The sequence below is a fragment of the Staurois parvus genome, unplaced genomic scaffold (assembly GCF_062004578.1).
Source record: "Staurois parvus isolate SC_StPar_1 unplaced genomic scaffold, SC_StPar_1.0 ptg000981l, whole genome shotgun sequence".
Classification (NCBI taxonomy): domain Eukaryota; kingdom Metazoa; phylum Chordata; class Amphibia; order Anura; family Ranidae; genus Staurois; species Staurois parvus.
In genome coordinates, this window is record NW_028318777.1 from 266,993 (window position 1) to 324,462 (window position 57,470).

The following is a 57,470-nucleotide window of genomic DNA, read 5'->3' on the forward strand; positions in this document are numbered from 1 at the left end:
GAAGTGGTAGGAACGCTGAGAGCACTGTATTGCAGTGCAAAGGGACAATTGTGAAGGTGATAGTATGTAAATGTAGATAAATAAAGTACTTTCTTGTAAACAAAGCTAATCTCAAACTTTTTTATACCACTTCGTATATCATAATCCCAATCCAGTCTACAGAAACGTTAATGCACAGGTTCAGGAATTTTGTTTGGAAAATATCTGCATTTTCTAATTTATACATTTTACAGATGTATACATTTTAGATTTTTACCTCAATGTTTTTTTTAGTATATTTTTCTTTCAACAGCATTTGCCTCCTTATTGTTCTTGTAAGCCCCAACCCTTATTATATCCCAATTTATTTTTATAAATCCTCATTCTTTAGTTTCTCTGTCTTGACCACATTTTTATATTGATCTCAGCCCCTTTCATCTAATTTAAAATGTCCTCCAACCTTCTAACTATCCTTCCTCCACAACAAAACTGCACAGTCCTCATTAGAATGCAGCCCATTCTACTATTTAACCTATAGCTAGCAAATGAGTTAGCCCAGTTTTCCAAGAATCCACATTCTTCCAACCTTTCAGGAAATGTTCAAATATTTGGGAATCCATAAAAAAGTTTAATGGAAAAGAATAAAGCTGCACCCAAGCCCTTAAAACCACCCTTTGTGAGCCTCCCACCCCCCACCCCCCACCCCTACATACACTCAAATGCAAAATATAAATGCATGCACTGGTGGTGTTTACGCACAAAAATGCTGATTGTGCTACATTTGTTACATATCACCACACATGCAGGAGTGAAAACAATATTTCAATAAGGGCTATTACTCGTGGTTAGCTCTAAAATGATGATCTGTAGTGCTTTTAAAGTGTCACCTATAGAAAATTCAGGGTACAGAATTTTGTCGCAGTTTCAGTTGGGTAATATATTGCATTTGTGTGCTCTAAAATTAACTTTAGTATATTTTTTAATTGAAAATTTGTGCTTGGTGAACTGACGCTCTAATATCATGTGACATAAAACAATGCACCAACTACCATTGTATTCTTCAGGGTCTCTGCTTTAAAAAAAAAACATATACAGGTGAAACTCAAAAAATCTGAATATTGTGCAAAAGTTCATTTATTTCAGTAATGCAACTTAAAAGGTGAAACTAATATATGAGATCAACTCATTACATGCAAAGCAAGATAGTTCAAGCTGTGATTTGTCATAATTGTGATGATTATGGCTTACAGCTCATGAAAACCCCAAATCCACAATCTCAGAAAATTAGAATATCGTGAAAAGGTGCAATATTCTAGGCTCAAAGTGTCCCACTCTAATCAGCTAATTAAGCCATAACACCCGCAAAGGGTTCCTGAGCCTTTAAATGGTCTCTCAGTCTGGTTCAGTAGGAATCACAATCATGGGAAAGACTGCTGACCTGACAGTTGTGCAGAAAACCATCATTGACACCCTCCATAAGGAGGGAAAGCCTCAAAAGGTAATTGCAAAAGAAATTGGATGTTCCCAAAGTGCTGAATCAAAGCACATTAATAGAAAGTTATGTGGAAGAGAAAAGTGTGGAAGAAAAAGGTGCACAAGCAGCAGGGATGACCGTAGCCTGAAGAGGATTGTCAGGAAAAGACCATTCAAAAGTGTTGGGGACTTTCACAAGGAGTGGACTGAGGCTGGAGTCAGTGCATCAAGAGCCACCACACAGAGACGGATCCTGGACATGGGCTTCAAATGTCGTATTCCTCTTGTCAAGCCACTCCTGAACAACAAACAATGTCAGAAGCGTCTTACATGGGCTAAAGAAAAACAGACCTGGTCTGTTGCTCAGTGGTCCAAAGTCCTCTTTTCTGATGAGAGCAACTTTTGCATCTCATTTGGAAACCAAGGACCCAGAGTACAGAGGAAGAATGGAGAGGCACACAATGCAAGATGCTTGAAGTCCAGTGTGAAGTTTCCACAGTCTGTGTTGATTTGGCGAGCCATGTCATCTGCTGGTGTTGGTCCACTGTGCTTCATTAAGTCCAGGGTCAACGCAGCCATCTACCAGGAGATTTTGGAGCACTTCATGCTTCCTTCCGCAGAGGAACTTTATGGGGATGCTGACTTCATTTTCCAGCAGGACTTGGCACCTGCCCACACTGCCAAAAGCACCAAAACCTGGTTCAATGACTGTGGGAATACTGTGCTTGATTGGCCAGCAAACTCGCCTGACCTGAACCCCATAGAGAATCTATGGGGCATTGCCAAGAGAAAGATGAGAGACATGAGACCGAACAATGCAAAAGAGCTGAAGGCCGCTATTGAAGCATCCTGGTCTTCCATAACACCTCAGCAGTGCCACAGGCTGATAGCTTCCATGCCACGTCGCACTGAGGCAGTAATTGCTGCAAAAGGGGCCCAAACCAAGTACTGAGTACATATACATGCTTATACTTTTCAGAGGTCCGATATTGTTCTATGTACAATCCTTGTTTTATTGATTGCATGTAATATTCTAATTTTCTGAGATTGTGGATTTGGGGTTTTCATGACCTGTAAGCCATAATTATCATAATTATGACAAATCACGGCTTGAACTATCTTGCTTGGCATGTAATGAGTCTATCTCATATATTAGTTTCACCTTTTAAGTTGCATTACTGAAATAAATGAACTTTTGCACGATATTCTAATTTTTCGAGTTTCACCTGAAGTGTTTTAGTGGCTGTAGCCTCCCTAGCAGTCTGATTATGTCCATATTTCTGTGCTCAAAGTGGTAAATTTTTTTGCATGGAATGCAATTTTTTTTATTGTAGGCCTGTAATTTTTAGGAATAACTCACTGAAATCTGTCCAAACAAGAGTCTAGTAAACATTCCGGGTATGTTACATTTTGAAACACGAAATCATAAATTATAAATTAATAAATAATTATAAAAAAATAGTATAATAATAAATTTAATTCAATAATATAATCAAAACAAAAACACTGAAATTTGAAATATAGCGCCAAGTTCGCACATCACTGAGCAAAATCACAAAATCATTTTCAGTGTCTGATGACGAATTTCCCCACGAATCATTATCACTCAATTCTCCAAGTAGTTCTAATTTACTATCGCTGTTCTCTAGCTGGTCTAAAACCTCTTTTGACCTAAAGAGATGCTTTTTGGACACCATGGACATTTCTCAGTTTCAAGGCAGAAAGAACAGTAAAAATGCAGGCAGGGCACAGGACAAAGCACTAGAGACAAAATGTATGTGAAATGGTTTGATTCAGTAATGTTTTACTATGTGATTTTAGTGAATTTAGTGAATGTCACTTGTAAAATGTTCAAATTTCCCACCAGTTCCGTCCCCATACGTCCTGTCGTTGCAGGGAACGGAACCCGGAAGAGAGATGCCGGCATCGGCCGGAGGACATTGTCGGGGACGCTGCAGGGGGGACATCGCGGGATCGCAGGACAAGGTAAGTGCTTTTGAAAACGTGCAAGCGCACGAAACGCGTTAGGGAGTTGACCCACGATTGCCTCATACTCTGTGACGTCACACCGCACGGCCCCTGTGGACGGCCGGCGGCCATTGCCTTCTTTTGATGATTCCTGGTATTCCCCATACACAGCTGCTTACTATATCATGTGAGTAGCATATCTACTGTTTTGTTCTTTTACTCTTGTGGCTAATAAAAGTACTACACTATTGGATCCTCTTGTCGCTCTGGCTCGTTTTTTGCGAGCCCCCCCCTTTTTCAAGGTTTGTTTGGGGACCATCTGGTGGCCACACTGGGAACGATTAATCTCCCCCTGCTGGTGAGACGAGTGTACACCCCCTGACATCTGGAGACCCTGTGGTTAGGATATTCTGCCCAGCGGATGCTAGCCTGATGACCCTCCCAGTGATCCAGCTTAAATAGACGGATGACCAGGAGTTGGTTAATACTCAAATGCGCATTTCTATTGTGCTTTCTGGTTAGTGCAATCTACACTCATTTCGGTGGGAGGAATATGGTCACGGAAGTCACCAATTTGTTCACCACTTCATTGTGATATTGTGCACTGTGTACCACAAGAACACTCTCATTGGAGATATTTATGTCATTGCAATTTATGAACATTTTGATGGGCCATTACTTAGCAGCGGTCGCCTTATCACTCTTCTTATAATGTATTATTTTCTACATGTATGATTGATTTTTAACAGCGCTGCATGTTCTGTTCATATTTATTATTAGAGGCTTTTGGTGTTTGCCTTTCATGCATGTCGCTTTCTGTACTTTGTCCAGCGCTCGTTTCATTTCTGTCTCGATTTAAGTGAAGAAGAGATCCTGGAGCAGCGCTGCAGGGTATTCCCGAGTGTAGCTCAGGGTTACAGCTTGTTGCGCTGAAACTTTACCCCGAGCTACACTCGGGAATACCTACAGGGAGGTTAAATAAATTTCAGGCCTAAATGTGTGCAGAAAGTGCAAAATCGGCTCTGGTAGCAAAAGGATTAAACTTTTAGGCTCCATACACGCTGGCTTAAAAATCGATGCGTATACAGGAGTTTTGTGTTTTACCTGTAAAAGTGCTCAGTGTTATCCTATGTGTCCATACACATTAGGACCATTAGAGACATATTTTATGCTCAACATTTAGAGGCAGGAAAAAAACCCTTCTGGTTAGAAAAAAAAGCTAAACTTTCCTAAACTTGCCTAAACTGTATACAAAAATGCTCTATATCACCATTTTTTTCTCCCAAGGGAACTGACTTATTTTTTAAGCCCAGTGTGCATGGAGCCTTATTGCTGGAAAAGTTTATGAAAATTGATGTTGTTGATGGAAAAATACTAGAACCGCTAGGATCAAGATATCTTGAAACACAAGTAATTTAACCCCCCTGACGGTAATCCCGAGTGTAGCTCGGGGTTAACTTTCAGTACCAGAAGCACTAACCCCGAGCTACACTCGGGAATACACTGCAGCGTTGGTCAGGGATCCCTCCAGCACTTACCTTGTCCTGCGCTCCTGTGATGTCCCCCCTGCAGCGTCCCCGGACATGTCCTCCGGCTGATGCCGGTTTCCGTCTTCCGAGTTCCGTTCCCTGCCAGCGTCGGGATGTACGGGACGTACAGGGGACGGAACCATTGGAAAATTCAAAAATGTAAAAATTTTACATTCACTCGATACACTAAAATATGATAGTATTACCTTACCGTACCAAACCATTTCACATACTGTATATTTTGTCCCTAGTGCTTTGTCCTGTGCCTTGCCTGTATTTTTACCATTTTTTCTGCCTGGAAACTGAAAAACGTCCATGGCGTCCAAAAAGCATCACTTTAGGTCAAAAGCGGTTTTATAAGAGCTAGAGAACAGTGATAGTAAATTAGAACCACTTGCAGAATTGACTGATAATGATTCATGGGGAAATTCGTCATCAGACACTGAAAACGATTTTGCGACTAAGCTCAGTGATGTGCGAACTTGGCACTCTATTTCAAATTTCAGTGTTTTTGGTTAGATTACATTATTGAATTACATTTATTATTATTATTATATTATTATTTTATATGATTATTATATTATAATTTATGATTTCGTGTTTCAAATTTTATCATACCCGGGATGTTTACTAGACTCTTGTTCGGACAGATTTCAGTGAGTTATTCCTAAGAATTACAGGCCTACAATAAAAATAACAACATATTTCCATTGCAAACAATTTACCCCTTTGAGCACAGAAATACTGACATAATCAGACCGCTTGGGAGGTTAATGGATATATATTCAAAACATCAAATGCCTCAACTAATTTTGCTGTGTGTTTGGCCTGCCAAGGACTAAAAAAAAGAAAAAAAAAATAAGTAAAGAAATGCAGCATCACCTGATCAGAAGAGAATTGAAAGAATTGTTGAAACTGATAAGGCTAGAAAAGGCAACAAAGGGTTTTTTTAGACGTGGACTTCCATAAGTCCACTGTCAAGCAAAAAATTTGCAAATCGAAGAAATTCAGAACTGATGCTAGTCATCCTAAAAGTGAGTGTCAGCCCTTCCCTCCATTTTTGTATGGTGATCACAGGGACATGTAAGGGAGTGTCCCCAATGTGGTCACAGACAAGAATAATAGCCCAATATGTAACTCTTCCTTATGCTCGCTACAACAAAAAAATGACTGAATTTCAATTTTTAAAGAATCTGAACAGAAGGTTATGCACCTACATGGTTGGATGTCTGAAGTTATCTCAAAATCTGATGTAATGCATAAAGTAACAGGCTGGTTATAAAACAATACATTGCCCAAGTCGTATATTATTATTATACAGGATTTATATAGCACCAACAGTTTACACAGCGCTTTACAACATATGGGTAGACAGTTCTGTTACAATACAGATTAATACAGGAGGGATCAGATGTACCTTCTAGCATTTCCCAAGCATATAGACATTTTTAGTAATAAGTCTTTCACAAGACTAGCAGTTATATAACAAATCCAAACATTATTTTAAAAAATCTGTGTTGTCACATTGGCACTGGTTGTACCATTTTACAAAGCTAGCAACAATGGAGCCTTCTCTGCATTTTTTTACTATTTAGAGTACTTCATCTAGGGTATGCATTGCACATCTTATCTACACCACAGTAAGTCTCTGGATATCTAGAGAGGACTTTTTAAAAACAAGTAATGGGTATCTGCCCTTGCACGTTCTTAAACTCTCTGTTAAAATATAAAAAGCCCATAAGAGACATTAATGCACAATTCAGCAAAAGCGGTTACAAAATCCATTTACATTGCCTTGTTTTGTTTTGCAGACGTTCATCTGCTCCGGAAAGACCTACTTTGTGAACATCAGATCGGAAAATCTATGTGGTTGTAATTGTGGGTTTATGCATTTTCAAAATGTTTGGTTACTCTGACAGAAGCAGGTGACAATGTATGGCAAAATGACTTGCTTAGAAATGAGAAAGACATTTGGAGGCATCAGGGGTTGAGAAAAAAAAAGTTGTAAAGGAAATACATAGACTAGAAAACACACATCAAACAAATTCAGTTAAACAGAAGAAATACAACAACAACTGAAAAAGAAAAAATAATTTAGCAAAATTTAGAAAAATACAGTCATTTTTAACAAATTATTCTTACAAAGGGACAATGAAGACGCAATTGCTTCTGTCTTTTCTGCTTGCATGGCTATGTATTGGTAAGTAGGAACTTTATGGTCTGTCGTGTCTATTGTCCATATGTAGGTATTCTCTTTAATATGTATTAAAAGGATGTTGTATTTTATGAGAAATTCATATTGTATAGGGTAATATAGTAAAAAGTCAAATATTTAGAAATTAAAAACTTAAGATGGTATATACTGTACAGTATATTAAGGTGATAGTTATTGTGATGTGCATGTACAAAAATGCTTTTTTATTTCAAGGCAAGTTTCGGATATTTATGGTAATGTTTATATTTATGCGGCACATGTATTTATTTGACAGTAGTTGTTAACATATAGTTTTCTATTGACTGGTAATGGATTCAATTATAAAAATAATTTAGAAAACCACATTCTGAGATGATAAATATATCTGACATATATATACACGTCAGATATATTTTTGAGTACAAAATCTTATGCTTACATAAAATTTAAATGAAACCTGATTTTAGACTGCTTCATATACTGTATGTTGTAAATGTACAATAATTAAAATTAGCTTATATGCTTTTCCATTAACCGGCCTGATGAAACTATACTTAGAGTTAGTACCGGTTCACATATATGCAGATTGGATGTGAAATAACATTGCTTCCTATGGTGCCTGTTCACATATGTCTGGTGCCTGTTCACATATGTCTGGTGCACTGGCAGTGCGGATTCAGTGCAGATAGAAAAAGAGTCCTGTCCGATTTCTGAGCAGTGCGGTCTGGTTCAGATGCGGATTACAGGCTCATTGACTTCTATGGGAACTGCTTCTGAATCACACATGTCATGAGTTTGTGAAGACAAATTCAGGCTGTTTTTTCTTTTCAAATCCTTACCTGAACCGGACCTAAACTGCTATATGACTGTTTTTTCATTTGCGCTGAGACTGGAGCTGTCAAGCCACACCGCACATACATGAATCGGCACTTAGTGCCCGGTCATACCAGCACGACCTGTCATGTGATCTGACAGTTTCAAATTGTATAAGTCGCACTGTATAGTCGGCAGTTGGCTTTTTGCAAGTTCAGGTGCGACTTGCATAGATATTTGTGCACAGATGTCTTGCAAATTGCACCTGAAGTCGCACTGACATTCTACTTTGAACGAGTCACACGATTTCAAAGTCGGATTGATGTGACCAAGGTCTTAGGGTCTGTAAAAACCTAAATATCTTCTTTTAATGACTTCAATTTTGCTGTCAAATATTTGAAGGACAAAAATTGAAGGACATAAATATTAACTTATGTTGCCTTAAGGGAGTAACAACAAAGAGCTGTAGCTTGCTTGCTTGTTTTAAGTTTATCCTTTCAGCATAAAGGTAAGGTTAATGGGATATGGCTGTACTCCAATGTTTATTTTTTTACCTGTTTTTATAATACCAAGATAGTTTACAGTTCCTAACAGGATATACAGATTCATCAGACAATTACTTTTTAATGTATACTAATGTTCCAGTATTGAATTAATCAGCCTTTTCTGATGGGTAAAATGTATCTGTAAAATATACAGTGTGTGTGTGTATGTATATATATATACGTATATATATATATATATTTTTTTTAACTTTATCTCCCATATTTTTTAGAGTAATTTATTTAGCTTTTTTTTTATCAATTCAAGTATACAACAGTACAGGAAAACAGGTGGGGATACAGCCCTAGGCAAAGAAATTTGTGAAACAAAGCACAGACATACACACATTTATGCAGCACACAACTTATCTCCCATATTTTAATATTAATATATATATATTATGGGATTGATAAAGTACTTACAGCCTTGTGCATAAATCCCTGTTTTTCTAAGGTATCCCCTAATATAACTACTACAAACATACACCCGAATCTCACCAATATTGGTAAGCAATACCTGAGGAAATCAGGTCAGTTTTTTTATTCAACGTGCTGGTTTATCAAAAAAAAGAAATAAGATCAATGTATGGAATGCTTTAGACCAGTGGTCTCCAAACTGTGGCCTGGGGGCTGAATACAGACCTTTGCTTGCTTTTATCTGGCCCTTGGGACACTATTTAATTCACTGACACCAATGAAAGGCATAATTCCTCCTAATGACACCAATGATGGGCATATTCCTACCAATGAGATAAATAAGGGAGCATTGTTCGCCCCAATGACACCAACAATGGGGCCCATTGACACCAATGAAGGGGCACAATACCTCCCAATGACACAGATGATGAGGCACAATTACTCCCACTGTCACACAATGATAGGGGATTGTTTACTCCCACTGATGCTGGGACATTTTGTATTCCCGTTGGCCACAGTCCAGCCCACCTAAAAACTGAAGGACAGTAAACTGGCCCTTTGTTTAGAACATTTGGAGACCCCTGCTTTAGACTTTGGGCACTGCAACAGGTGTCCCGATTGCAAGGCTTTTCCCTAACTTTCAGCCTTGGTGGTCACTAGGACACGGGGAGAACAGGGTAAATAAGGTGAAGTTCTGCTGACTTCCATCATCCAATCATGTGCAAGCAAAAATGTTCTTTTTTTATTGTCCTTGCAGATGATTGAGTATTTATTGCAACGTGAAATTTGACCTCATTCTCTAAGCTCTGGGGACAATTCCCTTGCAAAGTGAAATGTCTCTTGTAAAGTGAATAGTCTATTTGACTTTTTGTAAATTGATTCCAGGAAAATGCTAGATGTCAGTAGTCACGGCTATAACAATCAGTAGGAATGAGTGAAATTGGGAGTTTTTATCTGCAGCAGTTCAGCAAAATTTCAATAGCTAAAAAAATGTATTAGTGTCTATATGGACAGTGAAATTAAAGGGATTTTTTTATGGCTTGCAATAGTACAATGGTTTAAATGGCTCCTGGGGGTAAGGGAAGTTCCTTTAAGTTATCCTGGACCTGTCTGCTTTAAGAATATTATTTCCTTCATACTATATGAGTGTCCCTTCTGGGCCCCTGCATGCATTCCCTGGCTTGACTTTCAATTTTTCGACCATAGTGTGGCTTTATCAATATACTACAGGGAGCAAGGATCAAAGTGACATTTTCACAGACCATCTACATATTCCTATGCAAACAAAAGGCTCTTTTATAATCTTCATAAACAGCAGTGATGGTAAAGGCAGTAATTCAGACATTTGTATTATATAATCATCTGTATTACCAGCAGAAGGAGCTCGAGTTTCTTTTTCACATATTCAGCTACCCCTTTTTTCCACTATGAAGATAGAAGCCCATTTATGGCTTCTTTCACACAGGGAGGACTCTGCCTGCGATCCGCTTGCTCAGCAGGGGATCTGTCTGTTCATCTCCGCTGAGCAGGCAAATGACAGGTCTGTGTCCGCTGTACCTTTGCAGAGTGTTTACGGACACAGCCTTCTCTCCTTTATGGGCAGTCAGATATAAACAGAACGTCTATCTGTTTACACCTGACTGCCATCCGATCTGATCCGGCCAGACGGAGAGGAATGGATTCCCATCTGTTTTGATCGGATTGGATTGGATGTAGGCAGGTGTAAATTGACACGTCTGTTTACACCCACCGCTCCATAGAGGAGAATGGAGGTTCCAATCCAATCGGAACGTTCGTGTGAAAGGGGCCTAGAAGGAATTCAGGATGTCATCATAGTAGTAACTCCTTCCTAATCAGAGGCTCAGTGGGAGGTTTTAATTATTTTTATTATTATTATTATTAATAATATTATATTACAGGATTTATATAGTGCCAACAGTTTGCACAGTGCTTTACAAAATGAAGGCAGACATTACAGTTACAATATAATTTGGTACAAGAAGAAACAGAAGGCCCTGGTCATTAATCAGACAAAGGGTGCTGCAAAGCAAGTTTTGTCTGCTGTGCTGCCTTTGAAGCTAATTCTTACAGCTCTGGAATACTACATATACAGTATGATAAAATAGGTGTAAACAACATTTTAAAAACTTATCAACTTAACCACTTGACCTCCAGAAAGTTTTTTTTTTCCTTTTCATATATATATATATATATATATATATATATATATATTCATGGTTGAACTAGATGGATTGTGTCTTTTGACTAACAATGTAACTATTATAGGGCCATTTTTTGCTATTCAGCACTGTGCTACTTTAATTGGCAATTGCTCAGTCATGCAACACTATATCCAAATTAAATTTGTATCAATATTTCACACAAATAGAGCTTTATTTTGGTGGTATTTAATCACCCCTGGGTTTTTGATATATAAATGAAACAATACCAAACGATTTTCATTGTTTCTGGTAAAAAGAAAAATGCAAACAAATAATCTTCATAAATTTTCACCAAAATGTATTCTGCTACATTTCTTTGGTAACAGTAACCCAAATTAGTGTATATTTTTTAGTCTGTGTAGAAAATAGTCTACAAACTATGGTATCTTTAAAACAAAAAAGAAAAGAACACTGTGCTTGGATAAATAAACAAAAAAAGGAAGCTGCCAGTGCTAAAGTTCAGATACCAGAAATCAAACCATATAAAGAAAAAGATTTTTAAGTGCAGCACTAAAAACAACATTTATGAGTGATTGTAACCTCACAGTATATTATAACTAGAAAATCTACAATTTCTGGGGAAATTGTGTGAAGTGTTCTTGCCTCCACAGTAGTCTACAACTGGAGTGGGCGGAGTAACTGGGTGGAGTGGCTTGAGTAACTGTTGTGTGGTTGGAGTGGCTGGAATAACTGTGAAAAGGTTGGACTGGGCAGAGTAACTTTATGGAGTGGGCAGAGTAACTGTGTGGAGTGTTTGGAGTGAGTAAAGATAGTAAACATTACACTAACCAATTGATTGATCAAATTTAAAAAGTGCACATGGCAAGCTTGATAGAGTGAGAAATGCATTTCAACTTTTAATTATTTATATAGCACATCAAACGGTTGTAGTTTAAAAATTATAAATCCTACACCGAAGACATTTGATGCATAGTATGTCTCTGAAATATTAAAAATGAAGGCACAGTCGCAGTTTAGAAATTGCCCTTCAAATTTGAGGTGGCTAGAGTGGAGTTTCAATGAATGTCAATGGGCGGTGTGAATTGCAAACAAATGGTCATATTGTGAAAACTATCAGGACTATGGCTTAGCCGTGGACGTTTTTAGTGGCAGCAGGGATAGCTGAACGTTTTTATATAAGATTTGTGTAGGTGGACTTAAAAATGAAGGAATGATGGCAGTTTATATATCATATCCTGATTTTTCAGCTCACACTCTAGTGTTTGTCAGCTCCCACTCTAGTTTTGAACATTCCGCCATTCATTCCTATGGGACCAATTCACCACAAAACCGCTGATATTTCGTGAACCATTCGGCGAAACGTTCCACAAAGTAATAGCACACCAATCGGGAACAATCCGCACGTTTTGGTATATTACTGTCTATGTAGTGTAAAAACTGTGGGAGGAGTTAGGGTGGTAAATTTGGCTATAATAAGAATATATATGTGAGATAACAGTAAGTGGTCTTGCCATGCAAGAATACTTAATCTGTGAAGAATCCTAAGTGATCCAAGAAGAACAAAAACATGTGAAAAGACAAAACTAAAGTTATAAAAAATCATAAAGGTGCCCATGTGCTAAGAAAGTCCTTATAAATCAGATAAAACACCATTGCACGTGTTAAAAAATTCCTTAAAGTGAACAAAATCTTCAACTGGTGATATAAGGGTGAGCCCAGTCTGGAAAACGCACAATATATCCTCTTACCGGAATGCAATGACCCCTATGTAAAACAGATAGGTCAAAGTGCGCATAGGAAAAGAAAGATATCGCCTCCAAGAAATCACCTCATCTGAACTGCCAAACAAAGTCTGAAATCGCCTCCAAAATAGCTCAAAGATAAAATGCAAGGGATATTCCCATAGTGTAAAACCGCAAAAATCGAGTTTATTAAAAGATATAGAATGCACTCACATGGTTAAAAAGAAAGCGGGTTTATCAAGTACAATAATCTCTGCCGTGGCTTTCCTGTTGGCTGCTGTGGGTCAGGCTTCGATCCATACCATATATTTGAAAATGTATCTATCCTGATGAGACCTGTTTCATTTCTTGAGGCCCTAAAATGCCAGGACAGTACAAATACCCCCCAAATTACCACTTTTTGGAAAGTAGCTAGTCCAAGGTATTTCGTAAGAAGCATGGCAAGTTTTTTGAAGTTGTAATTGTTTTGTTGCAATTTTTTGGAAACTGAAGAAATTAAATACATTTTTTTTTAATTTTTGTTTTGTACATGCTGTCACCAGTGTGGTACAGCATCATCATATGAATGGTGTGATGATGGTCAAGGATTCTTACTGGTGAATAAAAATTATAACAAATGTTATTTACTTTTTTTTTACTTTTTTTTTCTTTTACATTTTCTTTTTTTTTTACAATCTTTTTTTCACATACTGTCATCAGAGTAGTTTAGTGTCACCATAGTGATCAGAGGTTTTCTAAGCATTGTTTTAACTGTCATGAGTGGCTTTCATTCATGACAGACTGCTTACTATTGTGATGCTGTGATTGGCCCACAGCTATTACATGGTACAGGGTGCTGGATGCCAATCACAGCATCACAATAGTAAGCAAGCTGCCATGAATGAAAGCCATTCATGACAGTTTTGCTTACATGTTCTCATGTGATCAATATGATTGGTCATAATGATCAATCACACAGCAGCTGGGTACTGATCACTGTGATCTGCTGTATTCACTGGACACAGCGGTCACAGGATTGTGCCACTGTACTGTTGGTGGGCAGCAAGTGGTTAATAAATTCAATAAGTTATATGTTTTTTTCTTTCAGAAAAGAGTTGAGAAGCACATCTTACAGTTTAGCACACATGGGAAGGGTTAAAGTATAACTAAAGGCAAAACTTTTTTTTAGTTTTGGACAGAATTGAGAGGGATTAGAACCCCTGTCAGGTATTTATTGTTGTCTGTGCCCCTGTTAGGGAGATTCATCCTCTCTATTTGTCCTGTTTACCATTATGATTGAAAGTAGAAGTAAAAGAAAATCCCATATTTTAGGTTGTCCCCAGAAAAGTAATAGAGGTGAATTCTTCCAATGGGGACACTAGTTCTGGTAACCTGGGGAGCCCCAAGGGATTCCTTTGCTTGCAGGGATTTCTTCTCACTTCCTCTTTTGGCTATGGGACAGGAAGTGAAGGTAAATCTCCCCAATGGGAGACAGATGGCAAAAATCCTAAAAAATGGTTATAACCCTCCCTTATTCTATACAAAATTAAAAAAAAAAGCTTTGCCTATAATTCTAATTTAATTCTGAAAACTCTAGGCACACATTACTCACACTATGTAGTAGTTCGGTCTCTGATTGTTGAACCAAAGTTAGAAAAATAACAAATGTATAATTTTTCAGGACATATGCCTTTCACTGAATATAATAAATGTTAAAGGAAACGTACTGAGGGAAATTAAGGTTTCCACTGTTGATAATGGTGTTGCTGGAAAATGCTACTTCTCTGGCTACAATTCTGATCCACTGACTTCAGTGCTTTCTGATTCATTAACTTGTAACAAATATCCAAATCAGGATTTTTTACATTCCTCGGATTTCTTTGCCTCATAGTCTGAGGAGAGGCTCAGATTTTTGAACCCTGAGGGTTGGTGTGATAGTTGGGCAATCACCATATGGCAAGAACTCAGTTTTTATTTTTTGCGTTTTGCACATTTTTTCATATTTCTCTAATGAGTGTTTAATACAGTGGGCTCAGTAACCATAAAACTAACCTTCACTATGTGAATATTAAAAACAAAATCACAAACAGACCTTATCATGCATCTAAAGCCAAAATTTATTTGGGTTTATATAGAATAGGAAGGATTAAAGCACCTTCCACGTGTTGTGTCTTTTTTGTGTTTTTATCTTTGTCTCATTGGGGAGATTTATCAAGATACACAGACAGCGACAAGAGATCTCTCCAAACTAAGGGAAGATCCCTTAAACAGTTGTCACTGGAACAAGTATAAATATCAAGCGTAGGCGAGCGCTGGAACTATAAAGCAGCTACCTTTATATATCAATATTGTACCGCGCTCCAATGTATACAACTATGAGTGCTATAATAAATTATAAATGGCTTAAGTGTATCACCAATAATTCAATAATATTCTAAATCCATAATACTTAAATCCATAATTGATATAAATATATAAATAAATTAAAAAAGAAATTAAAAAAGAATAAATTAATATTTTTAAATAAGTGCAAAAACCTAATAAAAAGTGATAATGTGAAATATGAAAAATAAAATAAAATGAAATGAAAAAATGAGAAAAAATGAGAAAAAAAAAAAAATATTTTAGAATGGGAATGACAGTTCAGTTCATACGAATTGAGATGGTGTTGTAGTTCAATCTAATCTGCGTGGTAGGTCAATGTTCCTGGCATAAACCTCTCTCTCCTTCCTCCTCTCCTTTCTCCTCAATACAGCCTTCTCAATAAGGACTTTCTCCTCTAGCTGCTTGACTTAATCCTCCATAGCCGATACATACAGAGAAGGGAAAAAGAAACATAGTGTCTTATCCTGGGTAACAATTGTTTAATGAGCTTCTGATCTCCCACTCACATGGTATAAATAAAAGTAGCGCTTTGTATAAAATATATCCAAATCCTCCTACAAAATCCTTAGGGGAGGGGCGGTGACGTCATCACGCATCCACAGAGGAACGGCGAGTATATCGAGTGAAGACACACACACCTGCAAGGCTGTTTGTAGGAGGATTTGGATATATTTTATACAAAGCGCTACTTTTATTTATACCATGTGAGTGGGAGATCAGAAGCTCATTAAACAATTGTTACCCAGGATAAGACACTATGTTTCTTTTTCCCTTCTCTGTATGTATCGGCTATGGAGGATTAAGTCAAGCAGCTAGAGGAGAAAGTCCTTATTGAGAAGGCTGTATTGAGGAGAAAGGAGAGGAGGAAGGAGAGAGAGGTTTATGCCAGGAACATTGACCTACCACGCAGATTAGATTGAACTACAACACCATCTCAATTCGTATGAACTGAACTGTCATTCCCATTCTAAAAATTTTTTTTTTTTTTTCTCATTTTTTCTCATTTTTTCATTTCATTTTATTTTATTTTTCATATTTCACATTATCACTTTTTATTAGGTTTTTGCACTTATTTAAAAATATTAATTTATTCTTTTTTAATTTCTTTTTTAATTTATTTATATATTTATATCAATTATGGATTTAAGTATTATGGATTTAGAATATTATTGAATTATTGGTGATACACTTAAGCCATTTATAATTTATTATAGCACTCATAGTTGTATACATTGGAGCGCGGTACAATATTGATATATAAAGCTAACATCCACACACCTGGAGAGGGTGTAATAAGTACCTGGCGATCTAATATCTAGTTAAGCACGTAATTAATTAATTAGTAGTTCACTTATTCATTATTTTTACACACGGAATTAATTGCTCTAAAAGTAAGAAAACTTCTAGTGGCTCACAAGTATTCAATCAATTTGTATAAAGCAGCTACCACCAAGGTATAGGTAACAACTCCTTATGGATAAATATATAGAAAGTGCAGCGCTAAAATAAGTGAATGATATTATAGTGTAAATAAAGTGCAACGTCAATGTGACATATAGCAAAAAAAATAAATCGATCGGCGGAACAGTCAAGTGCAGCATATAAAAATCAAATATAAAAAATGTTCAATAAATCATTCAATAAATGTGAAACAGTAAAGTGCCCATATCTAAACTTTTCCAGCATATGCAAATGAAGCACTTGATTACTAGTCTTAGGCTCCGTTCACACCAATGCATTTTTTAGTGCTTTTTGCAGAAACGCACTACAGTACATTTAACATGGTTTCCTATGGAACATGTTCACATCTATGCTTTTTTGAGCTGCTGCATTTCTAGAAATGGTCAGGGACTTTTTTAAAAGCAAAAAGCAGTGTTTTTGCTACAATAGAGTTCAATGCAGAATTTGCTGAAATGCATGGTAGTGTGTTTTTGCTGCGATTTTGCCGCGTTTTGCATTTTTATTCTGCTCAGCAAAAAAAATAATTCCACTTTAAAAACAAAAAAGAGCAGCTCAAAATGCAAAACGCAGCAAAATCGAGGCAAAAACGCAAAACGAACTGGGAAAAGCACTGCAAAACGGACAAAAAGCAAACTGCAGAGGTGTGAATGGAGCCTTAACCAGGACAAAGCTCCCTCAACCCCGCTCACTTGTGCGCCTCACCCCTTGCAGCTCACTGTCTCTCCGACTCCCGCTCCCTGCCTGTACACAAGCATCTTTCAGCAAGGATCCTGGCACAGCTCCTGTCTGCCCTCAAGGTAGCGAGTGTGTAGTCTTACAGGGGCATTTTGATGGGCATATTTAATGTTAAAGGGTCATGCTGAAGGGCACATTTAATGTTAAGGTGCACTCTATGGGCACAACATAGAATGTGCCCATCAGAGTGCCCCTTAACATAAAATGTGCCCATCGGATTGCCCCATAACATAAAATGTACCCATCAGAGGGCCCATTAATATAAATGTGCCTATCAAAGGGCCCCTTAACATAAAATGTGCCCATCAGCATGCCCCTTTTTTATGTAAGGGGCACATTTTATGTTAATGGACACTCTGATGTTCTCATTTTATGTTAAGGGGAACTCTGATGGGTCCATTTTATGTTAAGGGGAACTCTGACAGGCACATTTTATGTTAATGGACACTCTGATGTTCTCATTTTATGTTAAGGGGAACTCTGACAGGCCCATTTTATGTTAAGGGGCACTCTGATGGGCATCTTTTATGTTGATTGGCACTCTGATGGGCAGATGTTATATTAAGGGGGCACAAATGGGCACATACTGTGGAAAGAGGCATTCTGATGGGCACATGTGATGGAAAGGGGTAGTCTGATTGGCACATGTGATGAAAAGGGGCACTCTCATGGGGAATATGATGTAAAGGGGCGCTCTGATGGGGAAATATGATGGAAAGGGTTTTCTGAGTTTAAGGGGGCACTCTGACAAAGTACTACAGTACTCTTCAATGTACCACCCGTGGTTCTTGCATGCCAACTGATGATCTCATCCTACACATGGGGGGGACTCTTTCTCCAAAAACACAGCAAAGCATTCTCAGTTTGATTGTTTTTTTATGGTATGTAAAACTAGTAAAGTTGGTTTTCCAATTCTTGGATTTGAAATAAATTTTGCACTAAAAAATTAATTATTGACAATTGTTGTTGTAGAGCGGTATCCCTTCCCTAGGAAGAATCTGGATTAACCACATGCCGCCCAGCCACTGTAGAAATACGGCGGCAGAGCGGCACGGCTGGGCAAAAGCACGTTTTAAAACGTGTGTTTTTAAAACAGGTAGGGCGCGCGCGAGGTGCGCCGCCGCCGCCCTACCTGTCCCGCCGATCACAGCCGCGGATGTCAGTCACCGGGTCACAGCCGATCGTTACCGGCTATCACTGACAGAGAGCACAGCTGCAGTAGCTGTGCTTTCTGTCAATTCCCTGACAGCTCCAGGACACGCTGATCGGGACAGAAGAGTTTCTCTCTCCCGATCAGCAGTGTTCCCTGCAGTACATACCCCCACCCCCTAGTAAAACACTCCCCTCACACAGTTAACCCTTTCCCTGAATAATAAAATTAACCCCTTCCTCCCCAGTGCCATTAGTACAGTGTCAATGTTTTTTTTTTTCACTGATCACTGTATTGGTGTCACTGGGGATGTCAGTGACCCCAAGTCAGTACCCCCCAATGTCAAAATGTCCGCCGTAGTCCTGCCATAAGTCACTGATCGCCGCCATAAGTCACTGATCGCCGCCATAAGTCGCTGATCGCCGCCATTATTAGTATAAAAAAAAAACTAAAACTCCCAGTATCTTTCCCGCCATTTATAAATGCTATAACTTTCACGTAAACCAATTAATTTACACGTATTGGGGTTTTTTTTAGCAAAGACGTCGCAGAATGCATTTTGGCAGAAATTTATGACTAAATTTGATTTTTAAATTTTTTTTACTGGACATGTTTTATAGCAAAAAGTCCAAAATATTGTTTTTTTTATAGCGCAAAAAATAAAAACCGCACAGGCGATCAAATACCACCGAAAGAAAGCTCAATTTGTGGAAAAAAATGGATGTAAATTTCATTTATGTACCGTTTTGCATGACCGCGCAATTGTCCGTTAAACTAGCGCAGCACTGTATAGCAAACAAATGGCGGAAATTGCAGTATCTATACCATAGTTTGTAGACGCTATAACTTTCACACAAAGCAACCAATATACACTTATTGGGATTTTTTTTACCAAAAACATGTAGCAGAATACATTTTGGCCTAAATTTATAACCAATTTTTTCTATATATTTTTTATAGCGGAAAGTAAAAAATATTGTTTTTCTTCAAAATTTTTGGCCTTTTTTTGTTTATAGCGCGAAAAATAAAAAGCACACAGGTGATCAAATACCACCAAAAGAAAGCTCTATTTGTGTGAAAAAAAGGTAAACGTAAATTTCGTTTGGGTGCAGCATTGCATGATCAGTTGCATTAGTGCAGCGCCGAGTAGCAAAAAGAGGCCTGGTCATTAAGGGGGGTAAATCCTCTGGAGGTCAAGTGGTTAAAGTATTCAAAACGCATTAGATATAGGTTGAATGCACTTGTAGTTCCCTCAAATGAGGTTGCAAGATGAATATCAGCTTCAAGAGATAATGCTAATTTTTCTATGCAATAATTACTAATATTGTCAAGCAAGTATGCTTTCAAGAATTGTTATACTCTGTGGGGGAAATATGTACTGATGCGTCAAATAAAATGTCAAATTTTCTGTTAACAAATTGTCTGATTTATATATTTTAAGGTTGCCTTAAAAATCCCACCAAATGTAAGGTACAAATCTCTTTGTTAGAAAAATAGGGATGATGGCAACCACACCCTAGGTTATACCGAACAGGGGTGGACTGACAACTCATGGGGCCCCCGGGCAACAGGAAATCATGGGGCCTCTGTGTCTTCGCCCACACTCAAACCACACCCAAAAAAGCCTATGAAAGATACCAGGGGCATCTCATGGGGCCCCCTACTGACCCCGGCCCTAGGGCAGTGCCCGAGTGCCTAAATGGTCAGTCTGTCCCTGATACCGAATGACTCTCTAACCTACCCCTAACCATTGTATTCAAAACTAAAATTAAAGTTTAGGCTTTAAATTCACTTTACCCATTTTGTTGCTCTACATTAACCATTATATTCCTGTTCATTACCCTTTTATTGATCAGTAAATACTGTTATCAGTCTGTTTATTAACTATTCTTTTACAGTGCATTAATCCAGTGATTGAGCATTAACAGTTTACTGTACAATTGAAATTCACATTTACATTTATTCTTTACTGCAACCTTAACAATCACATTACATTAAAAATTTAGTGCATTCTTTCCACTCACTGTTATTTCATTTACATTCTCATTCAAATTACATTAACTTGACTTTACACATACCATTCAATGCAAATTAAATCTTTAATGTACTTCTGACTATTTACACTTCTAAAGCATTTTGTAGAACACTTACTACTTTGTACAGTAACCCCTTACTGTATGCTACACGTAAACTGCACAATACCCATTAGTGTACTTTTTCAAGTCACTGTACACCTTAGAGTGTATCTGTGCCCAGACTTTTAACACTAAATAATTTAAAAATCTTTAACAAACAGTAAACTTTAATCACTTGCACTTTAATCACACGCACTGATGCGCCCTCTGGGGCGCCCAGCATGCTGCTCCTGTGATCGCTGTGTCCACAAGTAGCAGCAGATTTCTGTTCCTGGTACCCAGCCACTTTAAGTGGCCAGGGCATCATGAGATTACTATACGATCATATGATCACAATCTAAACACAACTATTATGAATGATTTTCATTCATAATAGCTGTGCCTACTATAGTGATGCTATGATTGACCCACAACTATCACATGGTACCTGGGCCAATCACAGTACCCTGTACCATGTCATAGCAAAAAAATTGTAAAAAGAAAAAAAGTAAAGAAAATGTTAACAAAAATATAATAAAAAATAATTTTATTATTATATTTTGCCACACCAGTCATATGATGACATTGTACAGCACTGGCTCTGAGCCCTGAGGAAGTCACATGACATTGTGACGCAACGCGTCGGCTGGACGTGGTGACGTATTTCCGGCGTGGCGGCCATCTTGGTACACCTGTATACTGAGCTGTACACCCATACATACATGCCCTCATCCTAAAGCATGAGGTCTTGAATTGGCTGCCACGTGAGTGAGAAAGTTTTATGTTATCTGTCCCTACTTCATAAATAAAATATACTGCACTATGGGAGAATCTATTTTATGTCTTATTTGAGAGATTGATGCTGCAACTTACCTGGAGAGGAGCCATTGGTGGATTATTAATTTCTGAGAGATTTGGGTGCGACAAGGAGCAACATTTGGAGTGATAGCTATCTTGGAGGATCCGTGAGGGGGATCCACAAAAGCGCTTTGATCCGCAAGGGTCGAAGTGATGAGGTGAGAGGCTTATCCAGATGGTGGTCGGATTGTCAGATTCACATGCACCCAAAGATCCACACGAGTTCTTGTTAATTTATGGTCACCAACAGTAGTCATTGGAAGCACATGTTTTCTTTGGTCACTATCAGCATTTATTGGACTTTGAGAGGACTGTTTTATGTATTGCTATATTGTGTTTTTTTTCACTACATGAGAGGCACGTGTGATTTTATATTCACAGTATTATATATATACTGTATATGTATATATATGTATATATGTAAATGTTTTTTTCACATGCTCTGAGTTATCTGATTTTATTTTGTAGATTTAATGAATCATGGGCACAAATTAATAATAATTGATATCACTATCACATTTATTTTTATTTAATTTGATGTAATTTTGAGATCACACATCACCTATTAATTTATTATTTATTTATGTGTGTATGTACCTTAAGGAGTAGCGCTACATTCTTTATTGTATTTAACGCTGAAGGAGCGCTGTGATAGGTAGGAGGAGAACCAGGAGAGAGCAGAGTCTCTGAGGCCAAGAGAGTGGAGTTTTTTGAGGAGGAGGGGATGGTCAATCGTATCAAAAGCCTCAGAGAGGTCAAGTAGTAAGAGTACGGAGTAGTGGTCATTGGTTTTAGCAGTAAGTAGATCATTAGTGAGTTTTAGTAGGGCAGTTTCAGTGGAGTGTAGTGAGCGAAAGCCAGACTGTAAAGGGTCAAGAAGGTTGTTATCGGTGAGGTGGGAGCTCAGGCGATTGTAGACTAAGCGTTCTAGGAGCTTAGAGGTAAATGTCAGCAGGGAGATGGGTCTTAAGTTGTTCAGGTTGGTGGGGTCCAGGGAGGGCTTTTTAAGTATGGGAGTGATGTGTGCATGCTTTAGAGGGGAGGGGAAGGCTCCAGTAGAGAGGGAGAGATCGAAGATGTGAGTGAGGGAGCATAGGATGGAAGAAGAGGGTGACCATAGTAGTTGTGAGGGGACAGGATCCAGGGGGCAGGTGGTGAGATGGGCTTCTGAGAAAACCTTAGTGACCTCTTTGGTAGTAGCAAGGTCAAAAGAGGAAAGTGTTGAGGGAGGTTTAGTATAAGGTATGCTAAGTGGGATGGATGTCTGTGCAGTGGCGATGCCCCTACGAATTGCATCAATCTTGTTTTTGAAATGATTTGCAATCTCGTGAGCAGCGAGTGAGGTACTGGGTGGAGGTGGAGAAAGTAGAGAGTTAAAAGTAGAGAAGAGATGACGAGGACTGGATGACAAGGTATTAATAAGAGTGACAAAGTAGGCTTGTTTGGCAGCATGAAGGGAGGAATTGTATGTTAAGAAAGCAGATTTATATAGGGTGAATGCTTGTTGAGATTTGGTTTTACGCCACAATCGCTCCAGCGCACGACTATGTCATTTAAGATTTCTGGTGTCGTCAGTCTGCCAAGGTTGTAATGGTCGGGGCCTGATGCTTTGTGTTGTTAGAGGAGCAAATGAGTCTAATGTGGATGAAAGCGAGCTGTTGTAGACAGCAGTGGCCAGGTCAGGGCAAGACAGGGGAGAGATTCTGTCATAGAGTTGGTCAGTTGCAGACTGGAAGGAGCAGGGTTCAAGTTGTGAAGGTTTCTGCAGGTAATTGTTTGCTGCTTGGAGGGATAGGTGTTTGAAGATGAGGACACTGTGAAGGTGATGATATTGTGATCAGAGAGAGGAAAGGGGGTGTTTGTGAGGTTGTAGGGAGTGCAAAGATGGGAGAAAACAAGGTCTAATGTATTCCCATCAGAGTGAGTGGAGGACTGTATACATTGTGCTAATGCAAAAGATGAGGTTATGTGGAAGAGTTAGGATGTAGCCGGGTTGTTGACATTAATAGGGATGTTAAAATCTCCAAGAATGGTAGTGGGTATTTCAGAGTAGTGAAAGTAGGGTAGCCAGGCAGAGAAATCATCAAGAAAGTGGGACACCGGTCCAGGAGGCCGATAGATCACTGCAATCCTCAGAGAAATGGGAGAAAACAGCCGGATGCAGTGAGTCTCGAAAGAAGAGAAGGATAGAGAGGGAGGGTTAAGGAGGACATGAAAGGTGCTCAGTGAGGATAGAAGCAAACCAACTCCACCACCTTTCCAACCACTGGGTCTGGGTGAGTGGGTCCAGAGAAGGCCTCCATAGGAAAGTGCTGCGGGAGACGAAGAATCTGCTGCTTGAAGCCAGGTTTCTGTAATTGCTAGTAGGTTAAGGGAGCGGGAGACAAAAAGGTCATGGACAGAGGTGAGCTTATTACAGACAGAGTGGGCATTCCAGAGTGCACATGAAAAAGGGTGGGTGGTTTTTGGGAGCAAGAGGATGCCTGGTGTGGGGGTGAGATACTGTAGGACCAGGGCTTGGGGAGATATCCCCAGAGGTTAGGAGAAGAAGAAGGGCGAGGAAAGTAACATGGTAGCGGGATGTACACGAGTGCACATGCCTTCCAGTCCTGGTGTTTGGGTCAGCAGGAGAGTAAAGTATCAGCAGGAGGTGATGAGAGCAGTAGTAGGGAGATGGTAGCAGTTGGGGTGAGATGTACAAGTTTTGGGGTGGAGCAGAGGGATAAAGAAGTGAGATTTTGTGAACGCAGGATAGTAATATGAAAAGGAAGAGTAGAGCAGACATATTTAAAGTTACACGGAGTGGGACTCAGACTTGTAAAAGATGTTTCCCAGGGTGTTTACTTGCAGTCTATCCAGCATGCAGTAGAGTTTCTTGTTGTTGTATCTTCCTGCTGCTTGAGTTATCCTGCTTTAGTTAAACTTCTGTGTTCAACTGCTTCTTAGCACTCCATCAAAAACAACACTCATGCAAAAACAGCACCCCATCTGTGACTATGCCCCCCAATCTGTGACCACCCCCCATGAGCTGATCTAAATTTAGAGGGAGATTGTCAAATGAGCATTCTTCTCTGCCCCAATTAGGAACTGATAAGGATCACATGAATTGGGGGGGATGTTTCTCAAACACAGACCAGACACAGGCCACAGTCATAAAAAGAGTGCAACAAGAGGTGAGAACTAATCAACATAGACAAAAATATATACACTATTTGTTCTGAGATAGCAGGAGTCTATGCATTGTTGAAGTTGCAGTTTAGAGTGGAAAGAGCAGACAGCAGCAATTTACCCAGAGATAGCAGGAGTCTATGCGTTGTCGAAGTTGCAGTTTAGAGTGGAGAGAGCAGACAGCAGCAATTTACCTGTGAAAAGCAGGGAAGCCATGATTAGACTGCTGTGTTCAACTGCTTCTTAGCACTCCATCAAAAACAGCACTCACGCAGAAAACAGCACCCCATCTGTGACTATGCCCCCCGATCTGATATATTATATTTACACATACATATATATATATATACAGTCAGGTCCATAAATATTGGGACATGGACACAATTCTAACATTTGTGGCTCTATACACCACCACAATGGATTTGAAATAAAACAAACAAGATTTGCTTTAACTGCAGACTGTCATCTTTAATTTGAGGGTATTTACATCCAAATCAGGTGAACGGTGTAGGAATTACAACAGTTTGCATATGTGCCTCCCACTTGTTAAGGGACCAAAAGTAATGGGACAGAATAATAATCATAAATCAAACTTTCACTTTTTAAAACTTGGTTGCAAATCCTTTGCAGTCAATTACAGCCTGAAGTCTGGAACGCATAGACATCACCAGACGCTGGGTTTCATCCCTGGTGATGCTCTGCCAGGCCTCTACTGCAACTGTCTTCAGTTCCTGCTTGTTCTTGGGGCATTTTCCCTTCAGTTTTGTCTTCAGCAAGTGAAATGCATGCTCAATCAGATTCAGGTCAGGTGATGGACTTGGCCATTGCAGAACATTCCATTTCTTTCCCTTAAAAAACTCTTTTGTTGCTTTTGCAGTATGCTTTGGGTCATTGTCCATCTGCACTGTGAAGCAGCGTCCAATGAGTTGTGAAGCATTTGGCTGAATATGAGCAGATAATATTGTCCGAAACACTTCAGAATTCATCCTGCTGCTTTTGTCAGCAGTCACATCATCAATAAATACAAGAGAACCAGTTCCATTGGCAGCCATACATGCCCACGCCATGACACTACCACCACCATGCTTCACTGATGAGGTGGTATGCTTAGGATCGCGAGCAGTTCCTTTCCTTCTCCATACTCTTCTCTTCCCATCACTCTGGTACAAGTTGATCTTGGTTCAACTTGTACCAGAGTATGGACCTGACTGTATATATATATATATATATATATATATATATATATATATATATAGAGTCAGGGCCATAAATATTGGGACATGGACACAATTCTAACATTTTTGGCTCTATACACCACCACAATGGATTTGAAATGAAACAAACAAGATGTGCTTTAACTGCAGACTGTCAGCTTTAATTTGAGGGCATTTACATCCAAATCAGGTGAACGGTGTAGGAATTACAACAGTTTGCATATGTGCCTCCCACTTGTTAAGGGACCAAAAGTAATGGGACAATTGGCTTCTCAGCTGTTCCATGGCCAGGTGTGTGTTATTTCCTTATTATCCCAATTACAGTGAGCAGATAAAAAGTCCAGAGTTCATTTCAAGTGTGCATTTGGAATCTATTGCTGTCAACTCTCAAGATGAGATCCAAAGAGCTGTCAATATCAGTGAAGCAAGTCATCATTAGGCTGAAAAAACAAAACAAACCCATCAGAGAGATAGCAAAAACAACTGTTTGGAACATTCTTAAAAAGAAGGAACGCACCGGTGAGCTCAGCAACACCAAAAGACCCGGGAGATCACGGAAAACAACTGTGGTGGATGACCGAAGAATTATTTCCCTGGTGAAGAAAACACCCTTCACAACAGTTGGCCAGATCAAGAACACTCTCCAGAAGGTAGGTGTATGTGTGTCAAAGTCAACAATCAAGAGAAGACTTCACCAGAGTGAATACAGAGGGTTCACCACAAGATGTAAACCATTGGTGAGCCTCAAAAACAAGAAGGCCAGATTAGAGTTTGCCAAACGACATCTAAAAAAGCCTTCACAGTTCTGGAACAACATCCTATGGACAGATGAGACCGAGATCAACTTGTACCAGAGTGATGGGAAGAGAAGAGTATGGAGAAGGAAAGGAACTGCTCATGATCCTAAGCATACCACCTCATTAGTGAAGCATGGTGGTGGTAGTGTCATGGCGTGGGCATGTATGGCTGCCAATGGAACTGGTTCTCTTGTATTTATTGATGATGTGACTGCTGACAAAAGCAGCAGGATGAATTCTGAAGTATTTCGGGCAATATTATCTGCTCATATTCAGCCACATGCTTCAGAACTCATTGGACGCTTCACAGTGCAGATGGACAATGACCCAAAGCATACTGCAAAAGCAACCAAAGAGTTTTTTAAGGGAAAGAAGTGGAATGTTATGCAATGGCCAAGTCAATCACCTGACCTGAATCTGATTGAGCATGCATTTCACTTGCTGAAGACAAAACTGAAGGGAAAATGCCCCAAGAACAAGCAGGAACTGAAGACAGTTGCAGTAGAGGCCTGGCAGAGCATCACCAGGGATGAAACCCAGCGTCTGGTGATGTCTATGCGTTCCAGACTTCAGGCTGTAATTGACTGCAAAGGATTTGCAACCAAGTATTAAAAAGTGAAAGTTTGATTTATGATTATTATTCTGTCCCATTACTTTTGGTCCCTTAACAAGTGGGAGGCACATATGCAAACTGTTGTAATTCCTACACCGTTCACCTGATTTGGATGTAAATACCCTCAAATTAAAGCTGACAGTCTGCAGTTAAAGCACATCTTGTTCGTTTCATTTCAAAACCATTGTGGTGGTGTATAGAGCCAAAAATGTTAGAATTGTGTCCATGTCCCAATATTTATGGACCTGACTGTATATATAGTGCCTTGAAAAAGTTTTCATACCTCTTGAAGTTTTCCACATTTTTTCATGTTACAACCAAGAATGTAAATTTATTTTTTGGGGATTTTATGTGATAGACCAACACAAAGTGGCATATAATTGTGAAGTAGAAGGAAAGTGATAAATGGTTTTTCAAGCCACTGTATATACAAAGGGCAAACAAATTCAAGTCCTAAGCTACTAGGCAGGCCTTAAGAGCTTCTCCCCAACAGTTGCCCCACCCAACCCCTACCCTGACCCACCCCTAATTCCACCCTTAAACACGCCTTCCTAAATTATCTCATGAAATGACACTGTTAAATGTTTTATGCACAATAAAGTTACAAAAACAAATATTAATAACAACAGCAAATCTAACAATATTAACATAAATCAATGTAAATATAAAGGGAAAATAAGTGTTTTACACCAATAGGGGAACCTAGAACTACTTTACCACAAGTAAAGGGAAAGGGGGGCACTGATGATGGAGAGGTGGAGCAATGGCACTCTGCTTAGGGAGGGGGGGCACTGATGCCCTGTGGAGGGAGAGGGGACACTGAGGGGAACTGTAGTCTGAAGGAGGTAAGTGGGGCTCATTTTATCGGTGCTGTCAAATACCTCTGGAAAGCAATCCATGTGAAGATTTGTTTTCCAGAGGAGTTCAGAGTAGCAGAGGCAAGGGAGGGACGTATGCAATTGTCAGAGAGAGGTGTTAGGACAGGGACTCACCAATTTTTCAGCCTTCACTCTAGTGCAGTGTTTCTCAACCTTTTTTCAGTCAAGGTACTCTTTAAAATTATGCACTTTCTTGAGGCACCCATTACAAAATGTAAAAAAAAAACTAATAGTTTTACAGAACGCAGCAACATCTGCACATGTAGGACACCCAACACCAGGGGTGATTTATTCTTCCAGAGCAAATAAACCTTTGCACACTGGTGCTGACTAGTATTCTTTTGTTTCTCTTCTCCCTCAGTTTCTCTCTCCCACTCAGCTAATGTGACCCCAGTGCTGATGGAGAGGGGCAGGGGAGGGGCAAGCAAGGGTGCTGCACATGGGCCCAATGTCTTTTTTATTCTTAAGTGATGACATCGTTGTTTTTTTTATGTCATTGTTGAAAATTGCAATGGTGCTTAATGGAAACCTGTGGCTTTGTGTAACTAAAAGGCAGGTTTGATCCACCTGCTGGCTTGTATACAATTTTTAGGCATTTTGCCAAGGCACCCCAGGGTAGACACCCTGGTTAAAAAGGCTGCCCTAGTGTGTGTGTCCTTAAATTTGTCCCCTGCTGCACTGCAGACATGTTGCAAACTTCCAGCACAACACTGTGTGTGTTTCTGTGTCCACATCAGGGGGTGGAGTATGGGTGGGGCTGCTGGCACAGGCACAGCAGGGATTGACTACATCACAAGGAGGTGGAGCAAAGATTGATCTCTCAATGTGCTCCAACTGAGCTAACCAGTAAGCAATTTTCCTTTCCCTCTAGATGGCCCCGCCTCCCTTCTGCGCTCCACCTCCCTACTATCAGCCAACGTTCTTATGCTACCTAAAACAAATATCCAATTTGCCATTTTCTCATATGTCCACAGCCTCCCTTACTAACATACTGCACTCCCCTCCCTACTACAGTCCCGTGCCTTTTATACTTATAAGAAACAACCAATTTGCATTTTGCCTAATGGCCACCACTACTCATCTATAGAGCAGCTATAACCATGCCCACCAAATTAATAAAGACCCGCCTCCTCCTCCCCTCAGACCAATCTTCTGTAGTGGCATCACCTCTGTCTGTCATGTGACAGCTCCTGTCTACTCCTCCCTCTTTTCCAGTCTCTCTCTTCTCCAGCCAGTAGGGAGTGGCCAGTTTTGAATGCGGAGCCAATCCTTGAGTGAGGACGGTAAGACCGTGCCCTCTCCCAAATCCTGTCAAGTGCCCTCAGGACAGGGGAGTGTCCCTGCTAGAGTGATGGAGCTGGCCCTGAGTCCTGAACCCAATCAGTAAGGTTGTGGGACACACTCCCACATTAAAAGGAGATATGATCAACATGTATAAATACATCAGTGGTTCATATAGTGAACTCGGTGTAGAGCTATTCACCCTGAGGTCATCACAGAGGACAAGGGGGCACTCTTTACGTCTGGAGGAAAAGAAATTTAATCTCCAAACATGGAAAGGTTTCTTCACAGTGAGAGCTGTGAAAATGTGGAATAGACTCTCTCAAGAGTTGGTTCTGGCCAGCTCAGTGGATTGCTTTAAAAAAGGCCTGGATTGTTTCTTAGATACACAGAATATAACTGGATACAAACATTTATAGGTAAAGCCGATCCAGGAAATATCCGATTTCCTCTCGGGCCAATCACCTCCATGGCCACAGGTGTTTAAAATCAAGCACCTAGGCATGCAGACTGCTTCTACAAACATTTGTGAAAGAATGGGTCACTCTCAGGAGCTCAGTGAATTTAAGAGTGGTACTGTGATAGGTTGCCACCTGTGCAATAAGTCCATCCATGAAATTTCCTTCCTACTAAATATTCCATGGTCCACTGTTAGTGGTATTATAACAGTGGAAGCAACGGCGAACAACACCAACTCTGCCACAAAGTGGTAGGCCACGTAAAATGACAGAGCGGGGGGCAGCACATGCTGAAATGCACAGTGCACAGAAGTTGCCAACTGTCTGCAGAGTCAGTAGCTAAAGACCTCCAAATTTTTTGTGGCCTTCAAATTAGTACAACAACAATGCATAGAGAGCTTCATGGAATGGGTTTCCATGGCCGAGCAGCTGCATCTAAGCCTTACATCACCAAGTGCAATGCAAAGAGTCGGATGCAGTGGTGTAAAGCACACTGCCACTGGACTCTAGAACAGTGGGGACCTGTTCTCTGGAGCCAAGTATAAAGTTTGGTGGAGGGGGTATTATGGTGTGGGGTTGTTTTTCAGGGGTTGGGCTTGCCCCTTAGTTTAAGTGAAGAGAACTCTTAAGGCGGCAGCATACCAAGACATTTTGGACAATTTTATGCTCCAAACTTGGCGGGAACAGTTTGGGGATGGCCCCTTCCTGTTCCAACATGACTGCGCACCAGTGCACAAAGCAAGGTCCATAAAGACATAGATGAGCGAGTTTGGGGTGGAGGAACTTGACTGGCCTGCACAGAGTCCTGACCTCAACTCGACAGAAAACCTTTGGGATGAATTAGAGCGCAGACTGCGAGTCAGGTCTTCTCGTCGGACATCAGTGTTTGACCTCACAAATGCGCTTCTGGATGAATGGTCTAACATTCCCATAGACACACTCCTGAACCTTGTTGACGGTCGCCAAATGCAAGCAGGCAAACAGCTATAACAGCTTCTGGGAAGCTGTTATAGCTGCAAAGGGTGGGCCAACTCAATATTGAAGCCTACAGATACACACAGACTTGTGTGTGTAAAGGCAGGTGTCTCAATACTTTTGGAATATAGTGTATGTCAATTACAGTGAGAATAAAAGAGCCTTTGTGTTTCAGCTTGTTTTTTCTAATACAAAGATTAATACACCAAGCCCTGGGAGCCTACCTGATTTTCAGATTTCAAAGTAAATGTACAAAGACAGTAAAGATAATCGAAATTAACAGCTGTAAAATAAAAAGCTTAAAGTGCAATTGTGGTTAAGCTATGGGCATTCAGATATTACACATTCACAATAAGAAGTAAACAAGCTTTAAAACAAGCTCTCTGTAACTGCATACACTGTGAAGTAATTAGTTCTCAAAATTTACAGCAGAGGTATTTGCAGAACAAGAAGTGAAGAAAAATTTGCTCTGTGAATACACACACAGCATTTAAAATCTGATAGAAAAATCTAGATGGGGACATATACAGCTGTTAAAACCTGATATACTGTATACAGCAGTTAAATTAGGAAAGTTTGAGAAGTAGTTTGACTGCTGGTACCAAGCCAAATACAGTTGTAAGAAAAAGTATGTGAACCCCTTGGGATTACATGGAGTTTTGCATGAGTTGGGCATAAAATGTGCTCTGAACGTCATCTAAGTCACAACAATAGAAGAACACAGTCTGCTGAACATAATACTACACAAACATTAGATGTTGCCGTGGTTTAATTGCACATAACATGTAAATATTCACAGTGCAGGGAGGAAAAACTATGTGAGGCCCTAGCTTAATGACTTCTCCCAGAGCTAATTGGAGCCAGGAGTAAGCCAACCTTGACTCCAATCAGTGTGATGATATTGGATGTGTTGCTGACAGCTGTCCTGCCCTTAAAAAACACACACCTGTTTTGGGTTTACTGGTTTCAACAAGCACTGTCTGATGTGATCCATGCCTTGCAGAAAAGAGCTCTCAGAAGATCTACGATCAAGAATTGTTGACTTGCATGAAGCTGGAAAGGGTTACAAAAGTATCTCCAAAAGCCTTGATGTTCATGTGTCCACGGTAAGACAGACTATCTACAAATGGAGAAAGTTTAGCACTGTTGCTACACTCCCTAGGCGTGGTCGTCTTGTAAAAATGACTGCAAGAGCACAGCGCAGAATGCTGCATGAGGTAAAGAAGAATCCCAGAGTGTCAGCTAAAGACCTACAGAAATCTCTGGAACATGCTAACATTTTTGTTGACACATCTACAATAAGGAAAACATTAAACAAGAATGGAGTACATGGGAGGACACCACGGAGGAAGCCATTGCTGTCCAAAAAGAATATTGCAGCACGTTTGAAGTTTGCAAAAGAGTACCTGGATGTTCCACAGCACTACTGGCAAAATATACTGTGGAAAGATGAAACCAAGATTGAGTTGTTTAGGAAGAACACACAACACTATGTGTGGAGAAAAAAGGCACAGCACACCAACATCAAAACCTCATCCCCACTGTAAAACATGGCGGAGGGAGCATCATGGTTTGGGGCTCCTTTGCTGCCTCAGGGCCTGGACGGATTGTTGTTATTGATGGGAAAATTAATTCCAGAGTTTATCAAGACATTGTGCAGGAAAACGTACGACCATCTGTCCACCAACTGAAGCTCCGCAGAGGATGGGTGATGCAACAGGACAATGACCCAAAGCATACAAGTAATCCAACAAAACAATGGCTGCAACAGCACAGAATACTCCTTCTGGAGTGGCCCAGTCAGAGTCCTGACCTCAACCCGATTGAAATGCTGTGGCATGACCTTAAGAGAGCGATTCACACTAGACATCCCAAGAATATTGCTACACTGAAACAGTTTTGTGAAGAGGAGTGGTCCAAAATTACTCCAGATCGTTGTGCAGGTCCGATCTGCAACTACAGGAAACGTTTGGTTGAGGTTATTGCTGCCAAAGGAGGGTCAACCAGTTATTAAGTCCAAAGGTTCACATACTTTTTCCTCCCTGCACTGTGAATGTTTACATGTTATGTGCAATTAAACCATGGCAATATCTAATGTTTGTGTAGTATTATGTTCAGCAGACTGTGTTCTTCTATTGTTGTGACTTAGATGACGTTCAGAGCACATTGTATGCCAAATTCATGCAAAACTCCACGTAATCCCAAGGGGTTCACATACTTTTTCTTGCAACTGTAGGTGAGCAATAATTGTATGCAGGTGGTATTAAAAAATAATCAATGAAACACGTACAGTACATGGATAGCAAGCATAAATATTTCCATATTTACTTCTATAAATTATGTGTAGCATAATATTGATTTTTAGGCACATGGCATTGTTTACAGTGACAGCCAATTTTGAAACTAGAAACTATACCATATGAGGAGAATCCACAGTTAAACCAATTATAAAACTAAGAAACTGCATGGTTAGTAGAAACTAAAATACCTTTCTTCCTTTGAAAATGATTTGGTGAAGTTAAAAAATTACCAGTATCTCACATGCACTATACTGTAAGTTTAACCTCATCTTTGCAGTAAGTAATATGCATATATGTAGAGACATAAACACTTGGGGTAGGTGGCCTCCAGAGACCCAAGGCAAGGTTGCAGCTTTAACCCCAAAGCTCTTTGATTGACACTATTAAGTACTGCAAAGGCACAGGGATCACATCCATATCGCATTGCTTGTATTTGTATGGCTCATCTCATCAGACAATAATCACCTACAAGTCCACCATCCCTTGTGAAAATAGTGGCAGATGCACACATTTAACCAATTACACTCTCCACCTGGTTTACTGTAGGAGCATGGAGGTTGTAACTGGACCCCTTGAAATTCGACCAAGCCCTGGGCTCCTGCCTGCATTACTTTGTGAATAATTTTGCTCTGATGATGTCACAGTTTCAGAATTTGTATACAGTATACCGGTATCTTACTTTTCTGGGATGCCAATACATGTACTGTAACTAGACACTAATCAGTTATCCATAGGATAAAGACTGGAGAATCATGACTTCAACTTGGAACGAATGAATCTTGTTTACTTCCGCTGACAACCAGATGTCACTCCGGATTTCCATCATGATAGAGGCAATCAAAGACCAATTGGGCACCAATTCACAAAAAGAACAGACTCTAGAGAGAGAGTTAACATTTTACCCCCATAAAAAATAATTTGTAAGACCGCATCTGGAATGCACAGTTCAGTTTTGAGCACCAATTCACAAAAAAATATTGGGGAACTGGAGAAAGTACAGAGAAGGACAACCAAACTGATATGAGGCATGGAGGAGCCCAGCTATGAGGAAAGATTAGAGGAACTGAATTTATTCTCTCTTGAGAAGAGGAGATTAAGGGGGGATATGATCAACATGTATAAATACATCAGTGGTCCATATAGTGAACTTGGTGTAGAGTTATTCACCTTAAGGTCATCATGGAGGACAAGGGGGCACTCTTTAGGTCTGGAGGAAAAGAGATTTAATCTCCAAATATGGAAAGGCTTTTTCACAGTAAGAGCTGTGAAACTGGAATAGACTCCCACAAGAGCTGGTTCTGGCCAGTTCAGTAGATTGCTTTAAAAAAGGCCTGGATTCTTTCCTAAATGCATATAATATAATATAATATAATATGGGTACTAACATTTATAGGTAAAATTGATTGCCTCTTGGGGAATCAGGAAGGGATTTTCCCCTGCTGGACTAAATTGGATCATGCTTTGCTGGGGTTTTTGGCCTTCCTCTGGATCAACGGTATGTATAGGATTGTATATAAGGGATTGTATTTTTTTCCTTTTTATTGGTTGAACTAGATAGACTTGTGTTTTTTTTCAACCAGACTAACTATGCAACTATCAACAACAAAGAGACATGGCAAAGGGTACTTGTGCACCCACATTTGCAATTTCATTTTTAGTCTAATGGGAGAAAAGCATAGTATTTGGCAAGGAATTAAGCCAGTATACAGCTATCATATTTTTGGTTCATTCACCATATATTTATTTTGTGGCAGGGATCAAAGAAAAGTTTGAAGAGTTACCGTAATAGGAGTACTAAATAATACTGAAATAGGCATATACATAAGTGAAGACCAGGGGCGGACTGACCATTTGGAAACTCGGGCACTGCCGAGGGCCCGGGGTCAGTAGGGGGCCCCATGAGATGCCCCTGGTACCTTTTTCATAGGCTTTTCTGAGTTTGGGCAAGGACACAGGGGCCCCATGATCCCCTATTGCCTGGGGGCCCCATGAGTTGTCAGTCCGCCCCGGAGAAGACCAAGAAAAGACTTCATTTCCTTGATCTTAAAATGTATAAGGACAACAGTGGAATTCTAAGACCCTCTAAAAACCCACAGCCACAAATACGTTCCTGCACTGAAATAGTCATCATCCATTCTCCTTCAAAATGGGATCCCAATGGGAAATGTGTTAGGGTGAAAAGAAATTGTTCCATAAGGGAGAATTTTAAAAAGGAATGTAAAGTCCTGTGAAACAGATTGAAGGTAAGGGGATTCTCAGATTAAAAAAAGTAGGAGCTAAAAATAAGAAACAGGAACATCAATTGGTAGAACTAGATGGATAGAAAAAGGATTTGATTTGGATAATTTGAAAAATATCATGCACAATCAAGCAGCATAAATGGCATTTTAATACATGCTGGTATTTTAACACAGGAAATCACACCGAGTGGAAATTGGCTCCATAAATTGTAGCTCATCAGAAGTAGTGTATGTGGCGATATGCTTTTCTTCCCTTTATATGTGGGTAAAACTATTAGACAGTTAAAAAGAAGAATCTTGAAGGATATTGGTCATATAAACCTTTCCTTTACCTGTGTGGGAAAACATGAAGTCAAAACAGATAGGGGTCCAAAATGTGGCTCAAGAGAGTTCAGCATGTGACCCGGGCATATCTGGAAGGATGCCGTGCCAGCATAGAGGCCATGGCACATATGGAGGGACGCCAGGGATACTGTGCAAGCATAGCATCTGTGGTGACCAGCACTGAGAATCCATGCATAGGTAAGGCTGAAGGGATGCTGGGGCTGCCATTTTTGTAATGGCATGGGCAGCAGTCAATGAAGGAACTCCCCGCTAGCTCCAGGCAAGTAATCCACATCGCAAAAGAAAACAATACCCAAAAAGGAAAAGTTACAGATGAAGGGAGGATGTTCAAGGAAATTAGACAGATAACTACTTATTTGTCAAGGCAAATACTAAGGCTTTCTGTTTAATTCATAGAGAATTTGTGTCCATTTTCAAAGACTACAATTTGAAAAGGCATTATATGCAAAAACATTTGTGGCTTATCAAGGAACAAAATAGCAATAAGTACATTATCTATATCAGTGATTCTTATTGTTAGTGTATTTTATCCGTGGCCCAAGACAGTTCCTCTGCCTCCAATGTGACTGAGGAAGGTCAAAAGGTTGGACACCCCTGGTCTACATTCTTGGTAAAATCCAGCCAAAAAAGGTGACTTTTGGATGCAGAAATGTTACATATAGCAACCAAATGGATATTTGTTTAGGATTCAGTTTGATGAGCACAAAAGAGTATCATCTTTACTTCTGTTCATTTAGATAATAAAATATTAAAACTTGTTTGCATTTGGAACATATTAAAAACTAAAGTTCAAATAACTGCTGTAAGAGATACAAATTAAGGAATATTTTTTATTTGGTAAAGTAAAATATATATACAATATGTGTTGTATACAATATATTTCAAATGAGCATCTGATTGACAGATCTATATTTGAAAGAAGAAAATATTTATCAATAAATATTAACTGATAATGAAAAGTAGATAGATACGAAAAAAATATGTATAGACTTTTGAAACGGTGCACATGTGGAAATGGCATTGCCACAGGTCCCATGGTACCCGTGTTTCCCTGAAATTAAGACACTGTCTTATATTTTTTTTGGCTCAAAAAAACACATTATTTTCGGGGTAGGTCTTATTTTTTGTTGTAGAGGTGTGGACAGGGGGTGCAGAGGTGAGCTGCAGGCAGGTGTGGATGAGGGTCGGTTGATGACAGTTGTGAGCTGCAGTCAGGTGTTGCAGAGGTGAATTGACAGGTGAGTTTCAGACAGGATGCAGAGATGAACCACAGACAGGGTGCAGGGGTGAGCTGCAGACAGGGGATGCAGAGGCAAGCTGTGGCCAGGGGGTGCAGAACAGAGCTGTGGTTGGGGGGGGTGCAGAGGTGGGTTGCAACTCTGCTCACCTCTTACCCCCCCAGCAGCAGCTCACCTATGCACCCTGTCTGCAACTCACCTGTCAATTTACCTCTGCAATACCTGACTGCAGCTCACCTTTGCACATCCCCCCCTCCACTGCCCTCATATGGTTTGCTAGCTTTGCAAAGCACAGCTGTCAGCAGCTGGCCCCTCTCTATAGTAACTCCCATTTCGGGTCCTATCTTCCCACACAGTGGACCCAGCACACTCACTTACCGCTCCGCCTCTTCCCCACTGGCCGGCAATCACCCCTGGGACATCGGTTTCCATGCATTAGGCTGCAGGACGAGATGCCCCGCCCCACCCCTAAACACACTGCACACTGCGCATGCAAATATCTGTTCCTTCCCTGTCCCCCACTGAGTACAGAGGTAGGGAGGTTCTGTTGCAATGGATGGTGCTATCATTTATGAGAGGGACTGTCACATGCAAGCACAAAAGCCACGCTTCTGTGTTTATAAGAGACAGTAGATATTGGTGTGCACAGGGCCAGTGCCGGAGGTGGTGGAACAGTGTTCTGCCACGTTTCGGCTCAAAAACAGCCCTGATCACAACTAGGTCTAATTTTCGGGGTAGGTCTTATGCGTTAGCAATTCCCAAAAATAGTACTAGATCTTCTTCTCGGGGTAAGTCTTATTTTCTGGGAAACAGGATAGTACCCAGCCTCCCATATAATTTATTTTACCATAGCTTGCCTAGTAAACCTACAAATGGACAGAAATGACTAGCAAGATTTGCAACCCATAGATGTCAATGCAATTTACCATAAAATTTGGATTCTCCCATCATCTAACCCAAATAAAATTTTGATGGATTGGCTCAAAACTTTATGTCATGCATCTACAGACATTTCTGTTATTTCCAATATTAGCAAAATATTAGGCACAGGGACAGATAAATAAAAGGGAACCCACACATCAGTATTGAAATTTTATCAAGATTCATTACACACCTTTTGGACTGTACATCAGATTTATTGTGGATTCAATTACAGAGACCGCAAGTAATATTCACTGTTTGGGCTTGTTGAGAAAATCTATACTTTTTGAGTTCAAGTCTACTTTAAAGTGATACTAAAGCTTACTGTTTTTATAAAAAAAGAGGATTATACTTGATGACAGAGTGGTCACTTATCTACTCTTTTGGAAGTCCCCCGCCAGTGTTGTCTGCTCCTTCTTCCTGCGGATGTCCTCATAGCTATGGAGGCACCTGTGGAAGTGCACCCGAGTCAGGCTGTGTGTGTCCATAGATGCACACAGCTGGGGTTGGTCATGCCCCTCGCTTCCGTCTCACAGAAGTTGACTGATGGCAGCAGGAGCAAAAGGCTGCCTGAGTCGCCTGTGAGACCAGAAAGTGAGGGGAGAAGAGCCGCAGCTAGGCACAGCTCTGGATCGAGCAGAGGAGACAGGTAAGTGTTTAAGGGTAGGGGGATAGAAAAGGCAGCTACATTTTCTTTACCTTGCATTAGGGTAAAGAAAATCTTTAGACATCAGAATCTTTTTCAGATTTCTCTTTTCCTCTTTTCAGGTAGAAATGCAATTGCAATAAGCTTTTTTTCTGCTGTCTTGAATTGTCATTCTCTATTCTATTCTGTAAACTCCTAAAATGCATTCTTTGTGGTTTATGTCACCCAACAATTTGATTTCATTAAAAGTAAAAAGGTAAATGTAATAATAAGAAAAAATCTAATGAATGTGAATGTGTTTGCATTGGAAATAAACAAATCCATTTTTCTCCATGTTTCAGATATATCAGTTGCAGACAGTGATGAACAACAATTAGGTAAGATGAAATTTTGTGAAACCTGTAACAAATTAACGCGTAATATACACCAGTCACTTTATTAGGTACACCTTGCTAGTACCAGGTGTCCACGAAGAATTAAGGCAGTTCTGAAAAGAAAAGGGGGTGCACACCTTTTCTTTTCAGAACTGCCTTAATTCTTCGTGGCATAGATTCATCAAGGTGTTGGTAATATTCCTCAGAGATTTTGGTCCATATTGACGTGAGCTACTGTTGCCTTTCTATCATCTCGAACCAGTCTGCTCATTGTCCTGTGACCTCTGACCTCAACAAGGCATTTTTATCCACACTGTCGCTCACTGGATATTTTCTCTTTTTTGGACCATTCTCTGTAAACCCTGAACATGGTTGTGTGTGAAAATTCCAGTAGATCAGCAGTTTTTGAAATACTTATACAAGCCCATCTGGCACCAACAACCATGCCACGTTCAAAGTCACTTAAATCCCCTTTCTTACCCATTCTGATGCCCGGTTTGAACTTCAGCAAGTCATTTTCATTACGTCTAGATGCCTAAATGCATTGAGTTGCTGTCATGTAATTGGCTGATTAGAAATTTGTGTTACCAAGCAATTGACCAGGTAAAAGTAGCCAGTGAGTGTATATTTATGTTGTTGGTATTCTGCTGCGAAGATTCTTTCAGTATCTCTAATGTGATATGAGAGGAAACGTGAAAAAGCATTAAAGTGCTGAAAATGCATCCCGGTTCAAGTGTTAGGCCTCAGGCCAGGAAATGAATGAGCGAACCTCTGGCCAGGACAAATAGGTCCAAGATAGCGATTACAAAGGAAAGTATGTGTGTGCTGCATTCCCCCATAGGGTCTCTACTGCTATAAAAATCGTACTTGTCTGTGCTTTTTCTTTTTCTTAGGCTTAATTCAGCTTTAAAGCAGAACTCCAGGCAGGTATTATTACACACTGGCGTATGCAGCTTTGCATTTATTTTTAAAAATCATAAAAAGTATTTTGAATGCAACTAGAATAAGTACCTGTGTTTGATTTTTGCCTCTTGCAGAACTCTGTACAGCAGCCTCAATCTGTGAGAGTGGGGCAATACATGGGGCCAATTAGGTGTATTACATGCACATTTGTGCTGACAAGGAACATGCTAACAGGAGGAGAAAGCAGAAAGACGACTCTCTTTCTTTCTCTGAACCATTATGTTTTAAAAAGTGAGAACTACAATTACAGTACTTGCCAAAAAACATCTCTCTTTAGGGCGGCTATGCTGCCTTTTGTGGTCTTCATGGTCCCCAGCATAGCCACCCTATCATGCATCCTGTCATCTGGGACTAAAATGCCTCCAATGAGGAAGCTGAAGGAGGAGGACCAGTGGAAAAGGAAAGGCTTGATAATAAAGTTTATTGATTGGTTCTCTAGTGCAGGTGTCTCCAAACTATAGCCCTCCAGCTGTTGAAGTACTGCAAGTCCCATCATCGGAGTCTTGCAAGGCCTCATGGGACTTGCAGTTCCTCAACACCTGGAGAGCCATAGTTTGGAGACCCCTGCTCTAGTGCATAAAGCAGGAGGAGGGACCAGAAGAAACAGAGAAGAAAACATGTATGTGCTGTTTGAGAAGCGCACAAAGTATCTTGGGGCATTTAGACCATTCGCATAAGATCCGGTGAATATATGTTCAGTGCACGCTCCCCAACTGACTGGGAAAGCGCGACAACACCAGCCAATATCTGAAGTGGTAAAATACATTGTTTTGGAGCAAGATTACAAAAAAGGCATTGTCAATATAGCTATTAAAGTAGAATTCCAGCCTATGGCTGGTCATACATTTGTAGTGCTACCCCCTTGAAGGCTGCTGAGTTTGATTGGGTCCACTCCGCCGGCCAGGCAACATGCATTTTCCACATTTTCACACACAGAGTCCAAATACAGTCCTTGAGCTGTTTTTTGTTTTGTTTTTATTGAGAGGTTAACAATTTGGACAGGGTCTAGGGGTATATGAGATGCCCAAGGAACTGCAAACCTGAAGACAAACCTCTTAGCAAACTGTACACTGTACAAAAATGTGGATCAGAAAAATAGCACTGTCTCTTTGAAGAGCACTGAAGTTCCCTTGATGTACCTTCTCAGACCCTAGATGAATTCTTCCTCTTCATCCAGCTGCACTGAGGATTCCAAGATCTGCCATTTAAGTAGTCCTGGATGAGAACTAGTTGGGTCTTGCACCTGACCGCCCTTTATCTGCCCCGGAGGGTGTAGAAGTAATCACACTGTCCTGTCCTGTTAGCTTGATGGGTTGCAGCTGCTTTCTGGCCTTCTGATGGGTTACCTCCTTCCCTGCTGACAGGATTGCCCTTCTTAGGAGACTTGACACAGTGTAGATCCTGCTGTCCAGCATCCAGCTTGTAGGTAGGCCCCCCTTCTGTGGCCCCCTAACAGGACCCTCTCTCAGTCCATCTTCTATCGGACTCCCCTGCTGCTCAGGCTCTGCAACATTTAAGGGTTGCCCTTAGCCACCATGCCTGGCCTCCTGCCTGGAGATTGGCCAAGATCCCTTAAACATGCAAATCTAGGCCTCCTCCCCTCCTCCACTTCTCTTCCAGAAAGTTCCTTCAGTTTTACCAAAAACATATAATATGAGGTCAAGCCTAATCACTTTCAGTTTGTATGTAGTCAGGCAGTCCCTTTCACTACATAGTTGAAGGTAAAAAGAAAAATTACTTATTTGCAAAATTGTATAACAGAAGCGAAGAAAATAAACTTTTTTCAAAATTGTCAGCCTTTTTTGTTTGTTTAGCAAAAATTTTAAAACTCAGCGATGATTAAATATCACCAAAAGAAAGCGCTATCTGTGTCCAAAAAAATTATAACATCTCATATGGATACATTGTTGCATGGCCGCGCAATTGTCATTCAAAGTGCGACAGCCCAGGCCAAGCTGAAAATTGGCCTGGGCAGGGAGGGGGTGAAAGTGCCCAGTGTTGAAGTGGTTAAATTGATGAAAAATGTTGATCCCCACAAAATACTTTGAAGTTGTAATAATGCTTATGTGTCATGTAATAATTACAAATACCTTATGTCAGTTGTTTTATCTCATATTGGGTCATAGCATTCTACTTAACACGCTTTCATAATTTCTTCTTTATATTCTAGGAGACATAAATAGTAATAAATTCAAGGTGGATATCTCTGGGTTTACAGTCAAAATCACTTGCCCTTCAGATGCAGGGAAGCTGACAAAAAAGGGTAGTCTCAAAGAACTTTCTGCTAATGGAGAATATACGTACAATCGGTTTTCAGCAGATGATAATGGGGAATATGTGTGTGACAGTAAGCATCTCTACTTAAAGGCACATGGTGAGTATGAAAAGGTTGTTAGATGTGTTCTATCCTGTTGTCCAGTCTGCCTATACTGTATTTGATAACATTAGGGTTCTTGCTCAGAGGAAGCTAGACACTCGACTCCAGCCATCTATCCCAGAGCTGTTTTTACATGTCAATAAATATATAGACACGTAAGAAGTATCAATCAATAATATTGTAAACAAAAGAATACAACCCCCATATGGTAGCAAATGTTCCATTGGTCAGTAAACATGGGCAGTTTCATATTGCCATTTAACAGAATAAAGAGATCAAGAAAAAAATAAAATAAAATAACAAAAAACAAAATAAACAAGAACATAACAGAAGCAAAAAAGAAAGAAAAGAAGAGGGGGGGGGAGAGGAAAAAAGAGGAGGAAAATAGAAAAGAGAGGTTCAGCCGCAGTTCCATTAAGGATAGAGATATACCTAATCCATGGTTCCCATGTAGCCTCAAATTTAGAAGTATTATTGTTAACAATACTCGTCGGTTTATCATTTATCATAATCCAATTAAGTTTTTGTTTGACCCAGTCTAACGGAATAGATGACTGTCTCCAACTTTTAGCTATTGTAAGTCGTGCTGCTAACAAAATATAAAGAATTAATTTAACTGATTTCTTGGGAATATCAGTGGGCAACAGATGAAATAGAGCTACCTCCGGTGTTTGTGAATATTGTTTCCTGTTACTGAATAAAGAAAATTAAACATTCGGATCCAAAATCTATGAACCACCGGACATTTCCACCATACATGGAGCATAGTGCTCACTTGTCCACAGTGTCGAAAGCAACTTGGGTGCAACAAGCCTGATGGATTTCACATGCGATTATTGAGAGCGGCTTTTATAGCTACTAGCAATCAGTGTTCTCTCGGGAGGGGTGGGGAAGCTGTTCCCACTGGGAGAACACAATGGCTCAGTGGGAGGGAGCACTGTGTTGATGGAGGAATCAAGCAAGGCTGCAGGAAAGAAATTCACTCTGTCTATGACCTGCCTTAGGGCCCATTCACACCTCTCCAGTATGATGTGTTTCATCAATGAGGACGTCACCACAGTGCATGCTACATGCATTAACATATTGCAGTGCCATTCATTCTTAATGGAACCCCAGCCCACTAACCCAATGCAACAAAATGGCGCATGTCCAGTTTTTTGTTTATGTTTGAAAACTGTTGGTGATTTATTTTCCACAAGCTGTCTAAAATATACTTGTTAATACAGTGCTGCTGCATGCAATACAAAGGAGGGAAAAGTCCCTCTCTGTCTTTATCAGCATTTATCAATTCTTATAAAGTAGGGGTATTGAATTAAAATTCATGGAAGTCTGATCAGTAAAATGTTCCTCCTGCAGAGGTCCAAATCTCATGCTTGTGTGATGTCTCAGATCTTTAACATTACAACCCACTCTACAACCCCTTCTATATCACAATCCTGTTCTTACATCAGTCTCCTCAGTCCCCCACATATCAACAGTCCCTCACTTCACACCAGTTTCCCCTTCCGTTAGTGTCCACTGCCCCTTCACATCAACCACCCCCCCTCTTTACATCAAATCCTCCCTGCCCACAGCACTGCCCCGCTTCAAATCACCTACCAGCACTGCCCCCCTTCACATCACCCCCCCACAGCATTCCACCCTTTACATCACATACCCCCCCAAAGTACTGGCCCCCTTTCAGATAACACCCTTCCCACAGCACTGCTCTGTTTACATTCTCCCACACACCTACTCTCTTTTACATCTCCCCAAACAGCACAGCTCCCCATTTACATCACCCCTCCCCACAGCACGTGCCCCCCCCTTTACATCCCCCCACAGCACTGCTCCTCTTCACATTACATCTCTCCTCCCCACCAGCACTTGCCCCTTCACAGAAACCCCCAACAGCACTGTTCCCCTTCACATCTCCCCCTACTCTCCCCCTTCACATTACCCTTCCCCCGCAGTACTTCTCCTCTTTACATTTCCCTCCCCACTTGCCCCCCTTCACATCACTTCCGACAGCACTGCTCCCCCTTCACATCACCCTGCCCCACAGTACTGCTCTCCTTTACATCCCCCCCCCCATGTGCCTCCTTCACAATACCCTCCTCCTGCAGCACTTCTCCTCTTTACATCTCCCTCCCCACTTGCCCCCCTTCACATGACTCCCCAGAGCACTGCTCCCCATTCACATCACCCCCCACAGTACTGCTCCCCTTTACATCCCCCCCCTTGCCTCCTTCACATTACCCTCCCCCCGCAGCACTTCTTCTCTTTAAATCTTTTTCCCCACTTGCCCCCTTCACATCATCCCTCATAACACTGCTCCCCCTTCACATCACCCTCCCTCACAGTACTGCTCCCCTTTACATCCCCCCACTTGCCTCCTTCGCATTACCCTCCCACCATAGCACTGCTCCCCTTTCATATTGCCCTCCCCCCATCCACGACAGCAACGCCGCCTTCACATTTGCTGCCCCGTTCAATTCACCCCTCCCACACACACAAGCCTGCCCCCTTCATGTCGCCTCCTGCCCCTCCCCCCGTTCACAGCCATGTCCTCTTGTCTACCTTACACAGAACAGAGAGCAGCCAGGAGGTACGGCACTGGATGGAGGGCAGGAGCAGGGGACTGCCGAGGTTAACTTTTCCTATTAACAAGCTGGTGATTGGTTGCTAGGACCGCCCAGTGCCCTAGTAACCAATCGCCTGCTAGTTATTCTGAAAAGTTAGCTCATGCAGCTCCCGCCCTCCTCCAGTACAACTGTACCTCCCGGCCACCCCCTTGAGAATGACAGTAGTGGAGGCCAGGGGGAAGGAAGGCTCCTAAATGGGACGTCTGTGGGTCTGGATGGGACAATGACTTGGTCTGCATCTGGACCGCGGTCCACCATTTAGTGAAGTGTGTTATAAGGCAATCTATAAGATGACATATTTAATAAATGTTTTCTAGAAATGTACATTAACCAGTTGCCGACTGCAGATAGCCGAATGACGGCTACACTACGGCCGGCCAGTTCTGGGAGGGTATCATATGACGTCCTCCCAGAACGCGCCCTCCTGCGCGCCCCCGGGGGCGCGTCCCCGGCAATCTCCATGATCGTTGTGTCCTACGGACACAGCTGATCACATGAGGTGGTAAAAGGCAAATCACAGCGGCCTTTTACCACGTGATCAGTCATGTCCAATGACACACTGATCACAGGGAAATGCAATTGCCGGTTCTCTGCACTTTCCTCTCGCTGTCAAAGCAGTTGTCAGAACAGGGATCGGCACCGATCATCAGGGCACTGATGATCAGTGCCCTGATGATCGGTGCTCAGCAGTGCCACCCACCAGCTCCGCCCACCTGTGCCCAGCAGTGCCACCCACCTGTGCCCACCAGTGCCACCCACCAGTGCTTATCAGTGCCACCCACCAGTGCCCAGCAGTGCCACACACCTGTGCCCAGCAGTGCTACCCAACTGTGCCCAGAAGTGCTACCCACCTGTGCCCAGCAGTGCCACCCACCAGTGCCCATCAGTACAGCCCAGCAATGCCGCCAGTCAGTGCCACCAGTCAGTGCCCAGCAATTGTGCCAGTCAGTGCCCAACAGTTGCGCCAGTCAATGCCCAGCAGTGCCGCCAGTCAGTGCCCAGCAGTGACGCCAGTCAGTGTCGTCTATCAGTGCCGCCTATCCATGCCACCTCATTAGTGCTGCCTATCAGTGCCACCTATCAGTGCCCTTCAGTGCTGCCTATCAGTGCCCATCAGTGCCGCCTATCAGTGCCCATCACTTATGCCTCACCAACGCACATCAGTGAAGGAGAAATTACCTGTTTTCAAAATTTTATAATAGAAAAAAAGAAACTTTTTTTTTTTTTTCAAATTTTTGGCAATTTTTTTGTTTATAGCGCAAAAAGTAAAACACCCAGCGATGAATAAATACCACCAAAAGAAAGCTCTATTTATGAGAAAAAAATTATAAAAATTTCATATGGGTACAATCTTGCATGACTGCGCAATTGTCATTCAAAGTGCGACAGCGCTGAAAGCTGAAAATTGGCCTGGTAAGGAAGGGGGTATAAGTGCCCGATAGGCAAGTGGTTAAACTATCTACTTTTATTTTTTTAATTTACTTTTACATAATTAAAACAAAAAATAAAAAGCCATCAGAGAGTCAATTGTTTTCTTTTAATTCACATAAAAATCGATTGTGCAAATAGTACATTCATATAACATAATCATTTAGCTTAGTCTGAGACACAGGATGACATAACAAACTATACATTTTTGACTTTTAATATTTTTTTCAGCATTCAGCCACATCTAAAAAAGTTTTGGTTTACTTTGAAACAGTGTTGGATGGTCCTCCTCTGTTCACACTTTCATTTTTTTATGCTGTCTCCATGGTCTCCTTCTCCTCACCCCACTACCTCTGACCTCATCACCCCTCTATTCGACTTTTTTCTTGCCTTTGCTCTCCCTCTCTGGCCCTGCTTATCTTCTATGTTGTACCATCTCCCTTCCTATGTTAAGTCTGCCCTCCAGTCCCCTCCTCACACAAGTCACAAAACAGCAACATTATACCAAAGTTGGCAAATGCAATGCACATACAATGTTTTCTATAAAGAACACCCTACCAGGAGCTCAAGATGTCCACTTTCATACATGTCTCGTTTGTGTCAGGAGTTGTTATCCAGTCTTTCTAATCTCCATGTGGACCATTCCAATGTACAGAAACTGTGGAAGGCATGGCAGTATAACCTATCCTAAACTAACATTATCCATCCCCTTGCAGTATGTGAAACCTGCACAGAGGTCTCCGTCCTGCTGATAGCTGGTATCCTGATAGCTGATAGCCTTCTGACACTTGGTATATCTCTATTCATTTACTTTGGACGCAAGAGAAAATCTGCTAGAAGCAGCAAGATGGCACCTGAAGGCCGAAACAGAGGTAAATTATACCAATATACTAAAAGATGACTTTGGTAAACTGGGAACATCATCAATATATAGGTGAAGAGTTTTGACCTTTGTGAGTGCATTTATTTTTTTTATTGTATTTGTTTCTATTTGAGGCACCATAAATTTAAGAGGATTTTATGTAAAAAAGCTAATGAATATGTATTTACTGCATTTATTTATGTCATCAGTGGAAGCTGTGCTTATCAGAATCAAAATTCCAAGGGCAAAGTACAATATTGCACAAAATTAATGACACAATAAAAGGAGGATATAGAGTTCTTGGCATATCGGATCCTACTTTGCAAATAACACAGCTTTGTTTCTTTTTGTTGTTCATCAGGAAATAAAGAGCGCCCCCCACCTGTTCCTCACCCTGACTATGAGGTACGTTGTTTTGGGTGTATTTAGGAGAACATTATCTTCTTTTCACCAACCGCAGGAATTCATTACAAAAACTTTACACTGTGCACTATACATTTTTTTCATGAAATGCTGAGCCTCCAATGTCCTGTTGTGCATTCCCAACAAAGTGCTATAGAGAACACTTGCAGATAAGAGGAGAATGCTGTCATGTGACCAGGGGCGGACTGACAACTCATAGGGCCCCCGGGCAATAGGGGATCATGGGGCCCCTGTGTCCTTGTCCAAACTCAAAAAAGCCTATGAAAAAGGTACCAGGGGCATCTCATGGGGCCCCCTAGTGACCCCAGGCCCTCGGGCAGTGCCCGAGTTTCCAAATGGTCAGTCCGCCAATTTTAGCCAATTTTAGGTCACATGACAGGTTTTCTCCTCTTTCCAGCCTTTTTTGCTATTCATTGTAATGAATTTATCTTAACTTAGTAAAGATTTTTGTAGCGAGTGAAGTACAAAGCACACTTATGAGACACACAGTGTCATCTTATGTGTAAGAAATAGTATACAATGTCACAAAGTCCTCAATCTGTGTGTTTCATTCACAACACAAAGAATGTCCTTGGAAATGGATCTGTTTGCTGATCCCCGCTGAGCAGGTGGCTGAATGGTCCGTGTCGGCTCTTCTTGTGCAGAGAGGACATGGACACAGCCCACTGTTCTCTATGGGATGGTCGGATGTCTACACCCAACTGTCATGTGATCCATTCTGCTAGACGGATGGGGAACAAATCCCTTTCTGTCTGTTTTTTAGTGGATTGGATCGGATGGAGGTGGGTGTCCGTTTACTTCCAGCTCTGCATAGAGAACAGTGGGTGATCCCATCAGGTCTGCCAGAAAAACAGACAGGTGGACCTAATCTGTCCACCCGTGTGGATAGGCCCTTAACCAGGTCAATTATTCACAGCACCACATTTGTTCAGATCAAATGCCCTCCAGCTGTGTTATCTACCACTAACTTCAGAGAGGCTCACTCACCAGATGGATTGGACCTCAGATTATAAGGGTTAGATATGCATTTTCTCCTTTATCTCCAGATCTCATAGGAAAAACATCTGGATAGAAATACGCAATTATTTCAAAAAGGATTTATTTTTCATTTTTCCAAATCCATCACCTTAAGTTCCGTCAATGTGGGAAGGATAGAAACATGAAAAGCAATCCAATACTGCAATTCTGTTTTATTAAAAGAAAAACCCCAAAAACAAAAAAAAACCCAAATGGTTGTGCTTACATTATATAAGTGCACCAAGCACTATGACGAACAGCATGCAATTACGTTATAGAAAGACTGTCATATCGGCATAGGGTCTGACAACATGCCCATATTTATTCAATGTCATTGACTAAATAGGTGTCCATATTAGAACACTCCCATTACTAGCATCCCACCCCTTAGTTTATGGCTGCGACAAGGTTATGAATGATCTGGCCAGCATGCTGATTATTCGAAAAAGGAGTGCAACTTGGAATTTCTGGTAGAGGTAAATTAGGAGGACGCCCAAACCCATCTGTAATGCTGGACTGACAGTTGGAGCACATTTCATGTAACATATGTGGTGCTGTGGATAATGTACCTGGTTAAAGATGGTGGGACCATTTCCAAGGATGTTCTTTGTGTGGTGAAGGAAACGCAGTTACAAAGAAAGATTGTGAACTTTGCCACATTGTATATTACTTGTAGCACATACTTGATCTTGATCGTTGGTACTACTTATATAGTACCATCACTTTACACAACACTTTACATATATATTGTACATTCACATTAGACCCTTCCCTCAAGGAGTTTACAATCTAACGTCCCTAACTCACATTCATACATTCACATACTAGGGGCATTTTAGACAGGAGCCAATTAAAGTGGTTGTAAAGGCTCAAGGTTTTTTACCTTCATGCATTCTATGCATGACTAACCTTCTGTGTGCAGCAGTGCCCCCTAAAACTTACCTGAGCCCTATCTCAATCCAGCAATGTGCACAAGAGCTTCGGGTCTTATTGGATGAGACAGCAATGGGAGCCATTGGCTTCCTCTACTGTCAATCACAGACAGCGAGCCAATGAGGAGAGAGTGGGGGCAGGGCTGAGCCATGCTCCATGCGTGAATGGACAAGCTGCTTGCTATGGGGGCATTAGGCAGGAGGGAGGGGCCTGGAGCACCAGCGGGGGACCCAAGAAGAGGAGGATCAAGGATGCTCTTGCAAAACCATTGCACAGAGCAGGTAAGGATAACATGTTTGTTATTTAAAAAAAAACTTTTAATGTCACTTTAACCTACCAGAATGTCTTTGGAGTGTGGTAAGAAACTAGAGCACCTGGGGAAAACCCACGCAGGCACAGAGAGAACATGCAAACACTGTGCAGGTAGTGCTGTGGTTAGGATTTGAACCAGTGACCCGAGTGCTGCCAGGCAGAAGTACTAACCACTTAGCCACTGTGCTGGCCAGAATATATTTATTCAATCACAGCTACTTTACACATTATAAGGGTTTATAAAAACTGTTGATTTGATAGCACCCATAGTGTGGATGTAGGGATACATTATTAGCTTTTTATAACTGCTCTGGAGGTTTTTTTTATAGTAAAGCAGTGGTATGATCATAGTGAGGCCATACTTTGGCATTTATAAATTGGCTCCTTCATCATCTGGCTGTCCAATGTGACCCTACACCCCTCCCCCAATCAGTTTTTTTCATTAAGTTTGCCATATGTGGATTGAAATTTGGCTGGTTTAGCAGGCACAGGCTGATATGTAATCCATCGATGGGCAGGCTGCTTGTACCCAAGGTGATCCATTGATTGACTTGGGTTCAACCAGTATGTCAGATTTCTTTACATACGATTCCTGCTGGAGGCTATAGCTGCTAGCAGTAATCATTGTGTTTTGCCAGCCTGGAAGGCTCTCCTCCCCCCCTGCTGGCAGAACACAATAGTGCTGAAGGAGACATTCCCTCATCAACAATGATTGTGTTGATGGGGGAATCTAGCAATTTTCTTTCCTTCCACCTTTAATGTAAGAAAAAATAAATCATCTGTGTGCTGCCTTAGGCTGCTTTCACACTGAGGAGTTTTTGGAGCGCTTTTGTGTTAGAAAAGCGCATGAAAAGCTCAAGAAAAATGCTTTCATTTAACCACCTGCCTACTGGGCACTTATACCCTCTTCCTGCCCAGGCCAGTTTTCAGTGCTGTTGCATTTTGACTGACAATTGCACGGTCATGCAACACTGTACCCATATGAAATTTTTATAAATTTTTTGGAGACAGATAGAGCTTTCTTTTGGTGGTATTTAATTACCTCTGGGTTTTTTATTTTTTGCTAAACAAACCAAAAACAACTGAAAATTTTGAAAAAAATATTTTTTTGTTAATTTTTGTTTTAAAATTTTGTAGATAAGTGATTTTTCTCCTTCACTGATATGCACTAATAAGGCTGCAGTGATGGGCACTGATAGGTGGCACTGATGGGCACTGATGAGGAGGCACTGGTAGGTGGCACTGATGGGCATTGACAGGCAACATTGCTGGGCACTGAAAGGCTGCACTCATATATGGCACTGATAGGTGGTACTGACTGGCACTGATAGGCGACACTGACTGGCACTGTTAGGTGGCACTGACTGGCACTGTTAGGTGGCACTGATAGGCAGCACTGACGGGCACTGATAGGAGGCACTGATGCACACTGATAGGCGGCAGTGACTGGCACTGATAGGCGATACTGAAAGGCAGCTCAGATGAGCACTGATATATGGCATTGATGTGGCACTGATGAGCACTGGCAGGTGGCATTGATGAGCACTGACAGCTGGCATTGATGGACACTGACAGGTGGCATTGTTACGGCTACACTGATCATCAGGGCACACTGATCATCGGTGCCCTAATGATCAGTGTACATGTCCCCTCCAGGGAATGCCGATTACCGGCTCTCCTCTCCTCTCTCAGCGTGACAGCTCATGAGGAGAAAAGTGCCGATAACTGGCATTTCCCTATTTACATGAGATCAGCTGTGATTTGGACACAGCTGATCACATGACTGAGCCGAAATCTTCGGCCCTTTCCATTGATTGGTGATCCGCTGAGCGCTACGGGAGCGTTGGAATGGGAAGACACCATATGACGTCCTCCTAGAATGAGAGACCCACCTTGCACCCGTCATTTCCTTATATGGCGGGCGGGAGGTGGTTAAATTGTATGTATGTTTTTACACTGGGGCATTGTGTTTCTCTTGTGGTGTAGAAAATCCTGCTTGCAGCATTTTTGGAGCATGTTTGTTCAGTTAAAAACGCACCAATAATGCACCTCCCCATTGAAATCAATGGAAAACGCAGCAAAAACGCCTCAAAAAGGCACACAAAATGCATTTTTGGTGCAGTTTCTGAGTCACGTCTTTTAAAAAATGTACCGCAAGTGCAGCAAAATGTGTATTTGCCACGTTTTTGAGGCAGATCAGTGTGAAAGTGCTCTTAGTCTGTGTACACTAAAGTTTTGATGAGTGAGAGGTTACTGGGACTGGGTAATATCCCTTCTCTCAGAACTGTATTATTAAAATTATACAGTAAAATTATCCAAGTTAAAATCTGGTATTTACCCCTTTCCACTACTAGGATGTAGAGTAAGGCTGTCCGTTTTGCAGTGCTTTTTGCAGTTCATTTTGCATTTTTCTACACACATTTTTGCTATGTTTTTTATGTGTTCTTGAGCGTTTTGTTCAGCTTTTTTTTTTTTTTTTAAAGTGGAATTTTTTTTTGCTGGGCAGAATAAAAATGCGGAACACAAAATGCGGCAAAAACACACTGCCATGCTTTTTGCTTTTAAAAAAATCCATGACCCTTTCCAAAAACGCAACCTCTCAAAAAAGCATAGATGAGAACATGTTCCATAGGAAACCATGTTAAATGGACTGCAGTGCTTTTCTGCAAAAAGCACTAAAAAACGCATTGGTGTGAATGAATGGAGCCTAACTAAAATGCCCTCTGTACTGGGCATAAATCAAGTATATTAAGCGAGAGCTATAATTTTACTTACTTTTTCCATTTAAATGTTTTTAAATTGCTGTTTTATATATTTTTTATTATTTATATAAAGTCTTTATAGTACAAACATATATTATTATACATAACATGTATACATATACTGTACATGACACTGGTTTTGCAAAGCATTATGTTTTTATTTAAAATGGTCCTTACATCTAAGTTATGCTTATTTCCCACCCCTGAATATAAAACACTGGCTAAAACCTAAAAAAAAGCTTATTTCTGAGAAACCAGAGGATCCCATACACTTTAAAGTACAGTAAGAATTATCAATCTGTTTTTTTTTCTTGCAGCCTTTACAAAAAAGAGGACAAGTGGTATATGATGGACTGAACAAAAATTTCAAATAAGTGTATAAAAGTACTTGCAAAAGTCCTTGAACTGTCTTTTTATATAAAGTTAGTTAGAACAAAACATTATGCAAAATATTCTTAACAAGGAATAACATTGAAAGTATAATATTCATGCCAAATGAAAAAAAAAAAAAAAAAAGATTTTTATAATTGTAATTTAATCAGTTTGCTAATTTGCTTTGAAACAAGTATATGTATCCATTAAGTGCGAAAGAAAAAAAATGTATGCTTGCATATATAGTTACATAGTTAGTCTGGCTGATAAAAGACAAACGTCCACACAGTTCAACCATTAAAAAAAACCTAAAAGTTATAATTCTATACCCACAGTTGATCCAGAGGAAGACAAAAAACCCCAACAAAGCATGATCCAATTTGCTCCTGCAGAGGAACAAATTCCTTCCTGATCCCCCAGAGGCAATCAGATATTCCCTGGATCAACTTTGCCTATAGATGTTAGTATCCAGTTATATTCTGTGTATCCATGAAAGAATCCAGGCCTTTTTTAAAGCAATCCACTGAGCTGGCCAGAACCAACTCTTGGGGGAGTCTATTCCACATTTTCACAGCTCTTACTGTGAAGAAACCTTTACGATTTTAGAGATTAAATTTATTTTCCTCCAGACGTAAAGAGTGCCCCTTTATCTCCTCTTCTTAAGAGAGAATAAATTCAGTTCCTCTAATCTTTCCTCATAGCTGATCTCCTCCATGCCTCGTATCAGTTTAGTTGCCCTTCTCTGTACTTTCTCCAGTTCCCCAATGTTCTTTTTGTGATTTGGTGCCCAAAACTGAACTGCATATTCCAGATGAGGTCTTACTAATGATTTGTACAGGGGTAATATGATATCTCTCTCTCTGGAGTCTATACCTCTTTTAATACAAGAGAGGATTTTGCTTGCTTTAGAAACTGCAGCTTGGCATTGCATGCTATTATTAAGCTTGTGATCTACCAGAACCCCCAGATCTTTCTCCACCAGGGGCGGACTGACAACTCATGGGGCCCCTGGGCAATAGGGGATCATGGGGCCCCTGTGTCCTTGCCAAAACTCAAAAAAAGCCTATGAAAAAGGTACCAGAGGCATCTCATGGGGCCCCCTACTGACCCCGGGCCCTCGGGCAGTGCCCGAGTTTCCAAATGGTCAGTCCCCCCCTGTTCTCCACCATTGATTCCCCCAGTTGTACCCCCCCTAGTATGTATGATGCATGCATATTCTTAGCCCCCAAGTGCATAACCTTACATTTATCAACATTAAACCTCATTTGCCACATAGTTGCCCAATTAAACAGTGCATTGAGGTCGGCTTGTAAATTGGAGACATCCTGTAAGGACGTTATTCCACTGCACAGCTTGGTGTCATCTACAAAGACTAAAATTGGATTTATAATCCCAGACCCTATATTGTTTATAAATATATTAAAAAGTAAGGGTCCCAACACTGAACCTTGGGGTACACCACTTGTGTACACCACTGGTACACCCCTAGACCATTCAGAGAATGAATCATTAATCACTACTTTCTGAATACGATCTTTTAGCCAGTTTTCTATCCATTTACATAAGGATTTTTCCAAGCCCGTAGGCTTTACCTTACACATTAGCCGTGTGTGGGGAACTGTGTCAAATGCTTTTGCAAAATCCAAGTATACCACGTCCACCGCCACCCCTCTGTTTTTGCTCACCGCCTCATAAAAAGAAATCAGATTTGTTTGACAGCTTCTGTCTTTCATGAATCCAAACTGTCTGTTGCTTAAAATATTTTTTTCCAGCAAGAACTTATCTATGTGATCTTTTATTAAACTCTCCAGTATCATCACAAATCTGGAAGTTAAACTAACAGGTCTATAATTACGTGGTAAAGATTTTGACCCCTTTTTAAATATTGGCACCACATTGGCACACATATTGGCACCACATTGGCCTTACGCCAATCCAGTGGTACTATGCCAGTCATTAAAGAGTCCCTAAAAATGAGAAACAATGGCTTTGAAATGACAGAGCTCAATTCTTTAAGGACCCGTGGATGTATGCCATCCGGTCCAGGTGCTTTATTCACCTTTATTCTGTCCAAATATTTTTGGATCATATCAATTGTGAGCCAATGTGGATCATCTGGAGCTGTGTCAATACCATGCCCATTATGGACAAGAGACCCCCCATACTCCTTTGTATACACAGAGCTGAAGAAGGTATTTAATAAATTGCGTGTAAAGAAAATCATTATATTTTCTGCGTATACGTTTTCCTTCCTACATTTTTCTGTAAAATGCAGTAGTGTCCTTGCCTCTAGATCACTCACACAGCATCCCTAGAATCCCCCCTTTCCCATCCTGGCTCAGCAGTGTAATACCTCTGCAAAAATTATTCCCTTCTCTCCCCAGGCGATGGTTGCCACCATTTGTCATATTTGTTGTTCTTGATGCTGTTTCTTTATTAGACCTGAAAGTATTTCGAATTAATAGTAAACGCCACATCAATTGCAGGCCAGCTGTGTTCCATGGCAATGTTGTTGACAATTAATCTCATCCAAGGGCAGAGTACATGGACAGTACCAAATTACCACCATATTTATTGAGAAAATTAAACATTAGAATGAAAAGGAAGAAATCCAAATACATCCTCTCAAAACTCTACCACCTATCAGCCATGTATAGGTAGAGAACAATCAGTCTTAAAGGGGAGCTCTAGGCTGGTGTAAAATATGTCCATGTAGTGCCACACTCCCCATGTCTGCATATATAATATACTATGTATTATAAATAAAATCTGACTCCCATTCTACATGAGGTTGAGATGTTCTATAGTAAGTCAGTTTTAGATATAGAAATATCAGTAACTTTTAAAACTATAACACATATGTAGTAGCCCCTGAACCCCTGCAGAAGCCCTTTGGATGTCATGTTTTTTAATTTCTATAAATTGATCTTGACTTATAAAATGACACACAATTGCAGTAAGCTGGCACTGTTTGAAAATCTCATTTAATATTTGTAGCCAAGATAGATGGTCTAAACCAGTGGTCTCCAAACTGCGGTGAGGGTCAGATGTGGCCCTTTGCTTCATTTTATCTAGCCCTTGGGGCATTACTCCCTCACTGTCATCAACAGTGGAGCATAGTTCCTGCCACTGACACCAACAATGGGGCACTATTCCTCCCACTGACACCAACGATGGGGCACTATTCCTCCCACTGACACCAATGATGGGGCACTATTCCTCCCACTGACACCAATGATGGGGCACTATTCCTCCCACTGACACCAATGATGGGGCACTATTCCTCCCACTGACACCAATGATGGGGCACTATTCCTCCCACTGACACCAATGACAGGGCACTATACATCCCACTGCCACCAATGATAGGACACTATTCCTCCCACTGATACCAATAATGGAGCACTATTCCTCCCACTGACACCAATGATGGGGCACTATTCCTATCGTTGATACCAATGATGGGGCACTATTCCTCCCGCTGACACCAATGATGGGGCACTATTCCTCCCACTGACACCAATGACAGGGTACTATACCTCCCACTGCCACCAATGATAGGACACTATTCCTCCCACTGATACCAATGATGGGGCACTATTCTCCACACTGATACTAATAGTGTTCCTCCCGTTGCCACCAATCATGGGGCATTTTTTATTGCCACTGACACCAGGACTTTTTCTACTCCCACTGGCCACAGTCCTGCCCCCTTAAAGACTGAAGGACAGTAAACTGGTCCTTTGTTTAGAAAGTTTGGAGACCCCTGCTCTAAACTATTCTGAGATGATAGAAGCCGCAGCCTTAATCATAGAATATTAAGCAGAATCAGGAAGCTTCAACTGTAATGGAACATTCCATTGAGCCCTGGGCTGTAGCTATACATAATATACTGTATATATCTAGGAAAATATCTTTGTCTCTTTATATATTCAGTATCTTGTATTATGCTTTTTGATGTAATATGCTATTAGATAATGTTAAATAAAGATTTATGATAGATATATATATATATATATATATATATATATATATATATATACAGTTGCGAGAAAAAGTATGTGAACCCCTTGGGATTACGTGGAGTTTTGCATGAATTGGGCATAAAATGTGCTCTGAACGTCATCTAAGTCACAACAATAGAAGAACACAGTCTGCTGAACATAATACTACATAAACATTAGATGTTGCCATGGTTTAATTGCACATAACATGTAAACATTCACAGTGCAGAGAGGAAAAAGTATGTGAGGCCCTAGCTTAATGACTTCTCCCAGAGCTAATTGGAGCCAGGAGTGAGCCAACCTTGACTCCAATCAGTGTGATGATATTGGATGTGTTGCTGACAGCTGTCCTGCCCTTAAAAAACACACACCTGTTTTGGGTTTACTGGATTCAAGAAGCACTGTCTGATGTGAACCATGCCT

The 57,470-nt window shown here is 40.8% G+C and overlaps 1 protein-coding gene across 1 annotated transcript; it reads left to right on the forward strand.

Annotated features, from left to right (window-relative positions):
- Positions 1–6,788: 6,788 nt before the first annotated feature.
- On the forward strand, positions 6,789–57,063 carry CD3E (CD3 epsilon subunit of T-cell receptor complex). The gene is made up of 6 exons (XM_089657315.1): positions 6,789–7,149; positions 38,938–38,973; positions 42,104–42,307; positions 47,079–47,234; positions 47,586–47,629; positions 52,989–57,063. The coding sequence occupies exons 1-6, from the start codon at positions 7,101–7,103 to the stop codon at positions 53,043–53,045; spliced, it is 546 nt and encodes a 181-aa protein (XP_089513441.1). The 5' UTR covers positions 6,789–7,100; the 3' UTR covers positions 53,046–57,063.
- The last annotated feature ends 407 nt before the right edge of the window (positions 57,064–57,470 follow it).

Bases quoted from the DNA above. Each gene is read 5' to 3' on its own strand.
- CD3E (XM_089657315.1), top strand. From the start codon at position 7,101: ATGAAGACGCAATTGCTTCTGTCTTTTCTGCTTGCATGGCTATGTATT. The intron at 38,974-42,103 runs GTAAGATGAAAT...TTTATATTCTAG, and splicing joins CAGTGATGAACAACAATTAG to GAGACATAAATAGTAATAAA. The intron at 42,308-47,078 runs GTGAGTATGAAA...ATCCCCTTGCAG, and splicing joins TCTCTACTTAAAGGCACATG to TATGTGAAACCTGCACAGAG.